The sequence below is a fragment of the Arachis hypogaea genome, chromosome 11 (genome assembly GCF_003086295.3).
Source record: "Arachis hypogaea cultivar Tifrunner chromosome 11, arahy.Tifrunner.gnm2.J5K5, whole genome shotgun sequence".
In the NCBI taxonomy this organism is placed as follows: Eukaryota; Viridiplantae; Streptophyta; class Magnoliopsida; order Fabales; family Fabaceae; genus Arachis; species Arachis hypogaea.
This window is the reverse complement of record NC_092046.1, coordinates 89,518,868-89,590,956: the sequence shown is the minus strand read 5'-3', so window position 1 is coordinate 89,590,956 and position 72,089 is coordinate 89,518,868. Positions and strand designations below refer to the sequence as shown.

Below are 72,089 nucleotides of genomic sequence, written 5' to 3'. Positions count from 1 at the left end.
ACCATAGCTCGCTTCAAACCACGATCCTCGTGGGATCGACCCTGACTCGCTCAGGTATTACTTGGACGACCCAGTGCACTTACTGGTACAACAGTACGAAGGTGTGGGGATTCGTGCTACCAAGTTTTTGGTGCCGTTGTCGGGGATTGTTGAGTTTGGACAAACTGAAGGATTGTCTTGCTCCCTAGATCAGGTAATTTTTTATTTTTATTTAGGTCTTTTAATTTTATTCTCTTCTTCTTCAATTTTTGAAAATCACTAAAAAAATTTTCAAAAACATTTTTCTTTTTTTTGTTTAATCTTTGATTTTTTTTTAGCCTTTTTGTTTATGTTCTTGTTGAGTCCTTTGTTTTTATTTTCTTCTTCTCTATTTTTTTCGAAAAAAGTAAAAAGCTTTTCAAAAATATTTTTATTTTCATTGTTTAATTTTTGTTTTTGGTTAGAGTCTTGTGTTTATGTTCTTGGTAAATTTTTGTTTCTTTGAGTCTTTGTTTTTATTAATTACAGTCATTTTCGATTTTTTGGTATCTTCTTTTCTAAAAATTTTTTAAAAATATTTTCTTGTTTAAATCTTGTGTCAAGTCTTTAAGTTTGGTGTCTTCTTGTTATTTTTCTTTTGATTTTCGAAAATTTATGTTTAGTTTTCTAAAAATTTTAAGTTTGGTGTTCTTTTTATGTTGTTGTGTTCTTTGAGTCTTTGAATTTTGTTCTTTGTGTTTTTGTGAGTCTTCAAAGTGTTCTTGAGTCTTTTTTGTGTTTTGATCTTAAAATTTTTAAGTTTGGTGTCCCCTTGTATTTCCCTACAAAAATTTCGAAAATTTGGGATGCTAGATCTAAAAATTTTAAGTCTTGTGTCTTTTGTGTGTTTTTCTCTATCATCATTAAATTCAAAAATAAAAAAAAATATATTTTCTAACTTAATTTTAACATAATTTTCGAAATTTTTAATTAAAAATTTAGATTTCAATTTCAAATTTTTATCTTATCATATCTTAGTTGAAGAAATTTCAAAAATCTTATCTTATCTTTTTCAATTTTCAAATTTTAAGAATTCAAATTTCAAATTTCAAAATTAAAAATCTTATCTTATCTTTTTCAAATTTTAAAATTCAAATCTTTTTCAAAATTAAATTTCTTATCTTATCTTTTTCTAATTTCAAATTTCAATCTTTTCTTATCTTATCGCTTATGTTATTTTAAAATTAAAATCTTTTCTTAATTAATATCTTATCTTCTCTCTCTTCTATTTAAAAACTACGTAACTAACTTTCATCTCTTCTTAATTTTCGAAAACTTCTCTCCTTCTTCTCTCTCATCTATTTCAAAATTACTTAACTAACTCTCATCTATTCTTAATTTTTTGAAAACTCCACTTCTCTTCTTTTTCAAAACTACCTAACTGACTCTTCTCTCACTTAATTTTTGTAAATTCCCACGTCTCTTCTCTCTTCTATTTTTGAAAATTAAACATTTAAATTTCAAATTCTTTTTAAATTAATTAACTTAATTTTCAAAAAATAATATATAAATAAATTAAAAACAAAAATATTTTAATTCTTATTTACTTTTTCTCTTTATACTTCTTCTTTTCTCATCTCTATTCATATCATTCTTCTTCTTCCCCCTCTGTATTCTTCCTTCTCATCTTTTATCTTCTCTTTTATTTCTCTTTTCTTTCTTCACATCTCATTGGAAGCTCTTTTGTCCAAGTGGTACAAAAAGCTTTATTCTTTTCTTTCTTTTCCTTTCTTGTTTATGACCAGGAACAGGGATAAAGAACCCCTCTTGACTCCTGATCCTGAACCTGAGAAGACTCTAAGGAGGCGTTTACAACAGGCTAAAGCACAAAACTTCGAAAGAGACCTTTCAGAAAGTTTTGAATAAGAAACAGAGGACATGGACGAACCCCAAGAGGAGCCCAGTAAGATTCTTGGTGACTTTAGCATGCCAACCTCTGACTTTTATGGTAGAAGTATCTATGTACCTGCCATTGGAGCTAACAATTTTGAGCTTAAGCCTCAGTTAGTCTCTCTTCTCTAGTAGAACTGCAAATTCCATGGACTTCCATTGGAAGATCCACATCAGTTCTTAGCTAAATTCTTACAGATTTGTGATACTGTAAAGACTAATGGAGTAGATCCTGAAGTCTATCAGCTTATGCTCTTTCCCTTTGCTGTAAAAGACAGAGCTAAGATATGGTTGGATGCCCAGCCTAAAGAGAGTCTTGACTCTTGGAAAAAGCTGGTTAATACTTTTCTGGCAAAATTCTTTCCTCCTCAAAGGATGAGCAAAATTGGAGTGGAAGTTCAAACCTTTAGAGAAAGAGAAGGTGAATCCCTCTATGAAGATTGGGAAAGATACAAGTAATTGATCAGGAGATGTGCTCCTGCCATGCTCTCAGAATGGTCCATCATATGCTTGTTCTATGATGGCTTGTCTGAGATGTCCAAAATTTCATTGGATAGCTCTGCAGGTGGATCACTCCAGTTAAAGAAAGCACCTGCAGAAGCAAGAGAACTCATTGAAATGGTTGCTAATAACTAGTTCATGTACACTTCTGAAAGGAATGTTGTAAACCATGGAATCTCTTAGAAGAAAGGAGTTTATGAAGTTGATACTCTGAATGCCATATTGGCTCAGAACAGGATCTTGACCCAACAGGTCAACCTAATTTCCCAGCATCTGACTAGAATGCAAACTGCAGTTGGCAGTAATCAGGAAGCTTCTTCTGACATAGAAGCTTATGATTCTAATCAACCCACCATGGAGGAGGTAATGGGAGAACCCTATGAAAACACCTAAAACCCTTCATGGAGGAACCATCCTAACCTCTCATGAAAGGATCAACAGAAACCTCAGCAAGGTTTCAATAACAATCAAGTTGGTAGGAACTAGAATAGGTTCAACAATAGACCACCTGTAACACCCTACCACACAGAGCTTTACACCTAGGATGCAAAACAGAGGTGGCAAGGCACTACAACCTCTAAATTAAAAATTTATTATGTAATTCATTATCAGCCATAACCCACCATCACACATAGCCATTTGCCTCATATCATACTCAGCCATTTGGCTCATATCATACATAGCACTCCACTATCCTCCTCAACAACTTACAACACCATCATTAGTCATAAATCCTCTTTATATCCCTTTTCTTCATCCATAAGTTACCCCCTTTCCTTGCTTCCTCTCAATCACTAGGCATTTTACTTTGATTTCAGATTGAAAGGATGAAAAATGGGGGTTTATAAGCGTGTAACAACGTCTTGGAAGATTACAAGCTTGCTGGAAAAGTGAAAGACTTGAAAACAAAAGCTTTATAAAAGAAAAGGGTCATGTGCGTATGCATAGGGTGTGCGTGTGCATGCCCAGAAGGGTTTTCAGAAAGTGTGCGTACACACAAAGTTGTGCGCACGCACAGAAAGAAAAATTTCCATTTTTGAGTGTGCGCACAAGGCGTGCCAGCACCATCAACAGAACATCATTCCCAACGTGTGCGTACGAATAGACCTGTGCGCACGCACAGCTTGCAAAAACCTTATTGTTTGCGTACGTGCACACGGCGTGCTAGTGCTCCCAGCCCTGTCCCTGTGTATGCGTACGCAAAAGGTTGTGCGTGCGCACAGGTTCAAAAATCCACAGGGTGTGCGTGCGCACAGGGCTGTGCGTGCACATACAAACCAGAAATCATAAATTTTGCAGGATTCACAGAATTCTGATTTCAAGCCCCAAATTTCAACAATCATATCTCCTTCCACAAAATTCAGATTTCCACCAAATTTAAACCATTTTAAAGCTTGTAAAATCATCTTTCATTTGATATAAAAAGCATCAAATTCCAAAAATAATAGCCTGAGATATGATCTGTTGAAATTTATAAAAAAATTCATTTTCACAAAAGTTCACTAAATTCTCAACTTACCACAATTTTCAACCAAAACCAAAAGCCTCAATTTTTACAACATACAACCTTCAAATCCTCTTTAAAACTAGCTAAAACTTTACCATCTCAACCTCAACCACATTTCCAACTCCCATATTCACTCCACAACATATCGATTCTCTATTTCATCAATTTTAACTCAATAGTCCAAGTTCACAATCCACAATATCACTAAAAGAAAATAAGCTTTCTGCCACGCTTTAAAGCGTGCAAAAAAGTGCTAAAAAGCGTGCCGATAGCTTTTCGCCATGCTTTTTGAGCTATCGGTACGCTTTTAAAAGGGTCACATCCGCCAGCGTGCCTGTTGCTCTATCGCCACGCTTTTGTAGATCTATCGGCACACTTTCTTTTTCGCCACGCTTATATCTCTTGCCACGCTTAAAAGTGTGGCCATAGGTGCTAACCTATATCTACGCTTTAAAAGCGTATCGAAAAGTTCACATATCACACGCTTTTGAACCATTTCCAAAAGGTTGGTTTTGGGTGCACTTCAAAAACGTGTTGATAGAGAAAGATAAGGCTACGCTTTTAAACGTACCTAGAAATGAACCTATTGCCACGCTTTTAAAGCGTGGCTATATCCTTATTAAATTAAAAAAAATTGGTATTTGCTTTTACATGCACTCTAATACACACCAAAAATAATAAAAAGACATTGACAAAAATATGTGAATGTCATTTAAAAAGTTAATAAAAATTAGTATTTACATTAATAAAATTCAAAGCAAATTAGCATGTCATCTCTATACACGCAACGACGTGTACATGAAATTTATAAACATAAATAATAATGAATTTCTAAGAAGAGAATTAAGAAATGTCATTGAATCACCCCAAGCTTGTACTAGGCCTTCCTCGAATAAAGCAACCACATGGAAAGCTTACCTGATTATAAGAAAATCAAACACAATGAACTAAACAAAACATGTGGCTGTCAATTATGTTAGAATAAAAACAATGCATAGTTAAGATGACAACAGCAAAAAAAAATATCAAGCCAATTTCAACAATGAAATAACAGCAGATTACTTTAGATGTATCCCATAACAAGAATGCACAGTTAACCTGATAGAGGTGTGAATTAACTTCAGCACAAGTGATGCATGGTTTCAAGAGGGGCTCCACTCAAACTGACCACCTGGCTCCAATGATATGCTATGCTTACCTTGATTCACAAACAGCAAACCAAAGCATAACATCAAGTCTCCAATAGTAAAGAAAAACATTGGGTTGGAAAATGCTTGGTAATAGATTTACAATAAGGCAATGCTTGGTAATAGATTTACAAAACTTGTAAAATTATAATACACAACTTATCTACTAACTCATATAAAACCTCTGCCAAAATTTGATCGTATCAGTTCTCCTACATTCTCAATACATTTATCAAGAAGACTCTGCATGGTAAGTTACAAGCAAACACATTTTCAGCAAGACTTAACAATTCACAAAATCACAAGCAATTGAACTAATAAAAAAAACATAGTATGTTACCAAAACCAGTATAATTATGTAAATATAATATAAAGAAACATTTAAATGATCACTTTGTTAGATTCAAACAATTTTAATCAGGAGGATAAGATTTGAGTGGAAAGAGGCAATAAAACTTAAGGAAATCATGAAAAGAAATCAAATTAGTAGAAGGACAGCTAAAGCAACCCACCTCAGTAAGTCCACTTTTGATCAACTGTTCTTGCCTTCTGACAAATGGGTCTTTTTTCCCACTCTCAACTACATAAGAATCATCCTTAGGAGTGTCATCTTTACTACGTTCATCCACTACCATTTCTGTGTCTTCCTTGGACTTCTCGTCATTAATTGATACCTTCAAAGCCTCTATCTGAGTGCTTGTTTCTGACTGATCCTGACAACAATAAAAAACAAATACCTGAGTTATAGAGTTGCTTTAAAGTACATATAATGAAAAGGTTGGTAAAAAAATATATAAATAAATAATAAAAAATAAAAAACCTTCTGAGACAGAGAAGGAATAGATAAACTCAAGGAAACAAGTTCATCAGGACTGAAATAGCGTGAACAATTAGGATGTAACAATTGAAGAATTGGACGTCTTCCATTCTGCAAAAATTCACAATAGAAAACAGAAGTTAGCAACAAAATTAAAACCAGAAACATTTGGCTATTTTGTTAGAAACATAGAATAAGATTTCTACATTACCTGTTGAGAAGAGTTGGAAAAAGCTAGGTAAGGATAGAACCAAATGCTAACTGCTAACATTCTGTATTTAGCTATTTAAATGTTTGATACATCATATTTGAGGTATAATAGAAGAGACCTTATCGAAAATAAGCTCCCTTAGAGTTGGTTGAAGCTCACGAATGATAACCTACAATAATAATGCTTTAGTGCTTGATATTAAAAGAAGTCCTAATTTTGTAACCAAAGGTAAAATCAGAGGAAGAACCAAACCTACCTTTGTTACAAGATTTGTGTCATCAACAACTGAAAATATGCAAACAAGCACCTGAATGTTCAATGAAAGAAACATTTATATTAAAATCTAAATGAAAGAACTACATATGATAAGCAACCACTCAGTCAATACACTTGCACATAACCTAGGTCCAAATTCTCCCAATAGTTTATTCTCCCAATAGTTATTTCTATATTTATTCAGTCCTCAAATCATTTTTCTATATAATCAGTCGGGAAATAACTAATTAAAGTTGTATAAGCTGCAAATGTTACACCCCTTTTTCTAAACCCCACCCAAAAATTTCAGACAGGAAGTGATACACGAAAACTGTCTCTCAACAATTTCCTTCCGGCAAGTGCACCGGATTGTCGTCAAGTACAAACTCACAAATGAGTGAGGTTGAATCCTACAGGAATTGGTAGATCGATCAATTATAATTGGAGAATTATGCTAGTTGAGAGAAATCGGAATTGGATGAGAATTGCAGAAAGTACAATTGGCGAGAAACTTAAATTGTAAGAAATTAAAGGAACAGAAAACTAAATTGCAAGAAATTAAATGGGAAGGGGGAATTAGCATGAAATTTAAGAGCAGAAAGTAAGTAGAATAGGTAGATCAGAGAATGGGGGATTCATTGGGTTCAGGAGATGTACAATTCTCCGGATTAAATTCATTTTCATCTTTTCAGCAATCAATGCATTCATTGATCTCCTTGGCAATCTTAAGTGATTGGATCCCAATTCCTTGGCTCACCAATCTCTCTAAGCATGAACAATTGTCCAATTCCTTGATTTAAGTGCTCATGGGAAGAGATGAAGTTTGGTCACTGATTATACCACACAAATTCATAGATCAAAGTGTTGGTAGGATTACATGTCACTATATCCATCCAAACCCCAATCTAATCCAATGTGAGAAAGCAATTCTAGCATGATCTCCTCATTCCTCTTCCAAGGTTTCGAGGAGATCCAATTATGAATAGCTTCTTTCCCAATATAACTATCCAATTGGATGAAGAACGAAAGCTTTCTAGTAAAATCAAGGAAAAAGAAAGAAGAAGATGAATGAAAACTAATATTGATCATTGAATTACACAGAGCTCCCTAACCCAATGAAAGGGGTTTAGTTGTTCATATCTCTCAAAATAGAAAAAATGGAATTGAACGATGCATTCTGGAAATTAACTAATAGAGAATGAAAAATACAAAAGATGTAAAAATGCCAGTAACTGAAAAATGAAAAGAAAAGGGAAAAAAATGGTCCTATCTAACTTAAACTCTAATCTATTTATATACTTTCTTCCATTGATCTTCAAGCTTTGAATTGGGCTTTTTGGCCTTGATAGAATTGGGTTAAAAATGGCTCCAATTGGTTTTCCTTGTTGTTGAGAAGAGATCTGTGTGAATTTTGAATCCTGATGCTTCACGTTTGAGTCAACGTTTGAGGGCCAACGTTGACCCAAACGCCATTTAGAACAAAACCAGCAAACCAGAAAGCTTGCTGTCATTGGTGTTTGACTCAACGTTGGAGGGACAATGATAGCTAACCCACACATACGCGTACTGTGTGCTTCCGCGCAAAAGGGGCAAAAATGCTTATCCACGTGTACGCGTACTGCACGCGTGCGCGTGGATGCAAGATTTTCGTTTTTCAGTTTAAAACAAAGCAAGGGGATGTTGGCCTCAGTGTTGGACCTCCAATGTTGCCTCCAACGTTAGCGTTTTCACACGTACACGTACTGTGCGCTTCCTTGCAAAGTGGCATTCTTTCATCCGCGCATACGCGTCACTAACGCGTAAGCGTTGATTCAAAATTCTCAACTCCAATTTATGGGCTTGGCATCGCGGACGTTGGAGGCAACGTTTGAGGCAACATTGGACCTCTAATGTTTGATTGTGGCGCGTATGCGTACCGTGCACCTCCGCGCAAAAGTGTCAAAAATGCTCATTTACGCGTACGTGTACTGCACGCTTCCGCGCGGATATCAAAATTTACTTTTTTACGCGTATGCGTCATAGACACATACACGCCACTCAAAATTCACTTAGCTCCAGAATTGAAGTTTTTATCACCACGTTGGGGGTAACGTTCGATGTCTAACGCTACCTCAAACGTGAGCATCAGCATTGTTTACAGAGAAGTGCTCTGTTTCTCTCCCAACGTTTGAGGCAACGTTGGTGGTCCAACTTGGCCACCAACGTTGCTTCCTCTTCATCGTTTCTCTGCTTCTTCTTCAACCTTCCTCCATGCTTTCTTTCACCTTTCATCAACTAATGAATGCATCAAAGCCTTGCTAAAGTCATGAGAATCCTTATCATTCTTAGCATACAAGTAATCATAGCATAAATCATCATGAAATTGCATCAAATTACTCATGGTTGAATGAATATAGGTATACATGAATTTCTACCCAAATAGCTTACTTATAGCTTAAGAAAGTGCATAAAACCTATTAAAAACAAGGAAAAAGGATAGTAAAACTAGCCTAAGATGCCTTAACATCACAACACCAAACTTAAATCTTGCTTGTCCCTAAGAAAGTACTGAATTTATTAAGAAGAAAGAATGCAACAGAAGGGAATGTTCATATCAGCAAGTCATTATTATTAGTCAATGGGGTTTTATGCAAAAAAATGCAACAGCTCACTTCTTATTGATCTTTAGGCATAAAAAGTCTCCTTCAAGCTTCAATTATCATACTGGTATGACCTCTTATTATTCATTCATCTTTGGTAGTTGTTTTTCTTCATTTTCTTTTCCTGTAGACTGTAGCTCAGTGTCATGTGTTATAGCAGTTTCTTAGTTTATTTGTGCTCAACACATTTTCCACTACAGACACTTGGCTCACAAATCTTCTTAAGACATTGATGCCCAACACCTATTTGGGTTACTAAATGTCTTGTAGCTAGGTTGCTCTTGATAATGGACTTTCAGTTGATAATCCCGGGTTAGTTAACCCAAGTTACCAAGTGTTAAAGCACTCCATAGAACCTAATCATCCAAGCAGATCCTAGTACATAGACACCACAGGCATATGTCCTAAGGTCCAAGCTATTGGTGTCTAGCCTTATTCATTGCTTTCTTTTGCTTTTGCTACCACTTTTGGCTTTTTCTTTTTCTTTTCTTTCTTTTTGTTTGTTTTCCTTTTCAACCAAGGACTTTTATTTACTAAGATTTATAGACAGTAAGCTAACTTTTACTTAGAAATAGAGCAAGCTATCCTTTTATTCATTTTAAGTGAGCTATTACACAATCAAACATACACCACCACTTACTGTTATCTTACTACTTGCTAAAAAGGAACTCTTCTACTTCTATGTTCAATAATTTCTTTTATTTAATTGAAAAGACTTAGGGAACAAGACAGGCATTTAACAAGTGAAAATGAAAGCAAAAACACTTAGGCTAGCATACTTATTTCAAAATTAAACACATAGAATGCAAGATGACTAAAACCATAAGTGAATATCAACTAAGACAAACATGTTCTTTCTTTATTGAATGGAATAACCAAGGAGCAAGTCCACCTTTCATTTTTTATCCTGTTTGTCTTTCTTCTTCTTCTCACTTGCTTGCTTACTACTTTCTCCCTTGACTTTGCCCTTTAGCTTTTGCCAGAATCCAGCTTTCTTCATTGTCTCTTCTACTCTGTTTTCAAGGACTATTGCTTTGTTTATTTCTCTGGCACTCCTTTCCTCGAAGTATTCATCGTAAATTGGAAATGCTGGGTCCATGCTATGCAGATGTTTCCCAATGTAGTTGAGCTTGATTTGGCTATTTATGTTATAATCAGCTTGAACTCTATACCTTGCATCCTGAAGGGTTGTGAACTCCTAGAAGGATCTCATGTTATCAACTTGAAGTTGGGCCAGCTGGTTGAGAGATTCTTGAAAATGTGAATCTTGTTCTCTTTGCATGACTAGAGATCTTGATTCATAATCTCTCTGTTGACTCATCATTCTCAGCTGAAGCTCCTCTTGTCTTTGTTGAGCTCTCATGTACTGTGAATGGAACTCTTCTTGCTTTTCTTGCACTCTCATGTACTGTTCAGAAAGCCTTTCAATTGTTTCTTACATCCGCCCCATGTCCAGATTATTTTGTGGTTGGAATTGTTGCTCCTCTCCTTGTTCTTCTTGTTGCTTTTCTCCTTCCTGTGGTTCTTCTCTCCTTCTCCTCCTTTGTGGTCTTCGACTTTGCTGTGCCTCTGTGACATTCGTCATTCTTTTGAGGGCTATGGGCATGCCTGGATATAGCCACGTTGGGTGTGCATCCTCTAATGGCACTCTAGCCTTCATGCATAACCTCATAATGGTGCTTGGGTAATAGAGCCAGGCTTTAGCAGAATTTTTCTCTGCAACCCTTTGAATGTCATTTGCAATGATCTCATGGACCTTTACTGTGCCAAGAATTGATCTCTTTATCAGCTCATACCATCATTTTGCTTCAGGGATGAGATCTCCCTTTTTCAAGTACTTGTGCCTTCCTTGATTGTCCCTCTCCTAGTCAGCATTCACCACACAGATATCACTAGATATTTCATCATAATCTGGGTTTCCAGTTACTCTTTCGTGGTACCCCGGCCCATCAAAATGTGCTGGCCTAAGTCCTAAGACCTTCATGATAGTATTTGGACTAAAGTCCACTTCCACTCCCCGTACATAACTCTTGTAAGTTGGGGCTTCAGTCATATTAAGCCTTGGGGTGTTAGTATAAAACTCCCTTATGATGTTTGCATTAATCCTGGTGATTGGTGAGGTAAGTTCTTCCCATTTTCTCTTTCTAATCTTTGCTTTCATTTCTAGGGACCCGTCATCAGGTAGCTGGAAAGGGACTTCAGGATATATCTTCTTGTCATTCATCCACCCAAGTTGCATTTGATGGTACCATGATCTAAACTTCCATCGATCATATTCATTTTCACCCTCTTCAACCATGGGTTCCTTTCCTCTTCTTCTTTTAGAACTTGAAGAAGAAGCCATGCTTTCCTTGATGGTTGGCCGAGTTGAGGTTAAGGGTTTATGAAGAGAATGGGTTAGTGTGACGCACCCTAGGAGGGAAAGTGTTTGAAGTTAAGGTAGTGTTATGAAGGCAAGTGAACAAGGGTACTTTGTTGCACAAGGAACACGATTTCTAGGGTTTGGTTTGAGAAAACACAAGAGTTGAATATCTGAGTACAAGGAATGTGAGATTTTAGTTCACATGCACAGTTCAAAGGAGGCTATTTGTAGTAAGCTTCAATGAAAAATGGATGGCTAGGATTCATTTGGACAAGTGATAAATTAACGTTGTACATGCAAGGTTGAATAAAGACAAAAGTTGCCTCTTCATGAAGCATATCTCTTCGGTCTTCCAAGTGCTTCTTCCAAGGATGTTCAGATTCACCCTTCAAGCCATGTGATCCCCTTTTGTCTTCATGCTAGCCTTTCCTTTCCTTGTCTTGTCCCTTTCATGAAATAGTTCTATGTGCACCTAAGCATCATAACAAGACAAAATGAGTGAGTACTAATAGGTGATGGTAAAAGAATAATTAATATTTTAAAATTAAAACCTTGGCCATCATTCTTCATGCTTGTTTAACCAACCGTGACACTTTTTGGTGCCACCATATATAGTCTTGGAGGACACCAAACTTAGTGTTTGGTCATATGGTTCAAAGTGTTACTTCCTCCAAATGTTGTCATTGAAATCTCAACGAAATTAGTGTCACTTTTTGGTTAAACCATCATGAGAAAAACTTTATTTTGCTATTCCTAAACATGAACTAAAAATTATAACCATGGTTGCACTTTCATGACTTTCAAAGCTCAAGAAAACTTGACTCTCATGACTTGTTCTTGCAATATATAGAACACCAAACTTAATGTTTGGCTTTAAATTCCAAGAAACAAATGTCAAATGGGCATTATGATTATTATTTTTGAAAAGTTATCCTAGTGTGCCTGTAGGCACACCAAACTTAGAATTGGATCATATGCTTCTCAATGTCATGGAAAATTGTCAAAATGGTCTTGAATTCATGCTAGAGCAACACTCATTATTCATAATGAAGTATTAAAAACAAGGAAAACTAAATCATGGGCTGCCTCCCATGGAGTGCTTCTTTAGCGTCACTAGCTTGATAGTTGGTCTTTGTCATGGTAGATTGTAGTGTCTTAGGTCTTCTCCCCTTACAGTGAAGCAATCTCCACTTGATTCATTAATGATTTCTACATGCTCTAGGGAGAGGACCTTTCTAATGGTGAACACTTGAGGAAATTTAGATGGAATGGTTGGAAGATGGGGTGGGATTGGTGGATGGTGGGCTGATACCACTTTGTCTCCAGGGGAAAAACCCTCTGTAGGAATCTTTTTATTTCTCCATCCCCTTGGTAATTTCTTCACAACTCTTTCCTCTTCTTCCAGTGGTGCTCTCATGAGTGTTATGTCAGAAAGTCCCTTGCTAGCTGCTCCTCTCAACTTTTGTGGCTTCGGCTCTTCCTTGAACTCCATTGGTTACTTCTTCTCTTGAGTTTCTTGTTTATCCATCAAGGAAAGCTCTAGATGCTGCCCTTGTGGTTCATTTATGTTCTCCTTCAGGGGACTCTCAATGTGCTCTTCTTTTAATTCCTTGCTCTCTTGCTCAAATTCCTGCACGGGTTTGAAGGCCTGGAAAGTGATCTGCTCATCATGTATTCTCAATATCAATTCTCCTTGTTCTACATCAATGAGAGATTTTTCAGTAGCTAGAAATGGTCTCCCCATAATAATGGAATGGAGGTAGCTTTCCTCTATGTCCAGAACAACAAAGTCAGTGGGGAGGAAGTAGTTTCCTACTTTCACCAATACATTTTCAATTAGTCTTTCAGCCTTCTTCTATGTTTTATCTGCCAATTGGATGATTACATCCGTGGATCTCAGCTCATTGATTTGCAACTTCTTCATAAGAGATAGAGGCATCACATTTATGCTAGCTCCTAAGTCGCAGAATCCTCTGTCAATTTTTGTCTCTCCTATGGCACATGGAATATGAAAGCTCCCTGGATCTTTTTTCTTCATGAGTATGTCTTTCTTGATGAGGGCACTACATTCCTTGTTCATTGTCACTATTTGTCCCCCTTTTAAGATTCCTTTCTTGGTCAATAGTTCTTTCATGCACTTGAAGTATGTTGGCATCTGTTGAAGAATTTTGATGAAGGGGATATTGACACTAAGTGCTGCAAAAATGTCTAGGAATCTTGAATATGACCTGTCTTCCTTACTTCTCTTGAGTCTCTGTAGGAATGGTGCTTGTGGCTCAAAGGGCTCAATGTATTCTTTCTCTTTTTTTTCCTTCCTCTTTTCAGGGCTAGCCATTTCTTCTATCTTCCTTACATCATTCCTTGGTTTTCCCTCATCATGCTCTGAGTGTATCGAGCATTCTTCCTTCAAACCTTCTTCAATGCTTAGATTGATTGACTTGCATTCTTTCCACCTTACCTTCTTCATTTCCCCTCTGGGATTTTTCTCTGTTTCACTTGGGAAACTATTAGTGGACCTTGGAAATTGTTGTGAAAGATGTCCTACTTGAAATTCAAGATTCTTAAGAACCTCTGGTGCATGAATTGTGAATCACACTTTTCACAACTCGTACCACTAACCAGCAAGTGCACTGGGTCGTCCAAGTAATTCCTTACGTGAATAAGGGTCGAATCCCACGGAGATTGTTGGTTTGAAGCAATCTATGGTTATCTTGCAATTCTTAGTCAGGAAGTCAATTTTATTTATCAGTTGAATTGCGAATAAACAAGAGAGTATGGGTTAAAGGTTACTTGTTATGCAGTAATGGAGAATATGTTGGAGTTTTGGAGATGCTTTATCTTTTGAATCTCTGCTTTCCTCTGTCTTCTGATTCACGCACGCACGTCCTTCTCTGGCAAGCTGTGTGTAGGTGGATCACCGTTGTCAATGGCTACCATGCATCCTTCCAGTGAAAAGGGTCCAGGTGCGCTGTCACCGCACGGCTAATCATCTGCAGGTTCTCAGTTGTACCGAAATAGGATTTACTATCCTTTTGCGTCTGTCACTACGCCCAGCACTCGTGAGTTTGAAGTTCGTCACAGTCATCCAATCCCAGAATCCTACTCGGAATACCACAGACAAGGTTTAGACTTTCCGGATTCTCATGAATGCCGCCATCAATCTAGCTTATACCACGGAGATTCTGATTAAGGAATCTAAGAGATATTCATTCAATCTGATGTAGAACGGAGGTGATTGTCAGACACACGTTCATCGATTGAGGAAGGTGATGAGTGTCACTGATCATCACCTTCTCCATAGTTAGGCGCGAATGGATATCTTAGATAGGAACACACATGTTTGAATGGAAAACAGAAATACTTGCATTAATTCATTGAGACACAGCAGAGCTCCTCACCCCCAACAATGGAGTTTAGAGACTCATGCCGTCAAAGAGTACAAAGTTCAGATCTAAAATGTCATCCTCTTAAAATAAGTTTCTAAAAGTTGTTCAAATACTAAACTAGTAGCCTAGGTTTACAAAAAGTGAGTAGACTATGACAGATGGTGCAGAGATCCACTTCTGGGGCCCACTTGGTGTGTGCTGGGGCTGAGACTTAAACAATTCACGTGCATAAGGCTGTTTTGGGCGTTCAACGCCAGGTTTGGATCCATTTCTGGCGTTGAACTCCAACTTTTAATCCTTTTCTGGCGCTGGACGCCAGAATTGGGCAGAGAACTGGCATTGAACGCCAGTTTACGTCATCTATCCTTGAGCAAAGTATGGACTATTATATATTGCTGGAAAGCCCTGAATGTCTACTTTCCAACGCAATTAGAAGCGCGCCATTTCGAGTTCTGTAGCTCCAGAAAATCCACTTTGAGTGTTGGGAGGTCAGAATCCAACAGCATCAGCAGTCCTTTTTCAGCCTGAATCAGATTTTTGCTCAACTCCCTCAATTTCAGCCAGAAAAATACCTGAAATTATAGAAAAACACACAACTCATATTAAAGTCCAGAAATATGAATTTTTCCTAAAAACTAATGGAAAAAAACTAAAAACTCACTAAAACATACTAAAAACTATATGAAATTAACCCCAAAAAGAGTATAAAATATCCGCTCATCACAACACCAAACTTAAACTGTTGCTTGTCCTCAAGCAACTAGACAAATAAAATAGAAGACTAATAGGTTGAGAAGCAATAATATCTCAGAGTTTTGAGTGAAGCTCAGATTCTAATTAGATGAGCGGGACTAGTAGCTTTTTGCTTCCGAACAGTTTTGGCATCTCACTTTATCCATTGAAGCTCAGAGTGATTGGCATCTATAGGAACTTAGAATTCAGATAGTGTTATTGATTCTCCTATTTCAGTATGATGATTCTTGAACACAGCTATTTCATGAGTCTTGGCCGTGGCCCTAAGCACTTTGTTTTCCAGTATTACCACCGGATACATAAATGCCACAGACACATAATTGGGTGAACCTTTTAGATTGTGACTCAGCTTTGCTAAAGTCCCCAATTAGAGGTGTCCAGAGTTCTTAAGCACACTCTTCTTTCTGCTTTGGACCTTGACTTTAACCGCTCAGTCTCAAGTTTTCACTTGACACCTTCACGCCACAAGCACATGGTTAGGGATAGCTTGGTTTAGCCGCTTAGGCCAGGATTCTATTCGCTTAGGCCCTCCTATCCACTGATGCTCAAAGCCTTGGGATCCTTTTTATTACCCTTGCCTTTTGGTTTTAAGGGTTATTGGCTTTTTTTTTATTTTTTTTGCTGCTTTTTCTTGCTTCAAGAATCATTTTTATGATTTTTCAGATTATCAATAACATGTCTCATGTTCATCATTCTTTCAAGAGCCAACATTTTTAACAGTCTTAAACAACAAATTCAAAAGACATATGCACTATTCAAGCATTCATTCAGAAGACAGAAAGTATTGCCACCACATGTAACTAATTAGAATTTCTCTTTAAAAACTCGAAATTTTATTGCCTCTTATTTAAAAGATCTACTATTTTATTCATGTTTGCTGATGATGAGAAAAATAAACTATGGCTTAATTGGAGATAAAATCAAAATAGATACTAATTACTACTATATGACTCCTAAGGTGAACTTCTATAATGACACTATCACAAAGTTAAAGCAGAAATTGGAATTTAACAACCTTTGTTCTAGGAAGTGGATGTTCCTCTGATCCGTGGGGTGCTTGGTCCTTCAAGAGATAACTTCTGGCGCTTCAATTCCCTTAAGTCACGCCCTTGCTCCTCTTGTTCTTTAAACATATAGGTAAGAATTTGACTGTGTTCCTTCTGTTCTTTTATTATTTGTTCCATAGCTTCCCGTATCTTGGTAACAGACGTCTCAAGATACTCCCAGTAATTAGATTGAGGGATTTCTGGGAGAAATTCCTGTGTTTTCTTCTTGGTGGGATCATCCTGTGCTTGTTGTTTTTCCATTGATGCTTTGGTGATTGGTTTCTCAACTGAGATATACTCAGTTATTCCCATCCTTACTCCAGCATCCTTGCAGAGCAGAGAAATCACGCTTGGATAAGCCAACCTGGCCTCTTTAGAATTTTTGTTAGCAATTTTGTAGAGTTCAGCTGAGATTTGCTGATGAACTTCCACTTCTTTTTCCATCATGATGCAATGGATCATCACTGCTCTTTTAACAGTTACTTCAGAACGGTTGCTAGTGGGCAACAGAGAATGCCCAATGAAGTCCAGCCATCCTCTGGCGACTGGTTTGAGATCTTCTCTCTTGTGTTGATTTGGGATACCGTTTGTGTTGGTGGTCCACCTGGCTCCAGGGATACATATGTCCTCTAGAATCTTATCCAGGCCCTTGTCTGTTCTCATCATTCTCCCGTTGAAGGAGTCTGGATCATCTTTCAGCTGAGGTAGCTTTAAGATCTCCCTGATCCTGTCAGGGTGGGTATGAACAATCTTTCCTCTGACCACGGTCTGATAGTCATAGAAAGCAGTCCCAGATAGTTTCTACTTGTCAGTTTGCCACATATTAGCATAGAACTCCTGAACCATGTTCCTCCCTACTTTCGTTTCAGGATTAGCTAGGACTTTCCAGTTCCTGATTCGAATTTGCTCCTGGATCTCCGGATATTCATTTTCTTTCAGATCGAATCTAACTTCCGGGATCACTGATCTCAGACCCATTATTTTGTTATAATGGTCTGAATGTTCTTTAGATAAGAACTTCCCTTGATTCCAAAGTGGTTTTGGAACGCTCTCTTTCTTGCCTCTTGGAGTGGGTTGTTTTCCTTTAGGAGCCATGATCTTAGTGATCGCGGATAAACACACCAAACTTAGAGGTTTGCTTGTCCTCAAGCAAAAGAAAAGAAGGGAGAGGGATAGAAGGAGAGCTAGGTGCAATTGTTGATGGAAGGGGAGGGAGGCCGAACCCAAATTTAAAGGGAGGGAGGCTGGGTTTTCGAAAAAAGAGATAAAGATATGATAAAAAAGATTGATTTGGAAAAGATAAGATAGAAGATATGATAAGAGAGGATATAGTTTAAAATTGAAAAGATATGAAAGATTTTTGAAAAAGATAGATCTAGATTTTGAAAAAGATAAAGTAGAGATTTTGAAAAAGATATTGATGAGTTGAAAAGATAGATTTGTTTTAAAAAAGGATTTGAAAAGAGTTGGATTGAATTTGCAAAGAGGCTTGGTGCTTATGGATTAAGATACATTTGATATTTTTAAAGAGGGATTTTCGAAATCAAGGTTCTTAACATGTTTATGCAAGAAATCATGAATTAAAAACATGGAATTGTAAAATTAGAATGAAAAAATATGAAGAAAAATGATTTTTACCTCCTCCCCACTATCCTGGCGTTTGAACGCCCACACACTGCCTGTTTTGGGCGTTCAACGCCCAAATGCTGCTCTCCTGGGCGTTCAACGCCCAGTTGTTGCCCTTTTCTGGCGTTGAACGCCAGATTGCTATCCTTACTGGCGTTCAGCGCCCACTGGCTGCCCCTTTTGGGCGCTGAACGCCCAAAATAGGCTCTTACTGGTGTTTTCTTGCCAATGGGCTCTTTTTCTCTGTTTTGTGTGCAGATTCCTTCTGTAACCCTGTGAACTTATGCAATTGATTCTTTACCTTGTTATCAATGAACTCTATATAAACAAATAAAAATAAAAATAGGGCAAAATGCTTAGAGGATTGATGCTCCATGGCTGGGTTGCCTCCCAGCAAGCGCTTCTTTATTGTCTTTAGCTGGACCTTGCTGATCTTTTAATCTAGCTTCAGCCTTGGGCACTCTTGCTCAACGTTGCCTTCAAGATAGTGCTTGATTCTCTGTCCATTGACAATGAACTTCTTATCAGAATCAATATCCTGAAGCTCCATATAACTATATGGTGATACACTTGTAATCACATATGGTCCCCTCCACCGGGATTTCAGTTTCCTGGGGAATAGCCTGAGCCTAGAGTTGAAAAATAGAACCTTTTGTTCTGGTTCAAAGATTCTAGATGACAGCTTTCTGTCATGCCACTTTTTTTATTTCTCTTTATAAAACTTGGCATTTTCGAAAGCTGTGAATCTGAATTCCTCTAGCTCATTTAGCTGGAGCAATCTTTTTTCTCCTGCTAATTTGGCATCAAAGTTTAGGAATCTGGTTGCCCAGTAGGCTTTATGTTCCAGTTCCACAGGCAGGTGACATGCCTTACCATACACAAGTTGGTATGGAGAGGTCCCTATAGGGGTCTTGAATACTGTTCTGTAAGCCCACAGAGCATCATCCAAGCTCCGTGCCCAATCCTTTCTCCAAGTACTTACTGTCCGTTCTAGGATTCTCTTTAATTCTCTGTTAGAGACTTCAGCTTGCCCATTAGTTTGTGGATGATATGGAGTAGCCACCTTATGGCGAATTTCATACCGAACCATGGCAGAGTAAAGCTGTTTATTGCAGAAGTGAGTGCCCCCATCACTGATTAGTACTCTAGGGACACCAAACCTGCTAAAGATATGTTTCTGGAGGAACTTCAGCACTGTTTTAGTATCATTGGTGGGTGTGGCAATGGCCTCAACCTATTTTGATACATAGTCAACTGCAACCAGAATATAAGTGTTTGAGTATGATGGTGGGAAAGGTCCCATGAAGTCAATTCCCCATACATCAAACAACTCAATTTCCAAGATTCCTTGTTGAGGCATGGCGTAACCATGAGGCAGATTACCAGCTCTTTGGCAACTGTCACAGTTACGTACAAACTCTTGGGAATCTTTATAGAGTGTGGGCCAATAGAAGCCACATTGGAGGACCTTGGTGGCTGTTCGCTCACCTCCGAAATGGCCTCCATATTGAGATCCATGGCAATGCCATAGGATCCTCTGTGCTTCTTCTCTAGGCACACACCTACGGATTATTCCGTCTGCACATCTCTTAAAGAGATAGGGTTCATCCCACAAGTAGTACTTTGCATCAGTAATTAATTTCTTTTTTTGTATCCTGTTGTACTCCTTGGGTATGAACCTTGCAGCTTTATAGTTTGCAATATCGGCGAACCATGGTGTTTCCTGAATGGCAAATAAATGCTCATCCGGAAAAGTCTCAGAGATCTCAAGAGAGGGGAGGGGCGTCCCTTCTACTGGCTCTATCCGGGACAGATGATCAGCCACTTGGTTCTCTGTCCCTTTTCTGTCTCTTATTTCTATATCAAACTCTTGCAGAAGCAACACCCATCTGATGAGCCTGGGTTTTGAATCCTGCTTTGTGAGTAAATATTTAAGAGCAGCATGATCAGTATACACAATCACTTTTGATCCTACTAAGTATGATCTGAACTTGTCAATGGCGTAAACCACTGCAAGTAATTCTTTTTCTGTGGTTGTGTAATTCTTCTGGGCATCATTTAGAACCTGACTAGCGTAATAAATGACGTGCAGAAGCTTGTCATGCCTCTGACCCAACACTGCACCAATGGCATGATCACTGGCATCACACATTAGCTCAAATGGTAATGTCCAGTCTGGTGCAGAAATAACTGGTGCTGTGACCAGCTTAGCTTTCAGCGTTTCAAACACCTGCAGGCACTCTGTGTCAAACACAAATGGCATGTCAGCAGCTAGCAGATTGCTTAGAGGTTTTGCAATTTTTGAAAAATCCTTTATAAACCTCCTATAGAATCCTGCATGCCCCAGAAAGCTTCTGATTGCCTTAACATTGGCAGGTGGTGGTAATTTTTTAATTACCTCTATTTTTGCTTGATCCACCTCTATTCCCTTGTTTGAGATTTTATGCCCAAGAACAATCCCTTCAGTCCATTTTTCCCAGTTTAAAACTAGGTTGGTCTCTTGGCATCTTTTCAGAACAAGTTTCAGGTGATCAAGACAGGAGCTGAATGAGTCTCCATATACTGAGAAGTCATCCATGAAGACTTCCAGAAATTTTTCCACCATATCAGAGAAAATAGAGAGCATGCATCTCTGGAAGGTTGCAGGCGCATTACACAGCCCAAATGGCATCCTTCTATAAGCAAACACTCTAGATGGACATGTGAATGCTGTTTTCTCTTGATCCTGAGGATCTACTGCAATCTGGTTATAGCCTGAGTAGCCATCCAAAAAGCAGTAATAATCATGACCTGCTAGTCTTTCTAGCATCTGGTATATGAATGGTAAAGGAAAATGATCCTTTCTGGTGGCTGTATTGAGCCTTCTGTAGTCAATACACATGCGCCACCCTGTAAATGTTTGGTGCGCAGAAATTGTGATTACACTTTGATTATGTAAAATTCATCGCTCTTTCTTTCCCTGGTAATGGCGCCAAAAACATGATGCCAATACCATGGTTCACAACTTCGCACGACTAACCAGCAAGTGCACTGGGTCGTCCAAGTAATACCTTACGTGAGTAAGGGTCGAATCCCACGGAGATTGTTGGTATGAAGCAAGCTATGGTCACCTTGCAAATCTCAGTCAGGCAAATATAAAATAGTAATGAGGTTTTCGAAATTAATTAATAAAATAGGGATAGAAATACTTATGTAAATCACTGGTGAGAATTTCAGATAAGCGAATAGAGATGCTTTCGTTCCTCTGATCCTCTGCTTTCCTGCTATCTTCATCCAATCAGTCTTACTCCTTTCCATGGCTGGCTTTATGTGATACATCACCACTGTCAATGGCTACTTTCGGTCTTCTCTCGGGAAACTGATCCAAATGCCCTGTCACGGCACGGCTAATCGTCTGAAGGCATCACCCTTGTCAATGGTTTCATCCTATCCTCTCAGTGAAAATGGTCAACGCACCCTGTCACGGCACGGCTATTCATCTGTCGGTTCCCGATCATGCTGGAATAGGATTTACTATCCTTTTGCGTCTGTCACTACGCCCAGCAATCGCGAGTTTGAAGCTCATCACAGTCATTCAATCATGGAATCTTACTCGGAATACCACAGACAAGGTTTAGACCTTCTGGATTCTCTTGAATGCCGCCATCATTCTAGCTTACACCACGAAGACTCCGATTAAGAGATCTAAGAGATACTCATTCAATCTGATGTAGAACGGAAGTGGTTGTCAGGCACGCGTTCATAGGGAATGATGATGATTGTCACGTTCATCACATTCACGTTGAAGTGCGAATGAATATCTTAGAAGCGAAATAAGATGAATTGAATAGAAAACAGTAGTACTTTGCATTAATCTTTGAGGAACAGCAGAGCTCCACACCTTAATCTATGGAGTGTAGAAACTCTACCGTTAAAAATACATAAGTGAAAGCTCCAGGCATGGCTGAATGGCCAGCCCCTCTGATCTAAGAACCAGGCATCGAAAGATGTCTAATACAATCGTAAAAGGTCCTATTTATAATAAACTAGTCACTAGGGTTTATAGAAATAAGTAATTGATGCATAAATCCACTTCCGGGGCCCACTTGGTGTGTGCTTGGGCTGAGCCTGAGTGTTTCACATGTAGAGGTCCTTCTTGGAGTTGAACGCCAGCATTTGTGCCAGTTTGGGCGTTCAACTCTGGTTTTGGATCCTTTTCTGGCGCTAGACGCCAGAATTGGGCAGAGAGCTGGCGTTAAACGCCAGTTTGCGTCGTCTATTCTTGGCCAAAGTATGGACTATTATATATTTCTGGAAATCCCTGGATGTCTACTTTCCAACGCAAATGGAAGCGCGCCATTTCAAGTTCTGCAGCTCCAGAAAATCCACTTTGAGTGCAGGGAGGTCAGAATCCAACAACATCAGCAGTCCTTCTTCAACCTCTGAATCTGATTTTTGCTCAAGTCCCTCAATTTCAGTCAGAAAATACCTGAAATCACAGAAAAACACACAAACTCAAAGTAAAGTCCAGAAATGTGAATTTAACATAAAAACTAATGAAAATGTCCCTAAAAGTAACTAGATCCTACTAAAAACATACTAAAAACAATGCCAAAAAGCGTATAAATTATCCGCTCATCACAACACCAAACTTAAATTGTTGCTTGTCCCCAAGCAACAGAAAATCAAATAGGATAAAAAGAAGAGAATATACTATAAATTCCAAACTATCAATGAAACATAGCTCCAATCAAATGAGCGGGACTTATAGCTTTTTGCCTCTTGAATAGTTTTGGCATCTCACTTTATCCATTGAGGTTCAGAATGATTGGCATCTATAGGAACTCAGAGTTCAGAGAGTGTTATTGATTCTCCTAGTTCAGTATGATGATTCTTGAACACAGCTATTTTATGAGTCTTGGCCGTGGCCCTAAGCACTTTGTTTTCCAGTATTACCACCGGATACATAAATGCCACAGACACATAATTGGGTGAACCTTTTCAGATTGTGACTCAGCTTTGCTAAAGTCCCCAATTAGAGGTGTCCAGGGTTCTTAAGCACACTCTTTTTTTTTACTTTGGACCTTGACTTTAACCGCTCAGTCTCAAGTTTTCACTTGACACCTGCACGCCACAAGCATATGGTTAGGGACAGCTTGGTTTAGCCGCTTAGACCAGGATTTTATTCCTTTAGGCCCTCCTATCCGCTGATGCTCAAAGCCTTGGGATCCTTTTTATTTGCCCTTGCCTTTTGGTTTTAAGGGTTATTGGATTTTTGCTCTTGCCTCTTGGTTTTAAGAGCTTTTGGCTTTTTCTGCTTGCTTTTTCTTTTTCTTTGTTTCTATATATATATATATATATATATATATTTTTTTTTTTCTGCAAGCTTTGTTCTTTGCTGCTTTTTCTTGCTTCAAGAATCATTTTTATGATTTTTCAGATTATCAAATAACATGTCTCCTAGTCATCATTCTTTCAAGAGCCAACATATTTAACATTCAGGAACAACAACTTCAAAAGACATATGCACTGTTCAAGCATACATTCAGAAAACAAGAAGCATTGTCACCACATCACTATAATTAAACTAAGTTCAAGGATAAATTCGAAACTCATGTACTTCTTGTTCTTTTGAATTAAAACATTTTTCATTTAAGAGAGGTGATGGATTCATAGGACATTCATAACTTTTAGACATAGTTACTAACTTCTAATGATCATGTAATGAAGACACAAACATAGATAAGCACATAACATAGAAAACAAAAAACAGAAGAAATAAGAAGAAGGAATGGATCCACCTTAGTGATGGTGGTGTTTCCTTCTTGAGGAACCAATGATGTCCTTGAGCTCTTCTATGTCTCTTCCTTGTTTTTGTTGCTCCTCCCTCATTGCCTTTTGATCTTCTCTTATTTCATGAAGGATGATGGAGTGCTGTTGATGTTCCACCCTTAGTTGTCCCATATTGGAACTCAATTCTCCTAGAGAGGTGTTGATTTGCTCCCAATAGTTTCGTGGAGGAAAGTGCATTTGAGGCATCTCCGGGATCTCATGGTGATGAGCTTCATACGCCTCTTGAGCTCCATGAATGGGCTCTCTTGCTTGCTCCATCTTTTTCTTAGTGATGGGCTTGTCCTCTTTAATGAGGATATCTCCCTCTATGTCAATCCCAGCCGAATTGCATAGGTGGCAAATGAGGTGAGGAAAGGCTAACCTTGCCATAGTGGAGGACTTGTCAGCCACCTTGTAGAGTTCTTGAGGTATAATCTCATGAACTTCCACCTATTCTCCAATCATGATGATATGGATCATGATGGCCCGGTCTATAGTAACTTCAGACCGGTTGCTAGTGAGAATGATTGAGCATTGAATGAACTCCAACCATCCTCTAGCTACAGGCTTGAGGTCCAATCTTCTTAGTTGAACCGGCTTGCCTTTGGAGTCAATCTTCCATTGAACTCCTTCTACACATATGTCCATAAGGACTTGGTCCAACCTTTGATCAAAGTTGACTCTCCTTGTGTAGGGGCGTGCGTTCTCTTCCATGTTTGGCAAGTTGAACGCCAACCTCACATTTTCCGGACTAAAATCTAAGTATTTCCCCCAAACCATTGTAACATAGTTCTTTGGATCCGGGTTCTTACTTTGATCATGGTTCTTGGTGATCCATGCATTGGCATAGAACTCTTGAACCATTAGGATGCCGACTTGTTGGATGGGATTTGTTAGAACTTCCCAACCTCTTCTTTGAATTTTATGTCGGATCTCCGGATACTCATTTCTTTTGAGTTTGAAAGGGACCTCAGGGATCACCTTCTTCTTGGCCACAACATCATAGAAGTGGTCTTGATGAGCTTTGGAGATGAATCTTTCCATCTCCCATGACTCGGATGTGGAAGCTTTTATCTTCCCTTTCCCCTTTCTAGAGGATTCTCCGGTCTTAGGTGCCATCAATGGTAATGGAAAAACAAAAAGCTTATGCTTTTACCACACCAAACTTAGAATTTTGCTCGCCCTCGAGCAAGAGAAGAAAAAATAGATGAAGAAGAAGAAGATATGGAGGAGATAGAGGGATGTGTGTATGGATGTGAGTGGTGAATGGAAAACAGAAGGGACGACCATGAATGGAGAGAGAGAGGGTGAGGTGGGTGGGGATCCTGTGAGATTCACAGATCCTGAGATGATCCTGTGGGGTCCATAGATCCTGAGATGATCCTGTGGGATCCACAAATCCTAAGATGTTCAAGGATTTACAACCTTGCACCAAATTAGGCATGTAAAATGTCCTTGCACACAACTCTGGACATTCAGCGCCAGGTTGGTGCCCATTTTGGGCGTTCAACGCCCATTTGTTGCCCATTTCTGGCGTTGAACGCCAGAACCATGCTTGTTCTGGGCGTTCAGCGCCAGCTCCTCTCCAGGGTGCAATTCTGGCGTTCAGCGCCCAGATGATGCCCATTTTGGGCGTTCAGCGCCCAGATACTGCCCATTTTGGGCGTTCAGCGCCAGAACCATGCTCTGTTCTGGCGTTGAACGCCAGGCCAGTGCTTCCTCCAGGGTGTGATTTTTCTTCCGCTGTTTTTGATTCTGTTTTTAAATTTTTCGTTTATTTTGTGACTCCACATGATCATGAACCTAAGAAAACATGAAAAACAAAAATAAAATTAGATAAATAAACATTGGGTTGCCTCCCAACAAGTGCTTCTTTAATGTCAATAGCTTGACAGTGGGCTCTCATGGAGCCTCACAGATGTGCAGAGCTTTGTTGAGACCTCCCAACACCAAACTTAGAGTTTGGATATGGGGGTTTGACACCAAACATAGAGTTTGGTTGTGGCCTCCCAACACCAAACTTAGAGTTTGACTATGGGGGCTTTGGTTGACTCTGCTTTGAGAGAAGCTTTTTCTGCTTCCTCTCCATGGATGCAGAGAGAGATCCTTGAGTTGTAAACACAAGGTTGTCCTTATTTAATTGAAGGATCAATTCTCCTCTGTCCACATCAATCACAACTCTTGCTGTGGCTAGGAAAGGTCTTTCTAGGATGATGGATTCATCCTCTTCCTTTCTAGTATCCAGGACTATGAAATCAACAGGGATGTAAAGGCCTTCAACCTTTACTAACACGTCCTCCACTTGTCCATAAGCCTATTTTCTTGAATTGTCTGCCATCTCTAGTGAGATTTTAGTAGCTTGCACCCCAAAGATTCCCAGTTTCTCTATTACAGAGAGGGGCATGAGGTTTATCCCTGAACCAAGGTCACACAGAGCCTTAAAGATCATGGTGCCTATGGTACAAGGTATTATGAACTTTCCAGGATTCTGTCTCCTCTGAGGCAATATCAGTTGAACCAGATCACTTAGTTCATTGGTGAACAAGGGAGGTTTATCTTTCCAAGTTTCAATGCCAAATAATTTGTCATTCAGCTTCATGATTGCACCAAGGAACTTGGCAGCTTGCTCTTCAGTAACATCCTCATTCTCTTCAGAAGAGGAGTACTTATCAGAGCTCATAAATGGCATAAGGAGGTTCAATGGAATCTCTATGGTCTCTAGATGAGCCTCAGATTCCTTTGGTTCCTCAAAGGGAAGCTCCTTATTGATCACTGGACATCCCAGGAGGTCTTCCTCCTTGGGATTCACGTCTTCCTCTCCCTCTTTGGGTTCGGCCATTTTGGTTATGTCAATGGCCTTGCACTCTCCTTTTGGATTTTCTTCTGTATTGCTTGGGAGAGTACTAGGAGGGATTTCAGTGATCCTTTTACTCAGCTGGCCTACTTGTGCTTCCAAATTTCTAATGGAGGACCTTGTTTCATTCATGAAACTTACAGTGGCCTTGGATAGATCAGAGACTAAGTTTGCTAAATTAGAGGTATTTTGTTCAGAGTTCTCTGTCTGTTGCTGAGTGGATGATGGAAAAGGCTTGCTGTTGGGAAACCTGTATCTTCCACCATTATTAAAGCCTTGTTGAGGCTTTTGTTGATCCTTCCATGAGAGATTTGGATGATTTCTCCATGATGGATTATAGGTGTTTCCATAAGGTTCACCTAAGTAATTCACCTCTGCTATTGCAGGGTTTTCAGGATCATAGGCCTCTTCTTCAGAAGGTGCCTCTTGAGTACTGTTGGATGCAGCTTGCATTTCATTCAGACTCTGAGAAATCATATTGACTTGCTGAGTCAATATTTTGTTTTGAGCCAATATGGCATTCAGAGTATCAATTTCAAGAACTCCCTTCTTCATAGGTGTCCTATTACTCACAGGATTTCTCTCAGAAGTGTACATGAACTGGTTATTAGCAACCATGTCAATGAGTTCTTGAGCTTCTGCAGGCATTTTCTTTAGGTGAATGGATCTGATGGATATTTTTTGTGGAGAAACGAATTTCTCCAAAACACCCAAAACTAACTGGCAAGTGCACCGGGTCGCATCAAGTAATAATAACTCACGGGAGTGAGGTCGATCCCACAGGGATTGAAGGATTGAGCAATTTTAGTTTAGTGGTTGATTTAGTCAAGCGAATCAAGATTTGGTTGAGAGATTTGTGATTTGCAGAATTTAAATTGCATAGAAAGTAAAGGGAATGGGTAATTAGCATGAAATTAAAGAGAACTGAAATTTAAAGTGCTGAATCATAAAGAACAAGAAATTAAATGGCAGAAACTTAGAACGCAAGAAATGTAAATTGCAGAATCTTAAAGTGCAAGAAATGTAAATGGCTTGAATTGTAAAGGGAATTGGGAATTGGATTTGCAGAATTTAAACAAGAAAAAGTAAATTGCAACAAACAGAGAAGTAAAGGATGACTTGAATCGAACTGGATCTTAAAACAAAAATGTAAATGAGATTTAAAAACATTAAACAGAGGATGTAAAATTGGAATTCAGATATCAGGACTCAAAAGACTAGATAACCAAGTCTAGATCTCAATGCCTTCCTAGATCCAACAAGAGTAATTGCAAAGGAAATGTAAATTGCAGAGAAAGTAGATGAGAGAGCAAGTAACAGAAACTGAAATTCAATTAAGTAGAGAATTAAACAAGATCCCAAGGTGAGATTGAAACAGAAGTTCTTCAATTCTCCACCCAAGATCCGAAGCAAGAAAATTAAAGAGTGCTGGGCAAGAACAAGGAAGAAGAGAGATCAATTCTCCTCCCCAATTCTCTTGAATTAAAATAACAATGCTAGAATGTAAAATGAGCTCTCTGCTGCAAGTATTGAAAAATTCTAAAAAGGAAGCTCTTCTAAAAACTTAAATCCTATGCTATTTATACACTTTCTTTAAATGGTCTTCAAGCCTTCAATTGGGCCTTTTCTCTTGATGGAATTGGGTTGATAGAGGCCTTGGTTGATTGCTCTTGGAGTTTGGAGAAGAACCGAATTGAACCGGGTTTGGAATCATGAAAGCTTGAGTAAAAGTTTGAGTAAAAGTTTGAGGCAAACTTTTACTCCAACTTTTCACATCAGCCACCCTCTTTTGCTGATACCAACGTTGGGGCAAAAGTTTGGGGTCAAACTTTTGCTCCAACGTTGGCCTCCCCTTGCACACTCATGGCACCAACGTTAGCCAAAAAGTTAGAGGCTAACGTTGGTGCAAACTTTTGCTCTCCAGGGTGTGTTGTTCATGCGCCAACGTTTGCCAAAAAGTTAGGGGCTAACGTTGGCGCAAACTTTTGCTCTCCAGGGTGTTGATTTGTGATGCCAAAGGTTTGCCAAAAAGTTTGAGGCTAACTTGTGCTCCAGCTTTTTGCCCAAAAGTTTGCACAAAAGTTTGAGGCAAACTTTTGGTCCAGCTTTTTGCTCCCTGGTTCATTTTCACTTGTTCCAAAAGTTTGAGCTAAAGTTTGAGGCAAACTTTTGCTCAAACTTTTTGTCCTCTCTTCCTCCTAGCCATTCCTTCTTGCTTCAACCTTTCTCCAAGCTTTCTTCACCTATCATTAATCAACCAAACACATCAAAGCTATGCTCAAAATCACGAGATATTCATTCTTTCATAATATGTGACAATTATAGCATAAAACCTCATGAAATAGCATGAATTCATACATGGTTGATTAAATCAAAGGAAACATGAAAATCTACCCAATTGGCTTGCTTTTGGCTCAAGAAAGTGCATAATTCAATTGAAAACAAAAGAAAAAGGCTAGTGAAACTAGGCTAAGATGACTTGTCATCAAGATCCACCTGCAGAAGAGTCCAATAACATCTTTGATAGCTCAGATAAACCATCATAGAATATATCCAGGATGGTCCATTCTAAAAGCATGTCAGAAGGACACTTTTTGGTCAACTGTTTGTATCTTTCCCAAGCTTCATAGAGGGATTCACCATCTTTTTGTTTGAAGGTATGAATATCCACTCTAAGCTTGCTCAGCTTTTGAGGAGGAAAGAACTTGGCTAAGAGAGCCTTGACCAGCTTATCCCAAGAGTTCAGGCTATCTCTGAGTTGAGAGTCCAACCACACTCTAGCTCTGTCTCTTACAGCAAAAGGGAAAAGCATGAGCCTGTAGACATCAGGATCTACTCCATTAGTCTTAACAGTATCACAGATCTGCAAGAATTCAGTTAAGAACTGAAAAGGATCTTCAGATGGAAGTCCATGAAACTTGCAGTTCTGCTGCATCAGAGAAACTAATTGAGGTTTCAGCTCAAAGTTGTTTGCTCCAATGGCAGGAATGGAGATGCTTCTTCCATGTAAATTGGAATTAGGTATAGTAAAGTCACCAAGTATTCTCCTTGCATTATTGTTGTTAGGTTCGGCTGCCATCTCCTTTACTTGTTCAAAATTTTCAATAAGGTTGTCTCTGGATTGTTGTAATTTAGCTTCTCTTAGTTTTCTCTTCAGAGTCCTTTCAGGTTCTGGATCAGCTTCAACAAGAATGCCTTTTTCTTTATCCCTGCTCATAAGAAAGAGAAGAGAAAAAGAAAAGAAGAGGAATCCTCTATGTCACAGTAAAGAGGTTCCTTATTGTTAGTAGAAGAAGAGAAGAAGAAAAAATTCGAACACAGATAGAAGAGGGGGTTCGAATTTGGTGAGTGATGTGAGGAAGAGATGTTAGTAGATGAATAAATAAATAGAAGGAGATGAGAGAGATGGAGAATTTTCGAAAATAATTTTTGAAAAAGAGTTAGTGATTTTCGAAAATAGTTTTTGAAAAATGTAGTAATTTTTTTCGAAAATTTTAAAATCAAAAGTTAAAATAATTAGTTAATTAAAAAAAATTTTGAAAAAGGGGGAAGATATTTTCGAAAATTAGAGAGAGAGAGAGAGTTAGTTAGGTAGTTTTGAAAAAGATAAGAAACAAGCAAAAAGTTAGTTAGTTAGTTGAAACAAATTTTGAAAAGATAAGGAGTTGGGAAGTTAGAGAAGATATTTTGAAATCAAGTTTTTTTGAAAAAGATATGATAAGAAGATATTTTTGAAAAGATATGATTGAAATTAGTTTTTGAAAAAGATTTGATTTTTTTAAATCTCAATTAATGACTTGATTCACAAGAAATCACAAGATATGATTCTAGAACTTAAAGTTTGAATCTTTCTTAACAAGTAAGTAACAAACTTGAAATTTTTGAATCAAAACATTAATTGTTATTGTTATTTTCGAAAATTTGATATAAAAATAAGAAAAAGATTTTTGAAAAATATTTTTGGAATTTTCGAAAATAACTAAGAAATTTGAAAAAGATTTGATTTTTGAAAAAGATTTTGAAAAAGATGAGATTTTTAAATTGAAAATTTGATTTGACTCATAAAAACAACTAGATTTTAAAAATTTTTTAAAAAGTCAACTCAAATTTTCGAATTCGATGAGAGAAAAAGGGAAAGATATTTTTTTGATTTTTGAGTTTTTATGATGGAGAGAAAAACACTAAAATGATGCAATGCATGAAATTTTTAGATAAAAACAATGAATGTATGCAAGAATGCTATGAATGTCAAGATGAACACCAAGAACACTATGAAGATCATGATGAACATCAAGAACATATTTTTGAAAAATTTTTAATGCAAAGAAAACATGCAAGACACCAAACTTAGAATTCTTTAATGCTTAGACATAAAGAATTCAGGAATGCACATGAAAAACAAGAAAAGACACAAAATATACAAATGCAAAGATCAAACAAGAAGACTTACCAAGAACAACTTGAAGATCATGAAGAACACTTATGAATGCATGAATTCTCGAAAAATGCAGGATGAATATACAATTGACACCAAACTTATAACATGACTCAAGACTCAAACAAGAACACAAAAAATATTTTTGATTTTTATGATTTTCTAATTTTTTTTTTGTATTTTTTTCAAAAATTATTTGAAAAACAAAAATAAGGATTTCAAAATCTTTAATATGAATTCCAGGAAACTTGTGCTCTTTAGTCTAAAGCTCCAATCAAAGGGTCAGGCATGGCTTAAGAGCCAGCCAAGCTTTAGCATGTAACAGGTAGATCATGAATCAGCAGTAGGTGGATTAGCACCAACTAGCTTGCTTTTGATAATAAATTGGAAGCCTCAGTCCAAATAAATTTAGACATGGCTTTACAGCCAGCCAGGCTTCACATGCTTCATGAAACACTAGAATTCATTCTTAAAAATTCTGAAGAAAAATATATTTTTGAAAACATTTTTTTTATTTATTTTTTTTCGAAAACAAAGGAGAAATTTTTGAAAGAAAATTTTTGAAAAATTTTTGAAAAAAATTTTTGAAAAGAAAACGAAAAGAAAATTACCTAATCTGAGCAACAGGATGAACCGTTAGTTGTCCAAACTCGAACAATCCCCGGCAACGGCGCCAAAAACTTAGTGCGCAAAAATTGTGATTACACTTTGATTATGTAAAATTCATTGCTCTTTCTTTCCATGGTAATGGCGCCAAAAACATGATGCCAATACCATGGTTCACAACTTCGCACAACTAACCAGCAAGTGCACTGGGTCGTCCAAGTAATACCTTACGTGAGTAAGGGTCGAATCCCACGGAGATTGTTGGTATAAAGCAAGCTATGGTCACCTTGCAAATCTCAGTCAGGCAGATATAAAATAGTAATGAGGTTTTCAAAATTAATTAATAAAATAGGGATAGAAATACTTATGTAAATCACTGGTGAGAATTTCAGATAAGCGAATAGAGATGCTTTTGTTCCTCTGAACCTCTGCTTTCCTGCTATCTTCATCCAATCAGTCTTACTACTTTCCATGGCTGGCTTTATGTGATACATCACCACTGTCAATGGCTACTTTCGGTCTTTTCTCGGGAAAATGATCCAAATGCCCTGTCACGGCACGGCTAATCATCTGGAGGCATCACCCTTGTCAATGGTTTCATCCTATCCTCTCAGTGAAAATGGTCAACGCACCCTGTCACGGCATGGCTATTCATCTGTCGGTTCTTGATCATGCTGGAATAGGATTTACTATCCTTTTGCGTCTGTCACTACGCCCAGCAATCGTGAGTTTGAAGCTTGTCACAGTTATTTAATCATTGAATCCTACTCGGAATACCACAGACAAGGTTTAGACCTTCCGGATTCTCTTGAATGCTGCCATCATTCTAGCTTACACCACGAAGACTCCGATTAAGAGATCTAAGAGATACTCATTCAATCTGATGTAGAACGGAAGTGGTTGTCAGGCACGCGTTCATAGGGAATGATGATGATTGTCACGTTCATCACATTCAGGTTGAAGTGCGAATGAATATCTTAGAAGCGAAATAAGATGAATTGAATAGAAAACAGTAGTACTTTGCATTAATCTTTGAGGAACAGCAGAGCTCCACACCTTAATCTATGGAGTGTAGAAACTCTACCGTTAAAAATACATAAGTGAAAGATCCAGGCATGGCCGAATGGCCAGCCCCTCTGATTTAAGAACCAGGTGTCCAAAGATGTCTAATACAATCGTAAAAGGTCCTATTTATAATAAACTAGTCACTAGGGTTTACAGAAATAAGTAATTGATGCATAAATCCACTTCCGGGGCCCACTTGGTGTGTGCTTGGGCTGAGCTTGAGTGTTGCACGTGTAGAGGTCCTTCCTGGAGTTGAACGCCAGCATTTGTGCCAGTTTGGGCGTTCAACTCTGGTTTTGGATCCTTTTCTGGCGCTGGACGCCAGAATTGGGCAGAGAGCTGACGTTGAACGCCAGTTTGTGTTGTCTATTCTTGGCCAAAGTATAGACTATTATATATTGCTGGAAAGCCCTGGATGTCTACTTTCCAACGCAATTGGAAGCGCGCCATTTCGAGTTTGGTATCTCCAGAAAATCCACTTTGAGTGCAGGGAGGTCAAAATCCAACAGCATCAGTAGTCCTTCTTCAACCTCTGAATCTGATTTTTGCTCAAGTCCCTCAATTTCAGTCAGAAAATACCTGAACAGAAAAACACACAAACTCATAGTAAAGTCCAGAAATGTGAATTTAACATAAAAACTAATGAAAACGTCCCTAAAAGTAACTAGATCCTACTAAAAACATACTAAAAACAATGCCAAAAAGCGTATAAATTATCCGCTCATCACTGTTCTTGTAGGAACCAGTTCATTTTTTTCATTATGAATCACTGTCATGCCTCCCTTTTTTGGGACGACTTGGACAGGGCTCACCCAGGGGCTATCAGAAATAGGATAAATAATCCCAGCCTCTAGTAATTTGGTGACCTCTTTCTGCACCACTTCCTTCATGGTTGGATTTAGCCGTCTCTGTGGTTGAACCACTGGTTTAGCATTATCCTCCAATAAGATTTTGTGCATGCATCTAGCTGGGCTTATGCCCTTAAGGTCACCTATGGACCACCCAAGAGCTGTCTTGTGTATCCTTAGCACTTGAATAAGTGCTTCCTCTTCCTGTGGATTTAAAGCAAAGCTTATAATCACTGGAAAAGTGTCACCTTCTCCCAGAAATGCATATTTCAAGGATGGTGGTAATGGCTTGAGCTCGGGTTTAGGAGGTTTTTCTTCTTCCAGAAGAAATTTCAGAGGCTCTTTCATGTCCTCTGAATCCTCTAAATCAGGCTGAACATCTTTAAAGATGTTTTCCAACTCTGATTCGAGACTCTCAGCCATGTTGATCTCTTCTACCAAAGAGTCAATAAGATCAACTTTCATGCAGTCTTTTGATGTGTCAGGATGCTGCATGGCTTTAACAGCGTTCAACTTAAACTCATCATCATTGACTCTCAGGGTTATTTCCCCCTGTTGGACGTCAATGAGGGATCATCCAGTTGCTAGGAAGGGTCTTCCTAGAATGAGAGTAGCACTCTTGTGCTCCTCCATTTCCAGCACAACAAAGTCAGTAGGAAAGGCGAATGGCCCAACTCTGACAATCATGTCTTCAATCACGCATGATGGGTATTTAGTGGAGCCATCAGCAAGTTGGAGACATATCCGGGTTGGTTTAACTTCTTCAGTTAAGCCAAGCTTTCTGATAGTGGATGCAGGTATTAGGTTGATGCTTGCCCCAAGATCGCATAAAGCTGTCTTGGTGCATTGACCTTCTAATATACATGGTATCAGAAAACTCCCAGGGTCTTTAAGCTTTTCAGGGAAGCTCTTCAGAATGACCGCACTGCATTCTTCAGTGAGGAGAACTCTTTCTGTTTCTCTCCAATCTTTTTTATGACTCAAGATCTCTTTCATGAACTTGGCATAAGAAGGTATTTCCTCAAGTGCTTCTGCAAATGGAATCTTTATTTCAAGAGTCCTGAGATAATCTGCAAAGCGAGTAAATTGCTTATCCTGCTCCTCTTTCCGGAGTTTTTGAGGATAAGGTATCTTGGCTTTATATTCTTCAACCTTAGTTGCTGTAGGTTTATTGCCTGCAGAAGTGGTTGAAGAAGCCTTTTTAGAGGGGTTGCTATCAGCATTTGTGTGTGTCTGATCCCTTACTAGCAATTGAGTGCCAGAGTTAGAAGCTGGAGTGACGTGAGATGCCAACTCCTTGTCTGTTCCTGGCGTCTGAATGCCAGAACTGTGCCCATTTTGGGCATTCAGCGCCAGATCTTGCCCATTTTGGCCGTTCAACGCCAGATCCTTGCTTGTTTCTGGCGTTGAACGCCAGTCCTTGCTTGTTACTGGCGTTGAATGCCAGTCTTGGGCATGGTCTCGGCGTTCAGCGCCAGCTTTCCACCAAATTTCTGGCGTTTTAATGCCAGAATTACTTTTCCCTGGGCTCCTATTGTCCTCAGGTAAATTTTGGGTGGTTTGCTCATTCCTTAGCTCTTTGCTGCCTTAAGGTGGGGTATTTAATGTTTTTCCAATTCTTAATTGAACTGCTTGGCATTCTTCTGTTATTTGTCTTGACAGTTGCTGCTTTGTTTGCTTTAATTGTTCTTCCATATTTATATTAACCATCCTTGTCTCTTGTAGTCTATCTTTGAATTTGGCTAACTGCTTTGTTAGAAAGTCCAATTGCTGATTGAATTCAGTAGCTTGTTTTACAGGACTGAGTTCAGCAGTTGCTGTTTTAACCTCTTCTTTCATGGAAGGGTCACTGCTTAGGTACAGATGCTGATTCCTGGCAACTGTATCAATGAGCTCTTGAGCCTCTTCAATTGTCTTTCTCATGTGGATAGATCCACCAGCTGAGTAATCTAGAGACATCTGAGCTCCATCTGCAAGCCCATAATAGAAGATGTCTAACTGAACCCACTCTGAAAACATTTCAGAGGGGCATTTTCGTAGCATCTCTCTATATCTCTCCCAGGCATCATAAAGAGATTCATTATCTCCTTGTTTGAAGCCTTGGATGTCCAGCCTTAGCTGTGTCATCCGTTTTGGGGGAAAGTATTGATTCAGGAATTTTTCTGTCAGCTGTTTCCATGTCCTTATGCTGGCCTTAGGTTGGTTATTTAACCACCTCTTAGCTTGATCTTTTACAGCAAATGGAAACAGTAATAGTCTGTAGACATCCTGATCTATTTCTTTATCATGTACTGTGTCAGCAATTTGTAAAAATTGTGCCAGAAACTCTGTAGGTTCTTCCTGTGGAAGACCGGAATACCGGCAGCTTTGCTGCACCATGATAATGAGCTGAGGATTCAACTCAAAGCTACTGACTCCAATGGAGGGTATGCATATGCTACTCCCATATGATGCAGTAGAGGGGTTAGCATATGACCCCAGAGTCCTCCTGTACTGTTCATTTCCACTTATATCCATGATGGAGAAAGGGAGATGATGTCAAATAAAAAAAATTTCTTTTTATTTATTTATTTATTTACTTATTTAGAAAATAAATAAAAAAAATAAAGAGAAAGAAAAAAAATAGGTAAATATTTTCAAAAAAATTGAGGAGAGAGGAAGTGGTTAGGAAGTTTTGAAAAAGGTATGATTTGGAAAAGATTTTAAATTTTAAAAAAAAATCTGAATTTTTAGAAAATAATTTTCGAAAATTTGTTTTATAAATAGAGAGAAAAGATATTTTTGAATTTTGTGAGGAAAGAGAAAAACAATAAAATAGCACAAGATTTAAAATTTTATTTTTTGATCTAATGTTCCTAGTTTTCGAAAATTTTGGAGAGAAAACACCAAGGAACACCAAACTTAAAATTTTTAGAAAACCAACTAAAATTTTCGAAAATCAAAGGGAAATCAACAAGAAAACACCAAACTTAAAGTTTGGCACAAAATTTAATAGAGAGAATATTATTTTTGAAAAAGATTTTAAAAAGAGTGTACCAAACTGCCACAGACTTAGACCAACGCTCTAACCAATTGGGCAGTAAATGTAACACTTGTTTTGAAGAAGGATATTTGTAACCAAGAACAATAATAAGAAACTCTAAACCAAAAAGAAAAATTTTCCTAATCTAAGCAACAAAATAAACCGTCAGTTGTTCAAACTCAAACAATCCCCGGCAACGGCGCCAAAAACTTGGTGCACGAATTGTGAATCACACTTTTCACAACTCGTACCACTAACCAGCAAGTGCACTGGGTCGTCCAAGTAATTCCTTACGTGAGTAAGGGTCGAATCCCACGGAGATTGTTGGTTTGAAGCAATCTATGGTTATCTTGCAATTCTTAGTCAGGAAGTCAATTTTATTTATCAGTTGAATTGCGAATAAACACGAGAGTATGGGTTAAAGGTTACTTGTTATGCAGTAATGGAGAATATGTTGGAGTTTTGGAGATACTTTGTCTTATGAATCTCTGCTTTCCTCTTCTTCTGATTCACACACGCACGTCTTTCTATGGCAAGCTGTGTGTAGGTGGATCACTGTTGTCAATGGCTACCATCCATCCTTCCAGTGAAAAGGGTCCAGGTGCACTGTCACCGCACGACTAATCATCTGCAGGTTCTCAGTTGTACCGGAATAGGATTTACTATCCTTTTGCGTCTGTCACTACGCCCAGCACTCGCGATTTTGAAGTTCGTCACAGTCATCCAATCCCAGAATCCTACTCGGAATACCATAGACAAGGTTTAGACTTTCCGGATTCTCATGAATGCCGCCATCAATCTAGCTTATACCACGGAGATTCTGATTAAGGAATCTAAGAGATATTCATTCAATCTGATGTAGAACGGAGGTGATTGTCAGACACACGTTCATGGATTGAGGAAGGTGATGAGTGTCACTGATCATCACCTTCTCCATAGTTAGGCGCGAATGGATATCTTAGATAGGAACAAGCATGTTTGTATGGAAAACATAAATACTTGCATTAATTCATTGAGACACAGCAGAGCTCCTTACCCCCAACAATGGTGTTTAGAGACTCATGCCGTAAATGAGTACAAAGTTCAGATCTAAAATGTCATCCTCTTAAAATAAGTTTCTAAAAGTTGTTTAAATACTAAACTAGTAGCCTAGGTTTACAAAAAGTGAGTAGACTATGACAGATGGTGCAGAGATCCACTTCTGGGGCCCACTTGGTGAGTAGACTACTTTTTCTTCAATTCCATAGTGGAACCTTTAATTAATTTGGACCCTGCTGTGTGCACATATTCTTCCACTATCACGCATATTTCTATATATACTAACAAATATTACACGAAACTAAATATATAAAATTTACCTGCAAGACATCTTGTTGTGGAAAATAAGACAACACAGTAAAAAGAAGCTCAATGCTATTTCTAGCAACATCAAAAGCATCCTTAGTTTGTTCAGAGTAAAACTCTACACAGGAATATCATCATGCTGAGTCTGGCGTGTAAGATCAAGTTCAGCCTCAGACACCGAATGTGAAGGAGTGAAAATATGCGCTAAGCTCTCGTTGTCATGGCCAGGGAACTGAATACACCTTGATTTCAGACTCTGAACCACAAAATGGAAACAAGCAATCAACAATAACACTAACAATAACCCACGCTAGCAAATTCAATAGCTAGAGCTAGTAACCAACCCAATCAATTTAATTTAGCCCAGGATTTTGCGTTTCTAGTTCCTAGGCATGATATGATTATCAGAAATTGTCCCTTGACTTCAACTTAACAATGAAGCAGATATGCATGAAATCAGAAAAAAAGGTAGTAGTACCTTGTATGTTTCTTCATAAACAGGAAGATAGCGAAGCTCGCCACTGGATTCGCCCCAAGCCTTAATCATGATCAAAGCCTTGTTGCGGTTAATAACAACAATTTGAGGATCGTCAATTAACCTAACCATATCATCAATAACCCTCTCAGCAGTGACTTCAGAGAAAGCCTTCTTGCAATTCTTGACGATGGTTTCAAGAAAGATGAGGGACAAGGAATCGAATCTTTCAAGCAGCGACTTCAGAGAAACCCTAAACTAGGAATTGAATCTTTACCGCCGACGCCAGCGTTGCATCCAACGCCAAGCTCGATGGAGGCGCCACCGATCATTTCCTTTCGGATCCTGCCACTGATTTATGGATAAACACCAGAGATGTCAACACTAGCAGAATGACTATTGGTGATGACGGGTTTCCGCTAACGAGTGGCGCTGATGAGTTGCGCTGACGAGTGTTGCTGATGGTTGGCGCGACGCGTGTGAGAGAGGGAGACGGCGGCGCAGGGCATAAGCATCGAGGTAGGGATGGATGTAGGTGCTGCGACGGGTTAGAGGGATGGGTTGTGACGGGTTGAGAGAGGGAGACAGCGGCATTGTTGGGAGAGATGAGAAGGGTGAGTGACGGCCAGCTAGGGTTAAAAATGATTTTCGAAACCAACACTTCTAGTATAGGGTTAAAAGATAAAATTAAAAAAAAAAAAGTTAAGTGTGAAAAAATGGGTGGGAAACTAAATTTTGGAAGGAGGGAACTCTATCGGTACGCTTTTGTAGGGTGCCCAAATAAACATAGGATATGGGCACGCTTTAAAAAGGTGATAATTGAAAAACTAACTAGCCACGCTTTTCAAGCGTGCCGGTTTCTTTCTATGGCCATGCTTTTCAAGTGTGGTAAAAAAAAGCGTGGCCAAATCACAATTCAATGGCCACCATCATAAAAGCGTGCCGAGTTCTCTCTATGGCCACGCTTTTAAGTGTGGCAAAAAAGTGTGGCCAAATCACAAACAAGTGGCCACCCTCACAAAAGCGTGGCCATTGACCACTTTTGGGCACACTTTAAAAGCGTGGCAAGAAAAAAGCGTCCCGATAGGCCTTTTTTCTTGTAGTTTATGCATCATCAAATACCAACCTTCCATTTTCATCAAACTCTACCACCAAGATTTTTAATTTCCACAATGATCAACATACAAGACCAATTATCCGTACCTAGCACAAATTTCAACTTCAATTCAGCCTTTGCATATACTAAGTATCATCATCATATAAACTCACAAACATCATCAATCAAGAATCTCCATCATACCCTCCAAAAACCAATAATCACATAATCATACAATAATTTCAACAACCAATCAACCATCATCACAAATTCAATTCCTATGTTATGGGTCACTAGCCTAAGTTTTCACACTATATTACATTTTAGATACAAGAAACCAAAACCATTCCTTGGCCGATTCCTGTCTAACCTGGAACACTTCAAATTCAACTTTCAAGGTCTCAAGGCTTCCAACAAAGCTCATTTCCAAGCTTTCCAAGATATCACTCAAGCTTCAATATGCACATACACACTTCCTAAACCACAATTATCATACCCAAACACAATAACTCAATACCCAATACCTTAAATTCAGAATTTCACTAGGGTTTGAGATCTCTTACCTTACCCAAAGATCAAAGAGGCACGACTAAGCATTCGCTTCAAGCTATTTGGATCTTATAACATCAAAGAGCCCAAAATCTTAACACTTTTTATCCAAAAATTTGAATTCAAGGGATGAGGAAACTGAACTGAAATCATTCCTTACCTCTTGAATAAAGTTATGGGCTTTGTAGAGCTCGATGCCGTGGTCATGTGGCGATAAACGGTGCGCCAATCGGAGCTCCGGATCAAAAGTTATCAAAGATTGAAACTAACCAAGGGTTTATGTTTTTGGAAGTGTTCCTCTCTTCCATGGCTGCCCAGCAGCGTGTTTAGCATGCAAGAAGGGAGAGAGAAGATCTAAACCCACTTTATCAAGTGAGTGGGTGGGGCCCACGGGCCCGGTTTGGGTCCGGTTCGACCAATTTGGTCCGTTCGGCCCAATCTTGGGCCAATTTCTTGAAAATTTGTGTCAAAATTCTCGTTTTAATTTTCTCTATCACATTAAACCATAAAAATCACATTTTTAATTCTCGAAAATAAATTTTAATTTATGGGTTAATTATTCATTAATTAACCGAGTTTTACATTCTACCCACCTAATTGGGAATTTTGCCCACAAAATTTGAATTCAGTTACCTGCAACTAGGTGCGGATAGTCTGTCCCCATTTCTAATTCAAGATCTTCGGTGCGCTTCTCCATTCTGACTTGATTTCCAAGTCACCTCTCTAATAAGATTTATTTTCCTCAGAGTTCCTTACGTTTACGTCATCAATCCTGATTGGGGTTAGTCAAAACTTCATATCCTTTTTTAATTGAACTGGTTCAAATTGTTCTAGCCCCTTAGACGGCCCATCGTCCTCCAAATAAACTCCTTTAAGTTGATCGCTCTCCTCTTACCGGTCGCCGAAGTAGTTTCTAAGAATACACAGCGTTCTCTCTTAAACTCTCTAGGCTCACTCTCTCAATCTGCATAAATTTTATGTCGGCTTTTCGTAGTGAGAATCCTAAATTGCCTTTTTCATTGTCTCGACTATCAAACTCAGGGACTACAATGCTGGATACTTCCAGTTTTAGATCAATACAAGGCGTCTAGCGCACTGTGAAATCCCACCTTCTCCTTGGTGTATAGTTGATGCCAGGGCATTTTGGCCAGTTTCACTGACCTTTTCTTTACTGTTTTTAAGGTAGTTTCATGCATTTTCTTAGGAAATAAGCTAGTTTTGGGTAAATATTCACTTACATCTTGATTCAAGCATACATTGTGCACTTTACATGATTTCATGAGAATTTTGCATGAATTATATGATAAATTGGATGATGCATGATCCCATGATTAAGAGCAAGACTTTGATGCAATTTGTTTGATTGATTTCAGGCCAAAAGAAGAAGAGAAGAGCCACGTTAGTGGCTACGTTAGTTACACTAACGTGAGCACTAACGTGGAAGGAAGGAAAGCCACAACGTTAGTGAGAAAAGTTAGTGGCATTAACTTTGAAGAAAGGAAATGGAGCCAACGTTAGTGACACTTAACATTATCACTAACGTTGGCCAATGCTCATAAGTGGCCACGTTAGAGTCCACGTTAACTTAGTTAACGTGGCCTCTAACGTTAAAAGGGGGAAAGGTAGCAAACGTTAGTGCATTCAACATTGTCACTAACGTTGGCCTAAGTGCACAATGCCACGTTAACTCCCACGTTAACTTGGTTAACGTGGGAGCTAACGTAAAGAGGCAAGGGTGGTCGACAACGTTAGTGACACCCAACATTGTCACTAACGTTGAAAGCCACCACACAACCCCAAGGAGTCACGTTAACTTCCACGTTAACTTAGTTAACGTGGAAGTTAACGTGAAGAAGAAGAAGTTGTCGACAACGTTAGTGACACCAAACATTATCACTACCGTTTCCAACACAAGCCACAAAGAGCCACGTTAACTCTCACGTTAACTTAGTTAACGTGGTAGTTAACGTGGGCAAAAGTCCCACCTGGCAGCCTAACCATGCCTTCTTCAAATAAGAATAACTTGAGCCACAAAACTTCAAATGAGGTGATTCCAGTGGCATTGGAAAGTAGGATTCCAGAGATTTCCAAGCATATATGGCACTACATGGTTGACACTAAATTTGAGGGAGAAAACCTGCCCTGAAAGTGCAATAATGAACATGGTATCAGCCTGTATTTTGGCCAACTGACCTCTTCACCTTCCAAGAAGTATAACTCGAGTTGTAGAGCTCCAAATGATGCGCTTCCAAAGGAATTGGAAAGTAGACATCCAGGTCTTTCCAACGATATATAATAGTATGGGGTGGACGCTAAGTTTGAGCTTCAGAAATGGGAAATCGCTAGCATTATTGGCAATCAACATTTCCAGTAACGTTGGCATATATGCCAGCAACCATGTCCACTTCAAAGGAGCATAACTTGAGCTACAGAGGTCCAATTGAGGTGATTCCAATTGCGTTAGAAAGCTGACATTCAGAGCTTTCCAACGACATATAATACTCTATAGTGGGCATGAAATTTGAGCACAAACAAGAGACATCTTTTAAGCCCCAAAAACACTAACTGGGCAGCAAGTGCAACGTTAGCCACAATAACTTTAGCACTAACGCCACACTTGCAGCGTTAGTGTGGCTAACTTTAGCACTAACTTTAGTACCTGGACCTTAACTTAACTCACTTCTCTCTCAAGCCCACTTCAAAGCTCAAGCAAGCAAGCCCACAATTGTCAACCAATCAAGGCCACAAGAAGCATCTAGAATAGGAATTTTCATTTAATTGTAATTTACTTTTAATTTCATTTTGTAATTTAGGAGAGCCTATATAAAGGCCTTAGTTTTTACATTGAAAGGATCTTAGGCTAGACGAGGCTGGAAATTGGGGAATTGGGGGATGGAAGAGGGGTCTTCGGACTCCCTTCCCTCACACACTTTTCCTTTTCTTTCTTTGTACTTTTCATTTATGAATGTTGAATTTTCAGTTTCAATCTTCATCTTTACTTTTCTGCACTTTCTTTCTTTTCTATTTTTGTAGAGCAATGATCAACTAACTGTTTACATTGGGTTAGGGAGCTCTGTTGTAATTTGATGGATCAATACTAATCTTCATTATTCTTCTTCTATCTTTCCTCTTGATTTTACTTGAAAGCTTTCGATCTTCATCCAATTGAGTAGTTATCTTGGAAGAGAAGCTATTCAAACTTGGATCTCTTTTGAACCTTGGAAGAGGAATGAAGAGATCAAGCTAGAAATGCTTTCTCATGCTGGACCAAATTGGGTTTGGATGGGTATGTGACTATAACCCTCTCAATACTTGGTTTGGAAAATGCATGTGGTATAATCAGTGACCATACTTCATCTCTTCTCATGAGCAATTGACCAAGGAATTGGCTATTGATCAAGATTTGAGAGATTGAATTGCAAGAAATTGTAATTCAATCACTTAAGATTGCCAAGGAGATCAATGAGTGCATTGATTGAGGAAGAGATGAAAATGAACTTGATCCGGAGAATTGCAACATCTCCTAAGCCCAATGAACTCCCCATCTCTGATCTTACCCATTCTCTTTAATTTCTGCCATTTACTTTTATGAGCAAATCCCCCATTCCCATTTACAATTCTGCAATTTATTTTCAGTCATTTACTTCTAGTCCTTTAATTCTAGCATTTACTTTTCTGTTATTTACATTCCCGCCATTTTATTTTCTGCAACTCTCAACCCAAATCCTGGATTCGCTCAACTAGAACATTCTTCTAATTAAAGTTGCTTGATCAATCAATCCCTGTGGGATTCGACCTCACTCTATTGTGAGTTTTTACTTGACGACAACTTCGGTACACTTGCCGAAGGGAGATTTGTTGAGAGACAAGTTTTCCGCGCATCAAGTTTATGGCGCCGTTGCCGGGGATTGATTGTGCATCAACAATGATTAAATTGGAAGATCACTAGATTGAGCATTTTTATTTTATGAATTTCATTTTCTGTTTGAGTGATTTACTTTTTGTTTTAGTTAAACTTCTTCCCTTCCCCCTCTACTCTTTTGTTTTTCTTTGTTATTTTCAAATCTGTCTGCTAACCAACTGTTTGTGATATTGCCTCACTAGGAATTTCCTCATCTGTGACAATGGAGATTCCAATTTCTTTTGGTGATTATTGTTTGAGATAGAGCTTTCTGCAGGAAAGAAAGGAGCATCCATCATATCTTAGTCAATCAAATTTCATGGAAAACTCTCCACCACCACAGAATGATTCACTCTACTATGCTCAAGGTAGGTGGGAGTATCAAGAACATGAAATGGGGTGCTTCCCAGGGTCACAAAATGGTCCATATTTTGATGACTTTGATCACTACTCAAGTTGTGGCTGGGAAGATCAAAGTCAAAGAGATTTCACTCATTCATACCCCATTCATCAAGAGCCATCACCTCTCAATTATACAACCTCACCTCCAAGTTTCACATGCCTAAATCCTTCATCATTTGAGTATGCCTCAGCACAAAAGTCTATCCAAAATCCATACAATTCATTTCACCATCCACAAAACTCAATCCACTACCCACAAGAGTCATACCACTTTCAGAACACACAACCACAAAACAACCAATTCCATTCACAACCATTACAACCTACCCAACCACCTTTAGATAGACTTGCTAGGATGGAACTCTTCATGGAAGAGCTCAAAAGAAGTAGAGAAGAAGAGAGACTCACTAGGATAGAACTCCTCCTTGAAGAAATAATAAAGACAAACAAAGAGGAGAAAATAGCAAGAAGGGACCATGAAGAAAAATTGAGACAGAATGCACAACTCTATTCTGAAGAACAATGCATTGAAGAGCTGAGAGCACAAAGAGAAACCACTTCACTCTCTCCAGAAACAGAGGAGTTCATTCAAAGGTCAAGAACAATGGAGGAAGTCAATCAAGGGAGTCCACACTCCAGGGAAACAGAGAGTTGCATAGAGGGTGAGTTCATTGAACCACCAATTCAAGAAGTTCTTGATGAAGAGGATGCTCCAACCATCATACAATACCCAAATCCTGAAATCAAGGTGGTAAAGGCAATCAACATGAACACTAACAAAAGGATGGTAACCAAGAAAAGAAGGACAATATTCATGAAGAAGAAAAGATCAACCAAAAGCCATCCCACCCCCACCCCAACAAGCAAGTTTACTCAAGCTAACAACAGAAGAAGGCTTGCTGGGGAGAGGCACTCAAAACAAGGGGCATTAACTGGCTCCTCTTTTCTCTTGAGGTCATTCCTCTTGACAAACTGGAAGAAGAGGAAGAAAGTTGTGAACAACATGTCAAGCTAATGACATTAAAAGAGCGCTTGTTGGGAGGCAACCCAATCGTAGGTAACATTTTCTTTCTTTGCTTAGTTTACTTTCAATAATTTGGCATATGATTGCACTCTAAGTTTGGTGTTGCCATGCAACAATTTGATTTCTAATCTTCACTGGGTACTTGCAACATTCTAAATTGACAGTGGCATACTAAGTTTGGTGTTGCCACTTAACTTTCATGCAAAGTACCATGCCAACACCACTTATTAATGCAATCACATTGTCTCTGTTTTACTTCTTGTGCTTTTGTTGTGATCCATAATCTTGCTTGCTGAAACACATGCATACGCACACTTTATTTTAAGACTTTCATGATCCATCATAAACCCCATGACCACTGTTTTAATTGTTGCTTGAGTATAAGAAATCATTCTATGTCTGGTGTGGGAAGGGGAAGAATAGGAGGAAAAGGGCAACAACAATGAAGATAAAATACAAGGTGGTAAAGTTTCTTTCTCCTCTTACTTATTTCCAGCACTTTAATTTGCATGATTGTCTTCTATGTTCTTTGTATGTATGTGTGCTTTCTCCTTGTGAATAAGCATGTCAGTTCTGTCTTTTAAACTTTTTATTGATTAAGGTTGTGTTTTCTAGTCTGAATGTCATTACTGTATCCTTACCTTGCTTACTAGTATGCTTGTCCCTTTGAATCAAATGAAAAGAGAATGAGTGTTTTTAAAGACCAGAGTAGAGTTCATACTATGGAGTAAGTTCATGAGTTTATGGTATAGTCATAACTTAGCTAAGTTGGTTCAACCAGAAGGTGGGAAGACAACTATCTGTCATGAATACTGTGCTTGAGAAACACCTCATGAGACTAGCTAAATAAGAAGATCCTAATAAGAAAAAGGGAAAGAACAACAAAGGTTGAAAAATAAAAGAAAAAGTGTAAGCAATAAGGCAAGGCACCAATGGTTTTAATCTTGAGGCATGTGTCTGTGGTGCTCCTGTGTGAGGGATCTACTTGGATGAATAAGCTCTTTGGGGTGCCTTATCACTTGGTAACTTGGGTTAACTAACTCGGGATTATCAGCTGAAAGTCCACTATCAAGAGTAACCCTCACTATAGAGCATTTAGTAACCCAAAGAGGTGCTGGACACCAAGGTCTCAAGAAAAGAAAATAAATAAACCATATGCTTGTGGTGTGTATGTATGGGGGAGATACTTGAGCAAGTAAGTCCTTAGGGGTGCTTCAACACCTAGCACCTTGAACCAACTGGTTCGGGAGTGTTGGCTGAAAGCTTATTTTAAAGAGTTGCCTCCTTACAGAGCACTTAGCTTGAATTACACAAATAAGCCCTGAAATGACAACAAAAGGATCAATGAATAAAAGTCTCATAGGATGCAATCATGGTGAGTATTCTAGGACATGATAAAGGTCTGAAAGCCAGGAATGAACCTATGTTGCTATGCATGAAACCACCATAAAACCAGCGACATGACTTCCACAAGAATGACTCATTTCTCTTGACATTCCATTCATCATTCTCTTGTTCCAGTACTTGCTTAGGGACAAGCAAGCTTTAAGTTTGGTGTTGTGATGCCAGGGCATTTTGGCCAGTTTCACTGACCTTTTCTTTACTGTTTTTAAGGTAGTTTCATGTATTTTCTTAGGAAATAAGCTAGTTTTGGGTAGATATTCACTTACATCTTGATTCAAGCATACATTGTGCACTTTACATGATTTCATGAGAATTTTGCATGAATTATATGATAAATTGGATGATGCATGATCCCATGATTAAGAGTAAGACTTTGATGCAATTTGTTTGATTGATTTCAGGCCAAAAGAAGAAGAGAAGAGCCACGTTAGTGGCTACGTTAGTTACACTAACGTGGGCACTAGCGTGGAAGGAAGGAAAGCCACAACGTTAGTGAGAAAAGTTAGTGGCATTAACTTTGAAGAAAGGAAATGGAGCCAACGTTAGTGACACTTAACATTATCACTAACGTTGGCCAATGCTCATAAGTGGCCACGTTAGAGTCCATGTTAACTTAGTTAACGTGGCCTCTAACGTTAAAACGGGGAAAGGAAGAAAACGTTAGTGACATTCAACATTGTCACTAACGTTGGCCTAAGTGCACAATGCCACATTAACTCTCACGTTAACTTGGTTAACGTGGGAGCTAACGTGAAGAGGCAAGGGTGGTCGACAACGTTAGTGACACCCAACATTGTCACTAACGTTGAAAGCAACCACACAACCCCAAGGAGTCACGTTAACTTCCACGTTAACTTAGTTAATGTGGAAGTTAACGTGAAGAAGAAAAAGTTGTCGACAACATTAGTGACACCAAACATTGTCACTAACGTTACCAAAACAAGCCACAAAGAGCCACGTTAACTCTCAGGTTAACTTAGTTAACGTGGTAGTTAACGTGGGCAAAAGTCCCACCTGGCAGCCTGACCATGCCTTCTTCAAACAAGAATAACTTGAGCCACAAAACTTCAAATGAGGTGATTCCAGTGGCATTGGAAAGTAGGATTCCAGAGCTTTCCAAGAATATATGGAACTACGTGGTTGACACTAAATTTGAGGGAGAAAACCTGCCCCAAAAGTGCAATAATGAACATGGTATCAGCCTGTATTTTGGCCAACTGACCTCTTCACCTTCCAAGAAGTATAACTCGAGTTGTAGAGCTCCAAATGATGCGCTTCCAAAGGCATTGGAACGTAGACATCCAGGGCTTTCCAACGATATATAATAGTATGGGGTGGACACTAATTTTGAGCTTCAGAAACGGGAAATCGCTAGCGTTATTGGCAATCAACATTTCCAGTAACGTTGGCATATATGCCAGCAACCATGTCCCCTTCAAAGGAGCATAACTTGAGCTACAGAGGTCCAATTGAGGTGATTCCTAATGCGTTAGAAAGCTGACATTCAGAGCTTTTCAACGATATATAATACTTAATAGTGGGCATGAAATTTGAGCACAAACAAGAGACATCTTTTAAGCCCCAAAAACACCAACTGGGCAGCAAGTGCAACGTTAGCCACAATAATTTTAGCACTAACGCCACACTTGCAGCGTTAGTGTGGCTAACTTTAGCACTAACTTTAGCACCTGGACCTCAACTTAACTCACTTCTCTCTCAAGCCCACTTCAAAGCTCAAGCAAGCAAGCCCACAATTGTCAACCAATCAAGGCCACAAGAAGCATCTAGAATAGGAATTTTCATTTAATTGTAATTTACTTTTAATTTCATTTTGTAATTTAGGAGAGCCTATATAAAGGCCTTAGTTTTTACATTGAAAGGATCTTAGGCTAGACGAGGCTGGAAATTGGGGAATTGGGGGATGGAAGAGGGGTCTTCGGACTCCCTTCCCTCACACACTTTTCCTTTTCTTTCTTTGTACTTTTCATTTATGAATGTTGAATTTTCAGTTTCAATCTTCATCTTTACTTTTCTGCACTTTCTTTCTTTTCTATTTTTGTAGAGCAATGATCAACTAACTCTTTACATTGAGTTAGGGAGCTCTGTTGTAATTTAATGGATCAATACTAATTTTCATTCTTCTTCTTCTATCTTTCCTCTTGATTTTACTTGAAAGCTTTCGATCTTCATCCAATTGAGTAGTTATCTTGGAAGAGAAGCTATTCAAACTTGGATCTCTTTTGAACCTTGGAAGAGGAATGAAGAGATCAAGCTAGAAATGCTTTCTCATGCTGGACCAAATTGGGTTTGGATGGGTATGTGACTATAACCCTCTCAATACTTGGTTTGGGAAATGCATGTGGTATAATCAGTGACCGTACTTCATCTCTTCTCATGAGCAATTGACCAAGGAATTGGCTATTGATCAAGATTTGAGAGATTGAATTGCAAGAAATTGTAATTCAATCACTTAAGATTGCCAAGGAGATCAATGAGTGCATTGATTGAGGAAGAGATGAAAATGAACTTGATCCGGAGAATTGCAACATCTCCTAAGCCCAATGAACTCCCCATCTCTGATCTTACCCATTCTCTTTAATTTCTGCCATTTACTTTTATGAGCAAATCCCCCATTCCCATTTATAATTCTGCAATTTATTTTCAGTCATTTACTTCCAGTCCTTTAATTCTAGCATTTATTTTTCTGTTATTTATATTCCCGCCATTTTATTTTCTGCAACTCTCAACCCAAATCCTGGATTCGCTCAACTAGAACATTCTTCTAATTAAAGTTGCTTGATCAATCAATCCCTGTGGGATTCAACCTCACTCTATTGTGAGTTTTTACTTGACGACAACTTCGGTACACTTGCCGAAGGGAGATTTGTTGAGAGACAAGTTTTCCGTGCATCAATAGTCTCCTTAATATCTCCGATAATTAGTTTGCTCTGATGGACAAAATGGACTTGGTCACTTGTTCCACGATTATCTAACAGCATCATGAATTCTGGCACAGATTTTAATCTTTCTTACAAGGTCTGACAGCCTTCGTCGTATCTAGGTGTCCAACAAAAGGTACATCCGAAAGTATTAACTTAACCGCAGGTAATATGGTTGTCAAGAATTAAGGCTCCAAAATTCTTCGTAGTGCCACAGGGGTTCAAAAGTCTTGCTCTAGGGAATTAACATTTTAATGGTTTTATCTAAGAGTTGTGCGCAATGAAAAATTCAGTACGAGTCAATTTTTAATAAAAATATTACATTCTGATTGACAAATGAGCCACACGAAGGATATACACAAGAAACCAAAAGAAAGCTTTATATATGATCAAACTGAGTCATACCAAAATAATTAAATGCACAAGAAGAAGAATCAAGGTGCATCTCAAGAAAAGAGTTCAAAGAAGTCTCAACTGATTTTGAAGAATATGATTTGCAAATGAGAGCAAATATACTCACATCAAGTTCCCAAAATTCAAGGATTACGTGGTTATACCAAGACAAGCTCAAGCTCATCTTGGAAGAAACAAGATTCATGTGCGTAAAGAGTAAGACTAGAAAGATGCTCAAGTCGTTTAAGAAGGAGTCCATGTAGAGTTCCAATGCAGGTCTTAAAAGAAGATTTGATCGGTTTGCGTAGATTCTGTTGTTATCTTCCTTCTTCACTGGCATAACAGGTGCCCCTCACAGGAAAACACTTAGTCGGACAGTTTTCTCTTCTAATACTCCTTTTAACTCGATCCTAGGTTCTACCGATTATAATGGTGTCTTCAGTTGCGGTACAATCAAAACTGATCCGGCTTCCGACACTAAGTCTATCGCAATCTCGCTTTCTCTTCGAGATGGAGGTTCTGGTACACTTTCAGGATTGTCTCAGAAACTCTCTCGCAATAGTGATTTGGTCTCATCTTCACTCGCCTCTCAAATGATTAGCAACTAAAGGTTGAATCCGTTCCGTTCCTCATCCTCGTAGTTCACTATCATTGCGTTTCAAACAATAACCCCACACATTCCTCAATCTTCCGATCCCTTATATATCATCCAATCCACTTCTGTTGCGTCACTCTGATTTGTTTGTCTTCAAGAATTTATCATTTGGTGTCACTACCTCACGTAGCACTCTTACGTTGGTTCTAAGTTAATTACCTTAAATCCTAATTTGTCACTTCTATCTTAAGTACAAATAAATGCAATGTCACAATATTCTATAGCATGATTGAAATTACATTAGCGGTTTCGCGATTACCTCTACCTCGTGGTGACCGATCGGCACCCTAAGTTCTCCCATGTGGACAATTCCAGGACATATGCCCAGGACAACCGCACTTATAGCATAAGCCCAAACCAAAATGACACGGCCTATTCGGGTGATAGCCTCCGCAATTCTGACAATTTGAATCATCAGAAGTAGCCGCTGAACGTTTTCCTTTTCTCTTGAATTCTTGGCCCCTTGGTGCGAAGTTCTGATTATGTTCCCTTCGGTGAAATTCCCGGCCATCATTTCTTTCCATAGCAACCTTCTTTAAACACTCTTCTGCGACCCTACTCTTGTTTACCAAGTATGAGAAAACTCTAATCTCCATCGGACCCACTGAACTCAGTATATCACTTTGGAGCCCTCCTTCATATTTGATGCAGTTCCATTCCTTAAAGTCCCCCAGAGCACCTTGACAAATCTTGGAAAATCGACATAATTCCTCAAAATTGTTTGTATATTCGGCTATAGACATTTGACCCTGCTTCAATTGCAACAATTCAATCTACTTAGCTGTCCTGACTGAATTAGGGGAGTACTTTTTGTAGAATTCCAATTGAGAGGCATTCCAAGGTATTGCAACATCGTCTTGCTACAGCAGGCGTCGTGTACCCTGCCACCAATACTGGGCTTCAGTCGTTAACTAATAAGTTGCAAATTCAACACGTTGATTTTCAAAGACTTGTTGTGCTTGTAAAGCCCGTTCCATTGCCTGAAACCAGTTATCTGCCTCTGTGGGGTCCGTCATCTCTCTAAAGATGGGCGGGTTTACCTTCATCAAGGTTGATAAGGTCATTGGCCCCTTCTCTCCGTCACCGCCATTCCCATTACCGGCTTGATTCCCCAACGCCGCAGCCGTAGCCTGCATAGCAGCATCCATGTTCTCTAGGGCAGTCATAAAGTTTGTGGGATTATTCTTAGGTTCCATATTACTAGCCCTATCTCTCCCTCGACCGTGATTGCATCCACGAGTCGCCATTTGGTTCCTATTCACACCAAACAAGTGATATCAAGGTGATCAGTCTCAATATCGCAGGTCTAGTACTTCAAAGTTCCAAATGCATGCTCATGAACTTTATGCTATGTCTATCAGGCAGATATCCTAAATAGCACATAAACATGACTCAGAGTATGCTCAGAAGCATAGTCAGTCCGTCCCTCAGGCTCTATAGGAACGAACTGCTCTGATACCATAATGTAACACCCTACCACACAGAGCTTTACACCTAGGATGCAAAACAGAGGTGGCAAGGCGCTATGACCTTTAAAAATAAAATTTATTATATAATTCATTATCAGCCATAACCCACCTTCACACACAGCCATTTGGCTCATATCATACTCAGCCATTTGGCTCATATCATACACAGCACTCCACCATCCTCCTCAACAATTTATAATACCATCATTAGTCATAAATCCTCTTTATATCCCTTTTCTTCATCCACAAGTTACCCCCTTCCCTAGCTTCTTCTTAATCACTAGGCATTTTACTTTAGTTTCAGATTTAAAGGATGAAAAATGGGGGTTTATAAGCATGCGACAACGTCTTGGAAGGTTACAAGCTTGTTGGGAAAGTGAAAGACTTGTAAACAAAAGCTTTATAAAAGAACAGGGTCTTGTGCGTACACACAAGGGTGTGCATACGCACGCCCAGAAGGGTTTTCAGAAAGTGTACATATGCACAGAGTTGTGCGCACACACAGAAAGAAAAATTTCTATTGTTGAGTGCGCGCACAAGGCGTGCTAGCGCCATCAACAGAACATCATTCCCAACGTGTGCGTACGCACAGAGCTGTGCGCACGCACAACTTGCAAAAACCTTATTGTTTGTGTGCGTGCACAGGGCGTGCTAGCACTCCCAGCAGCAGCCCTGTCCCCATGTGTACGTACGCACAAGGCTGTGCGTGTGCACAGGTTCAAAAATCCACAAGGTGTGCGTGCACACAGGGCTGTGCGTGCGCACACAAACCAGAAATCACAAATTCTACAGGATTCAAAGAATTATGATTTCAAGCCCAACCTTCAACGATTATATCTCCTTTCACAAAATTCAGATTTCCACCAAATTTAGACCATTTTAAAGCTTGTAAAATCATTTTTCATTTGATATAAAAAAATCAAATTCCAAAAACAATAGCTTGAGATATGATCCATTGAAATTCATAAAAAAATTTATTTACACAAAAGTTCACTAAATTCTCAACTTACGACAATTTTCATCCAAAATAAAAAAGATTCAATTTTTACAACATACAACCTTCAAATCCTCTTTAAAACCAGCCAAGACCTTACCATCTCAACCTCAACCACATTTCCAACTCCCATATTCACCCCACAATATATCAATTCTCTATTTCATCAATTTTAACTCTATTCCAAGTTCGCAATCCACAATATGCATCATTAAATACCAACCTTCCATTTTAATCAAACTCCACCACCAAGATTTCTAATTTCCACAATGATCAACATTCAAGACCAATTATCATTACCTAGCACAAATTTCAACTTCAATACAAGCTTTGCATATACCAAGTATCATCGTCATATAAACTCACATATATCATCAATCGAGAATCTCAATCATACCCTCCAAAAACCAATAATCACATAATCATACAACAATTCCAACAACCAATCAACCATCATCACAAATTCTCAAGTTCAATTCTAAGTTTTCACACCACATTACATTTTAGATATAGGAAACCGAAACCATACCTTGGCCGATTTTCGTCTAACTCGAAACAGTTCAATTCAACTTTCAAGTTCTCAAGGCTTCCAACAGTCAGATTTCCAAGCACAAAGCTCCTTTCCAAGCATTCCAAGATATCACTCAAGCTTCAATATGCACATACACACTTCCTAAACCACAATTATAATACCCAATAACAATAACTCAATACCCAATACCTTAAATTTAGAATTTAACTAGGGTTTGAGATCTCTTACCTTACCCAAGGATCAAAGAGGCAAGACTAAGCCTTCCCTTCAAGATATTTGGATCTTATAACATCAAAGAGCCCAAAATGTCAACACTTTTTACCCAAAAATTTGAATTCAAGGGCTGAGGAAACTAAACTGAAATCATGCCTTACCTCTTGAAGAAAGTTATTCGATTTGTAGAGCTTGACGCCGTGGTCGCATGGCCACAAACGGTGCGTCAATCGGAGCTTCGGATCAAAAGTCATCAAAGATTGAAACTAACCAAGGGTTTATGTTTTTGGAAGTGTTCCTCTCTTCCATGGCTGCCCAGCAGCGTGTTTAGCATGCAAGAAGGGAGAGAGAAGATCTAAACCCACTTTATTAAGTGGGAGGGTGGAGCCCACGGCCCCGGTTTGGGTCCGGTTCGAGCGGTTTGGTCCATTCGGCCCAATCTTGGGCCGATTTCTTGAAAATTGGTGTCAAAATTCTCATTTTAATTTTCTCTATCACATTAAACCATAAAAATCACATTTTTAATTCTCTAGAATAAATTTTAATTTATGGGTTAATTAGCCATTTATTAATCAGGTTTTACATTCTACCCACCTAATTGGCAATTTTGCCAACAAAATTCGAAATCAGTTACCTGCAAATAGGTGCGGGTAGTCTATCCCCATTTCTAATTCAAGCTCTTCAATGCGTTTCCCCATTCTGACTTAATTTCCAAGTCATCTCTCTAACAAGATTTCTTTTCCTCAGAGTTCCTTACGTTTACGTCATCAATCCTAATTAGGGTCACTAGAAACTTCATATCCTTTTTGAATTGAATTGGTTCAAATTGTTCTAGCACCTTAGACGGCCCATCGTCCTCCAAATAAACTCCTTTAGGTCGATCACTCTCCTCTTACCGGTTGCCGAAGCAGTTTCTAAGAATACACAGCGTTTTCTCTTAAACTCTCTAGGCTCTCTCCGTTAGTCTGCATAACTTTTATGTCGGCTTTTTGTTGTGAGGATCTTAAATCACCTTTTTTATTGTCTCGAATATCAAACTCAGGGACTACGATGCTTGATACTTCCAGTTTCAGATCAATACAAGATGTCTAGCGCACTGTGAAATCCCACCTTCTCATTGGTGTATAGTCTCGTTAATATCTCCGATAATTAGTTTGATCTGATGGACGGAATGGACTTGATCACTTGTTCTACGATTATCTAACAACATCACCTTCTGTCCTAGACCTCGGCAATCTACTCCGAAATCAATGGCTATCCTTTCTCACCTTAAGTGTAGAACCGTCAATGGTTGTAGCATTTCGAATGGCTTCTGTTGGTTACTTTCTATTTCCTAACATGTCAACTACATAATCACACGTGCCGCCATGTCATTTCGTCAAGCCACCCAAAATGTCTCCTTTGAATTCATGACACGTTTCGGTAATTACAGGGTGAATCAACAGTCCACTCTCGTAAGCTTCAGACAACAGTTCATATGTCAACTTTTGATGTTAGGCATACTAACCTCTTCCTATACCTTCAATTTCGTCCCTTCTAATGACAAATCATCTTATGCTAGTTTTACAAGAATTTTTCATTTGTTTTCATTAGGTTTCATGCACTTTCTTGCACAAAAAGTAAGTAATTAGATTGGAATTCCATGCATCATTTGATTCAATTAAACAAGGTTGTTTATGTGCTTTTTCATAAGGTTTTATACAAATTACACTTGTGTTATGAATGATGCAGAACCTTGTGATTATGGCAAACTTTGATGCAATGGTTTGATTGATAATAGGTAGAAAAGAAACAAGAAAGAAGCAAGAAAGAAGCAGAGGAAGGAAGCAGAGGAAGTAACGTTGGTGGCCAAAGTTGGCTCACCAACGTTACCTCAAACGTTGAAGGAGAAAGGTGTATGCAATGTTGGTGGCTAATGTTGGTCAACCAACGTTGTAGGAAACGTTCTGGTAAAATGGGTGCCAACGTTGGAGGGAACGTTGGTGAACTAACGTTACCTCCAACGTCTTTCATAGTTTTCAAAATCTGGAGCTGGGAAAATTTTGGGCGACGCATAGGCTTCACGCATATGCATGAGCTGCGCGCACGCGTGAAATGGCAAAATTTACCATTCACGCATACGCGTGACCAAGCCAATGTTGGAGGGAACATTGGTAGACAAAGGCTACCTCTAACGTACGCGATAAGAAGCCATAAACATGGAGTTGAAAAACTTACATCGATGCACACGCGTCTATGACGCGCACGCGTGGATGTAGATTTTGGCCAGACATACAAACGCGTGAGCGACGCTGAAGAAAGAATGATTGACGGTTTAGAATTCAGAATAAATTCCCGTTGTAATTATAGTTTCTAAACCAAGCAATCATCCTTTCTTACAAACGTTTTGGTTGTCACAAGTAACAAACCCCTTTAAAATTGATAACCGAAGTATTCAAATCTCGGGTCGTCTTCTCAAGGAATTGCAGGAAGGTGTTCTTATTATTGGTTATGAATTTTGTAAATTGGGGGTTTTGGAAGTAAGGAACAAGGAAAATAAATTGCAGGAATTAATAAATTAATATCTAATAAAATTCTTGGCAAGGTATGAAAATTCGAAAGTCCTATCCTAGTTATTCTTATGAGAATTAAAATTAATCTCACTTAGTTAACCTTTACAAAAGCAAAGGAAAGTCAAGTGAACTAATTAGTTAGATTCCCAAGTCCTAGCCAACTCATAAGGAAAGACTAGAGTTAGTGGAATTCCAGTCAATTAGACGAATTAATTAACAATCAATCATGATAAGGTTGATAACTCAAGAGCTTCCAGTTAATCAATTAAAGCCAAGAATATAAAAAAACCAAATAAGAATCATAAACTGAAATACCTTAAATTATATTAAATAGAATATTCAAATCTAAACATGAATGGTTCATAAGCCAAATTGGCAACAAAAGTAATTAAAGGAAAGCATTAAAGTATCTGAAAGAAAAAAGAGAATATAAAGTAAAAGGAATATTGAACCTGATAAAGAGTTGAAATCATAAATTGAAATAGTAAGAAATCCTAATTCTAAAACCTAAGAGAGAGGAGAGAACCTCTCTCTAAAAACTACATCTAAATCATGAAAAGTGAATAATTGGAGGCCTCTCTTTGAATAGATGCATTCTCCCACTTTATAACCTCTAATATGTGTTTTCTAGACTTGGATCTGGGCCAAAAAGGGCTTCAGAAATCGCTGGTAGCATTAGGGCCACGCCCAAGACTCATAAAGTAGCTGTGTTCAAGAATCATCATACTGAAATAGGAGAATCAATTACACTATCTGAATTCTAAGTTCCTATAGATGCCAATCACTCTGAGCTTCAATGGATAAAGTGAGATGCCAAAACTGTTCGGAAGCAAAAAGCTACTAGTCCCGCTCATCTAATTAGAATCTGAGCTTCACTCAAAAACTCTGAGATATTATTGCTTCTTGACTTATTAGTCTTCTATTTTATTTGTCTAGTTGCTTGAGGACAAGCAACAGTTCAAGTTTGGTGTTGTGATGAGCGGATATTTTATACGCTTTTTGGGGTCAATTTCATATAGATTTTAGTATATTTTAGTTAGTTTTTAGTTTATTCTCATTAGTTTCTAGGCAAAATTCATATTTCTGGACTTTACTATGAGTTTGTGTGTTTTTCTGTAATTTCAGGTATTTTCTGGGTGAAATTGAGGGAGCTGAGCAAAAATCTAATTCAGGCTGAAAAAGGACTGCTGATGCTGTTGGATTCTGACCTCTCTGCACTCAAAATGGAATTTCTGGAGCTACATGAGTCCAAATGGCGCACTTCCAATTGCGTTGGAAAGTAGATATCCAGGGCTTTCCAGCAATATATAATAGTCCATACTTTTCTCAAGGATAGATGACGTAAACTGGCGTTCAACGCCAGTTCCATGCTGCTGTCTGGCGTCCAGCGCCAGAAACAAGTTACAAAGTGGAGTTCAACGCCAGAAACAGGTTACAACCTGGCGTTGAACGCCCAAAACAGCCCAGTCACATGAGAAGCTTTAGTCTCAGCCCCAGCACACACCAAGTGGGCCCCAGAAGTGGATTTCTGCACTATCTGTCACAGTCTACTCATTTTCTGTAAACCTAGGTTACCAGTTTAGTATTTAAACAACTTTTAGAGATTTATTTTGGGTCTCATGACATTTTAGATCTAAACTTTGTACCTTTTGATGGCATGAGTCTCTAAACTCCATTGTTGGGGGTGAGGAGCTCTGCTGTGCCTCGATGAGTTAATGCCAGTATTTCTGTTTTCTATTCAATCATGTTTGTTCCTATCTAAGATATTCATTTGCGCCTTATTATGATGAATGTGATGATCCGTAACACTCATCACCATTCTCAACCTATGAACGTGTGCCTGACAACCATCTCCGTTCTACATTAGATTGAATGAGTATCTCTTAGATTTCTTAATCGGAATCTCCGTGGTATAAGCTAGAATCCATTGGCAGCATCCTTGAGAATCCGAAAAGTCTAAACCTTGTCTGTGGTATTCCTAGTAGGATTCTTGGATTGGATGACAGTGACGAGCTTCAAACTCGCGAGTGCTGGGCGTAGTGACAGACGCAAAAGGATAGCGAATCCTATTCCGGTATGATCGAGAACCTACAGATGATTAGCCGTGCGATGACAGTGCACCTGGACCATTTTCACTGAAAGGAAGGATGGTAGCCATTGACAACGGTGATCCTCCAACACACAGCTTGCCATAGGAGGGACGTGCGTGCGTGAAGAAGAAGATAGAGAGAAAGCAGAGATTCAAAAGGCAAAGCATCTCCAAAACTCCAACATATTCTCATTTACTGCATAACAAGTAACCTTTAATTCATGCTCTCTTGTTCATTTGCAAGTCAATTGATAGCCACTAATTAATATCCTGACTAAGAGTTGCAAGATAACCATAGCTTGCTTCAAGCCAACAATCTTCGTGGGATCGACCCTTACTCGCGTAAGGTATTACTTGGACGACCCAGTGCACTTGCTGGTTTGTTGTGCGGAATTACATAGTGTGAAGTAATTTTCGTGCACCAAGTTTTTGGCGCCGTTGCCGGGGATTGTTTGAGTTTGAACAACTGACGGTGAATCTTGTTGCTTAGATTAGGAAATTTTTGTTTTTTGGGTCAGAGTCTTTTATTTTCTTTTCAAGAAAAAAATATCCTTCTTCAAAACAAGTGTTACATTTATTGCCCAATTGGCTAGAGTGTTGGTTTATGTTCTTGATGATTGGGCACCAGTTTTATTAAAAATCTTTTTCAAAAAAATAATTTTTCTATTAAATTCTGTGCCAAACTTTAAGTTTGGTGTTTTCTTGTTGATTTTTCTGTGTTTTTCGAAAATTTTAGTTTGTTTTTCTAAAAAATTTTAAGTTTGGTGTTCTTCCTTCATGTTCTTGTGTTCTTGTGAGTCTTCAAAGTGTTCTTGAGTTTTCCTTGTGTCTTGATCTTAAAATTTTTAAGTTTGGTGTTCCTTGGTGTTTTCCCTCCAAAATTTTCAAAAACTAGGAGCATTAGATCTAAAAAAATTTTAAATCTTGTGCTATTTTATTGTTTTTCTCTTTCCTCACTAAATTCAAAAATATCTTTTCTCTCTATTTCTAAAACAAATTTTCGAAAATTATTTTCTAAAAATTCAGATTTTTTTTCAAAATTTAAAATCTTTTCCAAATCATATCTTTTTCAAAACTTCCTAACCACTTTCTCTCTCGTCAATTTTTTCGAAAATATTCACCTATTTTTTTTACTTTATTTTAATTTATTTATTTTCTAAATAAGTAAATAAATAAATAAATAAATAAAAATAAATTTTTTATTTGACATCATCTCCCTTTCTCCATCATGGATCTAAGTGGAAATGAACAGTCCAGGAGGACTCTGGGGTCATATGCTAACCTCTCTACTGCTTCATATGGGAGTAGTATCTGCATACCCTCCATTGGAGTCAGTAGCTTTGAGTTGAATCCTCAGCTCATTATCATGGTACAGCGAAGCTGCCAGTATTCCGGTCTTCCACAGGAAGAACCTACAGAGTTTCTGGCACAATTTTTACAAATTGCTGACACAGTACATGATAAGGAAATAGATCAGGATGTCTACAGACTATTACTGTTTCTGTTTGTTGTAAAAGATCAAGCTAAGAGGTGGTTAAATAACCAACCTAAGGCCAGCATAAGGACATGGAAACAGCTGACAGAAAAATTCCTAAATCAATACTTTCCCCCAAAACGGATGACACAGCTAAGGCTGGACATCCAAGGCTTCAAACAAGGAGATAATGAATCTCTTTATGATGCCTGGGAGAGATACAGAGAGATGCTACGAAAATGCCCCTCTGAAATATTTTCAGAGTGGGTTCAGTTAGACATCTTCTATTATGGGCTTGCAGAAGTAGCTCAGAAGTACAATTAAAGCATTAAATATGAAAGTACAATTAAAGCAAACAAAGCAGCAGCTGTCAAAACAAATAACAGAAGAATGCCAAGTAGTTCAATTAAGAAGTGGGAAAGCATTAAATGCCCCACTTCAAGGCAGCAGGAAACCAAGAAATGAGCAAACCACCCAAAATCCATCTGAGGACAGTAAGAGCCCAGGAAAAATTAATTCTGGCGCTAAAACGCCAGAAGTTGGGTGAAAGGCTGGCGCTGAACGCCCAGACCATGCTCAAGACTGGCATTCAATGCCAGAAACAAACAAGGATCTGGCATTGAACGCCCAAAAGGGGCACAGTTCTGGCGTTCAGACGCCAGGAACAGACAAGGAGTTGGAGTCTAACGTCACTCCAGCTTCTAACTCTCGCACTCAATTACCAGAGAGGGATCAGATACACACAAGTACTGATGACAACCCCTCTAAAAAGGCTTCTTCAACCACTTCTGTAGGCAATAAACCTACAGCAACTAAGGTTGAGGAATATAAAGCCAAGATACCTTATCCTCAAAAACTCCGGAAAGAGGAGCAGGATAAGCAATTTCCTCGCTTTGTAGATTATCTCAGGACTCTTGAAATAAAGATCCCATTTGCAGAGGCACTTGAGCAAATACCTTCTTATGCCAAGTTCATGAAAGAGATCTTGAGTCATAAAAAGGATTGGAGAGAAACAGAAAGAGTTCTCCTCACTGAAGAATGCAGTGCAGTCATTATGAAAAGCTTCCCTGAAAAGCTTAAAGACCCTGGGAGTTTTCTGATACCATGCACATTAGAAGGTAATTACACCAAGACAGCTTTATGTGATCTTGGGGCAAGCATCAACCTGATACCTGCATCCACTATCAGAAAGCTTAGTTTAACTGAGGAAGTTAAACCAACCCGGATATGTCTCCAACTTCCTGATGGCTCCATTAAATACCCATCAGGCATGATTGAAGACATGATTGTCAGAGTTGGGCCATTCGCCTTTCCCACTGACTTTGTAGTGCTGGAAATGGAGGAGCACTAGAGTGCTACTCTCATTCTAGGAAGACCCTTCCTAGCAACTGGACGAACCCTCATTGATGTCCAACAAGGGGAAATAACCCTGAGAGTCAATGATGATGAGTTTAAGTTGAATTCTGTCAAAGCTATGCAGCATCCAGACATATCAAAAGACTGCATGAAAGTTGATCTTATTGACTCTTTGGTAGAAGAGATCAACATGGCTGAGAGTCTCGAATCAGAGTTGCAAGACATCTTTAAAGATGTTCAGCCTGATTTGGAAGATTCAGAGGAGATTAAAGAGCCTCTGAAATTTCCTCTGGAAGAGGAAAAACCTCCTAAACCCGAGCTCAAACCATTACCACAATCCCTGAAATATGTATTTCTGGGAGAAGGTGACACTTTTCCAGTGATCATAAGCTCTGCTTTAAATCCACAGGAAGAGGAAGCACTTATTCAAGTGCTAAGGACACACAAGATAGCTCTTGGGTGGTCCATAGGTGACCTTAAGGGCATAAGCCCAGCTAGATGCATGCACAAAATCTTATTGGAGGATAATGCTAAACCAGTGGTTCAACCACAGAGGCGGCTAAATCCAGCCATGAAGGAAGTGGTGCATAAAGAGGTCACCAAATTACTAGAGGCTGGGATTATTTATCCTATTTCTGATAGCCCCTGGGTGAGCCCTGTCCAAGTCGTCCCAAAAAAGGGAGGCATGACAGTGATTCATAATGAAAAAAATGAACTGGTTCCTACAAGAACAGTTACAGGGTGGCGCATGTTTATTGACTACAGAAGGCTCAATACAGCCACCAGAAAGGATCATTTTCCTTTACCATTCATAGACCAGATGCTAGAAAGACTGGCAGGTCATGATTATTACTGCTTTCTGGATGGCTACTCAGGCTATAACCAGATTGCAGTAGATCCCCAGGATCAAGAGAAAACAGCATTCACATGTCCATCTGGAGTGTTTGCTTATAGAAGGATGCCATTTGGGCTGTGTAATGCGCCTGCAACCTTCCAGAGATGCATGCTCTCTATTTTCTCAGATATGGTGGAAAAATTTCTGGAAGTCTTCATGGATGACTTCTCAGTATATGGAGACTCATTCAGCTCTTGTCTTGATCACTTGAAACTTGTCCTGAAGAGATGCCAAGAGACCAACCTAGTCTTAAACTGGGAAAAATGTCACTTCATGGTAACTGAAGGGATTGTCTTTGGGCATAAAATCTCAAACAAGGGAATAGAGGTGGATCAAGCAAAAATAGAGGTAATTGAAAAATTACCACCACCTGCCAATGTTAAGGCAATCAGAAGCTTTCTGGGGCATGCAGGATTCTATAGGAGGTTTATAAAGGATTTTTCAAAAATCGCAAAACCTCTAAGCAATCTGCTAGCTGCTTACACGCCATTTGTGTTTGACACAGAGTGTCTGCAGGCGTTTGAAACGCTGAAAGCTAAGCTGGTCACAGCACCAGTTATTTCTGTACCAGACTGGACATTACCATTTGAGCTAATGTGTAATGCCAGTGATCATGCCATTGGTGTAGTATTGGGACAGAGGCATGACAAGCTTCTGCACGTCATTTATTATGCTAGTCGCGTTTTAAATGATGCCCAGAAAAATTACACAACCACAGAAAAAGAATTACTTACAGTGGTTTATGCCATTGACAAGTTCAGATCATACTTAGTAGGATCAAAAGTGATTGTGTATACTGACCATGCTGCTCTTAAATATCTACTCACAAAGCAGGATTCAAAACCCAGGCTCATCAGATGGGTGTTGCTTCTGCAAGAGTTTGATATAGAAATAAGAGACAGAAAAGGGACAGAGAACCAAGTAGCTGATCATCTGTCCCGGATAGAGCCAGTAGAAGGGATGTCCTTCCTCTCTCCTGATATCTCTGAGACTTTTCCGGATGAGCATTTATTTGCCATTCAGGAAGCACCATGGTTTGCAGACATTGCAAACTATAAGGCTGCAAGGTTCATACCCAAAGAGTACAACAGGCAACAAAAGAAAAAATTAATTACTGATGCAAAGTACTACTTGTGGGATGAACCCTATCTCTTTAAGAGATGTGCAGACGGAATAATCCGGAGATGTGTTCCTAGAGAAGAAGCACAGAGGATCCTATGGCATTGCCATGGATCACAATATGGAGGCCATTTCGGAGGTGAGCGGACAGCCACCAAGGTCCTCCAATGTGGGTTTTATTGGCCCACACTCTATAAAGACTCCCGAGAGTTTGTACGTAACTGTGACAGTTGCCAAAGAGCTGGTAATCTGCCCCATGGTTACGCCATGCCTCAACAAGGAATCTTGGAGATTGAGCTGTTTGACGTATGGGGAATTGACTTCATGGGACCTTTCCCACCATCATACTCAAACACTTATATTCTGCTGGCAGTTGACTACGTATCAAAATGGGTAGAGGCCATTGCCACACCCACCAATGATACTAAAACAGTGCTGAAGTTCCTCCAGAAACATATCTTTAGCAGGTTTGGTGTCCCTAGAGTACTAATCAGTGATGGGGGCACTCACTTCTGCAACAAACAGCTTTACTCTGCCATGGTCCGGTATGGGATTCGCCACAAGGTGGCGACTCCATATCATCCACAGACTAATGGACAAGCTGAAGTCTCTAACAGAGAGCTAAAAAGAATCCTAGAACGGACTGTAAATACCCGTAGAAAGGATTGGGCAAGAAGCTTGGATGATGCTCTGTGGGCATACAGAACAGCATTCAAGACTCCTATAGGGACCTCTCCATACCAACTGGTCTATGGTAAGGCATGTCACCTGCCCGTGGAACTGGAACATAAAGCCTACTGGGCAACCAGATTCCTGAACTTTGATGCCAGATTAAATGCTAGATTCAATGAACTTTAACGCCAGATTTACAGCATTCTGGGCGTTCAGAAAAACGCCTAGTAACAAAGGACTTCCTGGCGTTCAACGCCAGAAAGAAGCAGCAGCTGGGCGTTGAACGCCCAGGAAAGGCAGCATTTGGGCGTTGAACGCCCAAAACATGCAGCGTTTGAGCGTTCAAACGCCAGGATGGTGGGAAAGAGGTAAAATCATTTTTTTCATATTTTTTTCATTTTAATCTTGATTTTCATGTTTCAATTCATGATTTCAAACATAAACATGTCAAGAACCCCGATTTCTAAAATTCCTAATTTCCAAAAATCCTACTTAAAAATATCAAATGTATCTTAATCCATAAGCACCAACCCTCTTTTTCAATCCAATTCAACTCTTTTTCAAATTTTCAAAACAAATCTATCTTTTTACTCTAAAAGCTTCTCAACTAATATCTTTTTCAAATCTTCACATTATCTTTTTCAAAAATTAGATTTATCTTTTTTAAAAATCTTTCATATCTTTTCAATTTTAAACTATATCCTCTCTTATCATATCTTCTATCTTATCTTTTCCAAATCAATCTTTTTTATCATATCTTATCTAAATTTTCGAACCCACCCCCCTCCCTTTAAATATGGGTTCGGCCTCCCTCCCATTCCATCAACAATTGCACCTAGCTCTCCTTCTATCCCTCTCCTTTCTTTTCTTTTGCTTGAGGACAAGCAAATCTCTAAGTTTGGTGTGTTTATCCGTGATCACTAAGATCATGGCTCCTAAGGGAAAACAACCCACTTCAAGAGGCAAGAAAGAGAGCGTTCCAAAACCACTTTGGAATCAAGGGAAGTTCTTATCTAAAGAACATTCGGACCATTATTATAAAATAATGGGTCTAAGATCAGTGATCCCGGAAGTTAGATTCGATCTGAAAGAAGACGAATATCCGGAGATCCAGGAGCAAATCCGAATCAGGAACTGGGAGATCCTAGCCAATCCTAAAACGAAAGTAGGAAGGAATATGGTCCAGGAGTTCTACACTAATATGTGGCATACAGACAGGCAAAGACTATCTGGATCTGATATCTATGACTATCGAACCATGGTTAGAGGAAAGATTATTCATACCCACCCTGACAAGATCAGAGAGATCTTAAAGCTACCTCAGTTGAAAGATGATCTAGACTCCTTCAATAGGAGAATGATGAGAACAAACAAGAGCCTGGATAAGGTTCTAGAGGACATATGCATCCCTGGAGCCAGGTGGACCACCAGCACGAAGGGTGTTCCTAATCAACTCAAAAGAGAAGATCTCAAACCAGTAGCCAGAGGCTGGCTGGACTTCATTGGGCATTCCTTACTGCCCACTAGCAACCGTTCTAAAGTCACTTTTAAAAGAGCAGTGATGATCCATTGTATCATGATGGGAAAAGAAGTGGAAGTTCATCAACTGATTTCAACTGAATTCTACAAAATTGCTAACAAAAATTCTAAAGAGGCCAGATTGGCTTACCCAAGCTTGATTTCTATGCTCTGCAAGGACGCTGGAGTAAGGATGGGAATAAATGAGTATATCTCAATTGAGAAATCAATCACCAAAGCATCAATGGAAAAACAACAAGCACAGGATGACCCCATCAAGAAGAAAACACAGGAATTTTTCCCAGAAATCCCTCAATCTGAATATTGGGAGTATCTTGAAACATCAGTTACCAAGATGCAAGAAGCTATGGAACAAATAATAAAGGAACAGAAGGAACAAAGTCAAATTCTTTGCTATTTGATTAAAGAACAGGAAGAGCAAGGGCGTGACTTGAGGGAATTAAAGCGCCAGAAGTTATCTCTTGAAGGACCAAGCACCCCACAGATTCGAAGAACATCCACTTCCCAGAACAAAGGTTGTTAAATTCCAATTTCTGCTTTAACTCTGTGATAGTTGCCGTTATAGGAGTTTACCTTAGGAGTCATATAATAGTAATTAGTGTCTATTTTTATTTTATCTCCAATTAAGTTATAGTCTATTTTTCTCATCATCAGCAAACATGAATAAAATAGCAGATCTTTTGAATAAGAGGCAATAAAATTCGAGTTTTAATAAGAAAAATTCTAATTAGTAACATGTGGTGGCAATGCTTTCTGTCTTCTGAATGAATGCTTGAACAGTGCATATATCTTTTTAAATTTGTTGTTTAAGACTGTTAAATATGTTGGCTCTTGAAAGAATGATGAACATGAGACATGTTATTGATAATCTGAAAAATCATAAAAATGATTCTTGAAGCAAGAAAAAGCAGCAAAGAACAAAGCTTGCAGAAAAAAAAAATAGCGAAAAAAAAATAGAAAGAAAAAGAAAAGCAAGCAGAAAAAGCCAAAAGCTCTTAAAACCAAAAGGCAAGGGTAAATAAAAAGGATCCCAAGGCTTTGAGCATCAGTGGATAGGAGGGCCTAAAGGAATAAAATCCTGGCCTAAGCGGCTAAACCAGGCTGTCCCTAGCCATGTTCTTGTGGCGTGAAGGTGTCAAGTGAAAACTTGAGACTGAGCGGTTAAAGTCAAGGTCCAAAGCAAAAAGAAGAGTGTGCTTAAGAACCCTGGACACCTCTAATTGGAGACTTTAGCAAAGCTGAGTCACAATCTAAAAGGGTTCACCCAATTATGTGTCTGTGGCATTTATGTATCCGGTGGTAATACTGGAAAACAAAGTGCTTAGGGCCACGGCCAAGACTCATAAAGTAGTTGTGTTCAAGAATCATCATACTGATATAGGAGAATCAATAACACTATCTGAATTCTAAGTTCCTATAGATGCCAATCACTCTGAGCTTCAATGGATAAAGTGAGATGCCAAAACTGTTCGGAAGCAAAAAGCTACTAGTCCCGCTCATCTAATTAGAATCTGAGCTTCACTCAAAAACTCTGAGATATTATTGCTTCTTGACTTATTAGTCTTCTATTTTATTTGTCTAGTTGCTTGAGGACAAGCAACAGTTCAAGTTTGGTGTTGTGATGAGCAGATATTTTATACGCTTTTTGGGGTCAATTTCATATAGATTTTAGTATATTTTAGTTAGTTTTTTGTTTATTCTCATTAGTTTCTAGGCAAAATTCATATTTCTGGACTTTACTATGAGTTTGTGTGTTTTTCTGTAATTTCAGGTATTTTCTGGCTGAAATTGAGGGAGCTGAGCAAAAATCTGATTCAAGCTGAAAAAGGACTGCTGATGCTGTTGGATTCTAACCTCTCTGCACTCAAAACGGAATTTTTGGAGCTACAGAAGTCCAAATGGCGCGCTTCTAATTGCGTTGGAAAGTAGACATCCCGGGCTTTCCAGCAATATATAATAGTCCATACTTTGCTCAAGGATAGATGACGTAAACTGGCGTTCAACGCCAGTTCCATGCGGCTGTCTGGCGTCCAGCGCCAGAAACAAGTTACAAAGTGGAGTTCAACGCCAGAAACAGGTTACAACCTAGCGTTGAACGCCCAAAACAGCCCAGGCACGTGAGAAGCTTTAGTCTCAGCCCCAGCACACACCAAGTGGGCCCCAGAAGTGGATTTCTGCACTATCTGTCATAGTCTACTCATTTTCTGTAAACCTAGGTTACCAGTTTAATATTTAAACAACTTTTAGAGATTTATTTTGGGTCTCATGACATTTTAGATCTAAACTTTGTACCTTTTGACGGCATGAGTCTCTAAACTCCATTGTTGGGGGTGAGGAGCTCTGCTATGCCTCGATGAGTTAATGCCAGTATTTCTGTTTTCTATTCAATCATGTTTGTTCCTATCTAAGATATTCATTTGCGCCTTATTATGATGAATGTGATGATCCATGACACTCATCATCATTCTCAACCTATGAACGTGTGCCTGACAACCATCTCCGTTCTACATTAGATTGAATGAGTATCTCTTAGATTCCTTAATCGGAATCTCCGTGGTATAAGCTAGAATCCATTGGCAGCATCCTTGAGAATCTGGAAAGTCTAAACCTTGTCTGTGGTATTCTTAGTAGGATTCTGGGATTGGATGACTGTGACGAGCTTCAAACTCGCGAGTGCTGGGCGTAGTGACATACGCAAAAGGATAGCGAATCCTATTCCGGTATGATCGAGAACCTACAGATGATTAGCCATGCGGTGACAGCGCACCTGGACCATTTTCACTGAAAGGAAGGATGGTAGCCATTGACAACGGTGATCCTCCAACACACAGCTTGCCATAGGAGGGACGTGCGTGCGTGAAGAAGAAGATAGAGAGAAAGCAGAGATTCAAAAGGCAAAGCATCTCCAAAACTCCAACATATTCTCATTTACTGCATAACAAGTAACCTTTAATTCATGCTCTCTTGTTCATTTGCAAGTCAAATGATAGCTACTAATTAATATCCTGACTAAGAGTTGCAAGATAACCATAGCTTGCTTCAAGCCAACAATCTCTGTGGGATCGACCCTTACTCACGTAAGGTATTACTTGGACGACCCAGTGCACTTGCTGGTTAGTTGTGCGGAATTACATAGTGTGAAGTAATTTTCGTGCACCAATGTGCTCATACTAAATCCAAGATAAAGAGTAAGGTAAGGTTAAAGTGGTGGAATCTTATGCAATGCAATTTATTCTAAATGCAACTACCTAAATGAATCATGCAATTCCAGTTATTATTCACTTGTATATAAAGTTTACATGTAGTTAAATTAATTCATATCCTCAAGGAACTATATATGCATAGCCAAACCTTAGATAATGTTAAAGCACTTTTACAATTGAGATGGGTAAAAAAAATATTTCACAAACTTGCAAGACAATTATCAATTAAGCAGAGATATATGGTGATGAGCTATTGAACCCTTACTGGATTTTGTGTTTACTCTCTAGTCACTTAGTGTTTATTGGGTTAATCACTCTATTCTTTTTCTATCCTTACTTTCTATAACTTTGTTTTTCATCTAACCAATCAACAATCATAGAATACAGACATACAAAAATCATGAGGTCTTTTCCAAGGTTGTAATGGGCCCAAGGTAAAAGTAAGGGTATATGTATAGGGCTAAGTGAGCTAATAAGTGAATCCTTGTTTAGTCTAAGATCTCACCTAACATACATACTTTATAAATCAAAAGTTTCTTTAACCTATTTGCCCAAATTTTTCCACTTTCTATTGCAAACTTATGCATTAATTTTGATTTTGTCCCATGTGCATTGATTCTTTTTATTTTGCAATTGGGAGATTTTTGTATCCCCTTTATTTAAATACTTGAAAATCTCTCTCCTTTTATTTTGAATCATTAATGCACATGGTAATTCAATTGTTTTGATTTTACATGAGCATACTTCCCAAATTTTTTTGTTTTTGAAATAACTTATTCTTTTTAAATTCCTACTTTGTTTCTATCATCCCATGTTCCCATAAAATTCCCCACACTTAAATAATACACAATTTCTATCTTAAGCTAACCAAGGATTCAACTTGGGATTTTTATTTTATTTTTCTGCTTAAGGGTAGTAATGTGGTTTATAGAACAAGAGGGGATTTAGAAAGCTCAAGAGGGCTAACAAGGGTGATGTGAAAGGTAGGCTAATTTGGGATAAGTAAGGAAAAATTCAAATGATGGCCTCAATCATTTCTTTGGTATTTATCTATATTCTATAATTGGACATATAGATTAAAACAAAGTAAAGAACATCAGAATGAAAAAGAAGGGTAAAACACAGAGGAATAAAATTTATGGTCTGAATACAACCATACAATTAAGCTCAAAACTCACAGGCTGTGTATTCTCCAGCTCAAAAATTATATATCAGTTATATATGTCATGCAAGTAAAAATTAAGAGTTCCCATTATTCTCATTGTAATTCTTAGGGTGGCCCTTAAAATCTTAGTGTTGTTCCTTGATGAAATGTTATTAACTAACTAACATGTAATGCTATATATACAAGGTGTGTGGATTGTTTATTATGTTAAAGTCTCTAGTTTACTTCCTTTTTTATTTTCAATTAAACCAAACTATTATATGCTAAAAGGAGTAAACTATACTGATTAATCCACATATTCTATAACTAATAAGTTTAGAACTGCAAACTAAACTAAATGGCTAAAATATGAACTAAAGTGCAAAATGCAGAAATAAAGTAAAAATACATGAAAGAACAATGTATAAGTACTGAAAAATAAAAATAAAGATAAAAATACAGAAAAATAAATAAAATAAGATAAAAAGGGTCTTTAGTGGTTCACCAAAAAGATAAGCCAGAGATGGCTACCTCCCCACACTTAAAATAAAGCATCGTCCCCGATGCTCAGTCAAGCTGGGTGTGAAGGAGTGTCATCACCGGAAGGATGGGCTGCTGGTGTCTCTGTGGTGGCCTGAGGGTCTGCAGACTGGATGAGTGTATGAGTGTATGATAAATGGGCTCAGGAGCAGGTGGAGGTGCAGTGGGTGGGGCTGGTGCAGCAGTGGATGAAGAAGGGGCAGCTGAAGATGTGGTAGCCTCACCAAAAGCGAGGAGGAATGGAGGTCTATGGCCTAAATCCAAAAACTTTCTACTGTGAGGGATAATCTTTTTGCAGTCCGCAGCAGGTGGCTTCTCATCAGCAAGCACCCAAGGCACGTCAGCTCGATGGCCTAGCTGGGTGACCAGATAAGGGAAAGGGAGAGTGCCTCTGACATGGACCCTGGCCATGTAATGCCTGATGAAACATGGAAGATACAGGTCCTTACCCTCCAGCACACACCAGATGAGGGTGATCATAGCAGCAGGCAGCTCCGTCTCATGAGTGCCCGGCATAACAAAGTTGCTCAAGATCTGGTGCCAGAGCCGAGCCTCATCATTCAGGTACATTAGCTTGATTCCCTTAGGCATGGTTGTGTTCTTTCCCATGACCCATGGGACAGTAGGATCAAGGGCTATCCTCCGCTTGACAACATCCCAGTCAAATCTCATAAAGCGCATATCCTCCTCAGCCTTTTGGTAACCGTCAGGCTGGTCTGATTTAGGCTGAAGGTAGAGGATGTCCTCAATGGCTTCCTCAGTTACCAATATCTGTTTCCCTCTGAGGTGCACTGCATCCAAGTAGTCTTGAAATAGTTGCAGTAAAACTCTCTGACCCAGGAAGCATTGACCTCTGTCAGGTTTCTCTCCAAGAAGAACCAGCCTCTCTGTTTTATCTGTTCGGAGCTGTACTGCTGTAGTTCTTCTGGAATTTTCAGAGTTCTCTCCAGGTACAGGTTCCTGGAGGTGGCAAACACCGGATATTTCAGCTCACAGTATCTGTTTGCAAATTTTATGGGATCTGTGGTAGTGAGGAGCTGGTCAGCCTTCTCCTGCGGGGTAAAGTGCTTTCCCCACCAGAAGTCATCATGCATAATGTCCAGGATAGACATAGAGGATTCGCCTCTTTTTCTTTTACCAGTGGTTGCTTTGCCTTTTCCTTTTCATTGAGGGTCAGACATCCTAAAAAGCAAAAATTGCAGGATATAATGAAAGAACAAAAACAGGAAAATAAGTGGGCAAATAGAAGAAAAACAATATAGGCACATAGTGGTAAA

General features: G+C 38.8%; 1 protein-coding gene and 1 non-coding gene across 2 annotated transcripts; one reads left to right on the top strand and one right to left on the bottom strand.

Moving 5' to 3' along the window:
- Positions 1-12,882: 12,882 nt before the first annotated feature.
- LOC112721545 (TOM1-like protein 1) lies at positions 12,883-41,000 on the bottom strand. Its single transcript, XM_025772599.1, is given in 7 exon segments — positions 12,883-13,035; positions 38,198-38,292; positions 38,295-38,439; positions 38,662-38,898; positions 40,125-40,206; positions 40,323-40,371; positions 40,937-41,000. Coding segments are annotated over 7 exon segments (825 nt in total).
- LOC112725277 (small nucleolar RNA R71) lies at positions 29,436-29,543 on the top strand. The gene has a single exon (XR_003164396.1). It is a non-coding gene; the product is annotated as a small nucleolar RNA R71 (small nucleolar RNA).
- Positions 41,001-72,089: the final 31,089 nt, after the last annotated feature.